Genomic DNA, 72,089 nt, shown 5'->3' on the forward strand with positions numbered 1-72,089 from the left:
GTCAATTCCCTCAATCTGCCCACCGATGCGTCAGCCTTCTCCAACCCAAATATCCCTCTGATGTGTGCCTGCAAAATAAAACGTTTATTATCAAAGCGTCGCTTCAGAATGTCTAATGCTATGATATAATTAGCTTCATTTATTTCCAACGAGCTGATGGTATTCAGGGCTGCGCCACTCAAGCAGGAACGTAGATGCTGCAGCTTTTTCGATAGGGCTCAGCTCAGACTCCTTGTCAATAATCGCTGTGAACATTGAGAAGAAATTGGCCCACTCCGTATAAATTCCACTGAATTTGGGCAGCTCCAGATGAGGTAACCGAGATCGATTAGACATTATGACGATTGACTGCGATTCACTAGAGTTGGCGTTTAATGTGGAACAATGCTTATTGCTCGAGCGACTTCCAAGCTCGCGCTGAAGAATGGTCCTCAACGACAATATCGACGAGTCGAATTTGGCAGGAATTTCACTGGACATTGACTCGAAATCCAAATCCTCCAAACTGGTGTGTGCCACAACAAAATTTGACTTAAGCTCCGTCAATGATTCCAACAGCCCTCGCAAGTCGTATTCATCCATTTGACGCAACTTTTCACTATCCATCTCTGTGCGTATGGACTCTAGCCGATCGAAAATAGCTCTAGCCTTCAGTCTCATGAAGGAAATACGAGATACCGGAACAGGGACTTGGGTGCTGGCTGCATTCGCACTAAAACTTTCGCCCGATGGCGCAGCGCCAAATGTCACAGAATCACTTTCATTGTCCATAGCAAACGATCCACTCTTTCTGCTATTCTTTTTCTTGCCCATGGTTTTGGTTATAGAAAACGGTTGACGCGGAGGGTGCTAGTCGATCACAATTAAATATTATTACGCAACGCGCGAGTTCAAACGAGTTCAAAACGAGTTCAAACACCTTTGCGTTCACTTTTTTGGCACTTATATATGCGATAGGTATGCACCGGTAAAAGCAACGAAGCGACGACGGAAAACCAACAATTATGCAAAGAGAGATGTACTCTGCTTTCGAGTTCGAATTTCAGAGAGTTATTACTGCAGCCTCTCACAAGAGCTGGCTGAAGCAAACGACCAAAGAGGAGGCGAAGAAAACTAACGGACCACGCTTAGAACTCTATGCAGCCAGTCTCGACAGTGCGTTGCGCAGGCTGAAGCAGACGGTGAAAGAGAATACGAAAACGAATAGCGGGCCGCTAGAACTGCTAAGGTCGGTCACAACGACTTTTGGTTCGCTACTTTTTCACAAATGTCACGTTAAACCTTCAAATTTGGATTGATTGAATGGTTTAAACACTTTCAACGCACTGTAAGTCCACGGCGATCACGTCGGGGTCACCAAAATGTTGGAAGCTGCCGAGCTTTTTCGGCAACTCTGACTCCACATTTACAATAATTTACTCCGTTGGTTAAGTTTACAAATGGGTTTTATTTTCACGACGGGTTACAAATGGTTTGAGGCCGTGGCCGTGAACTACGACTCGATGCGATGCGTTCGACGAATCTTTGGACTGAACCGAGAACAGGGCGAAGCAATGCACTATAAGCAGTACTAGCATATGTGCGTGTGTACGGGAGCGTACTGAGAGAGCGACAAGTATAAGCAGTATAAGAGATGATGTATGACTATATGATATTAAGAAGAACTATTATCGGCTGCTGCTCCGAACAATAATATTGTTTATTGGTTTTTTAATGGTTATTCCTCGGCCTCGGCGCGGGCCACCTGCACAGCCCAACGCTCATGGGACACCACTGGCTCATCATCGTCAGGAGGGGCATATATTATATGCGGCTCCAGGGGCGACCAGGCTGGCTGTCGACTCGAGACTCAGGTCACTAAAGCTTCCTCTACTGCTTCTACTTTGCTTCTACTGCTGCTGCAATCTGTTCTGACGCTTTTTGAGGCCGCTGCTGCTGCTGCTGCTTCGCCTCGCACGAGTCAAATGTTGCTGCGGATGTGCGATGGTGGGGACACACAACGCGAGCGGGCGCCACGAATCTGTCTCCCCGATTCAAAACGGTAATTCGCGCGCTCTTTTGCCAGTACAATAATATATATATATGGTATATTCGTTGGGGTCGGTCGGGTCGGGTCTCGGCATGTTGCTGGAAGCCCAACCAAATGTTGCTAGTACCATATCTTCAGCCCCTTGTTAAATAAAAGCTCACTGCTTCATGATCTTCGACTAGTTAAGCCGGTGTTTTCGCCAGGTCCCGACGGAGTGCCCGGCTATGTACTTAGGTACTGTTCCGACGCTCTGTGTGGACACTTGCTTAAACTATTCACCCTATCCATTAACTCTTCATGCTTCCCCCCCATCTGGAAGGAATCTTTTATTATTTCGCTCCATAAGAAAGGTAGCAAGTCTGATGCAAATAATTATAGAGATATATCTAAGTTATCCGCTATTCCTAAAATGTTTGAAAAAATTTTAACTCCGCATTTGCAACATCTCTGCAAATCACTTATATCTCCGTCCCAGCACGGATTTATAGGCGACGATCAACAACCACAAATTTATTAGAGTTGTGACGACTCACAATTTTGGTAGGTTTAAGTACTGAGCAGGGACACCATGAGGATTTATTATGAAGTTTTTATTATATATGGTTTAGTTTTCACTAGGGAATTATCTTGTTTTGTATTTTTATTAAGCATTTAGGAGAGTAATTATGAAGTCTTGTGTTATATTATTAAGTTTATAATTTTCTATTATTATTTTCTAAGTTATATTGTAAGGTGAAATTCTCAAGTCATAATTTAAGTTCGCGGCCCACGGTAGCCAGCAGCAGAGCAGAGCAGAGAGATCCAGAAAACAGAGCCAGCAGCAGAACAGAGAGAGCGACGACGCGAGTAGAGAGCCAGCAGCAGAACAGAGAGGGCGACGACGAGGCCGAGAACCACAAGCAGAACAAAGAGAACGACGACGCGACCCGGAGAGCGAGAGAGAGCAAGGGCGCCGGCAGCAGCCCGAGAGCGGCCAACAGCAAGAAAGCCACGGGCGTGGGCAGCGACGGCAGCAGCGGCAGCGCAGCCCGGACAAGGGTCCGCAGCTCATGATGCAATTATATAAGGTGGTCTCGTCCATGATGCAATTATATAAGGTGGTCTCGTCGGCTGCCGAATCGTTCGAGTTTCAGGACCTTAACGTTCAGTGCGCGCTCGCTTGTTGTAGTAAAAGGTTGGGTACGGACAAATTTTTTGCGGAAACCTTAACCCTTGTGCACAACAAAAATGGCGTATTGTAGTATTTGCCGCAAGCACGTGCAAAGAACAGTTTAGCATAACAAAAAAATGTTAAACAAAAATTGTTAATGGCTTCCGAAACAGTTAAAAATAATTTAGATATAAGAACGTTTTATGTCAAGATAAGAATTTATTTAAGAATTAAGAGCCTTAACAAAAGAATATCTATTCAAAAAAAAAAACGAGAAGGAACGTGCGAGTTGCTTCTGGGGACGCGACTCTACTTATACCCGTACTCAGTCAGTATATACATTTTTGAGCTTATGATTTTTTAGAATTTTAGAATTAAAAAAAAACGAGAAGGAACGTGTGAGTCGCTTCTGGGGACGCGACTCTACTTATACCCGTACTCAGTACAGTATATACTTTTTAGCTTATGATTTTTAAGAATTTTAGAAAAAAAAAAAATTTTACATTTTACATTTTTTTGCTACATATGATATCTACATCTACATCTACAATGTCTATTCTACATCTAACATGTAGTTTGTACAAGTACCATTTAGATTCTACATCTCCTCCGCTAGGGGTTGCTCGCGCACTGAACGCGGCAGAGTGTGCGAGCGAGAAGGAAAATGAGATGCGTTGTCGCGGGCGGGAGGGGGAGGGGAAGCAACTGAAAATTAATTTCTTCATTCTGGCTATAATTATGATCCGATCTGATTCAGATTCGGCAATCTGGTAGATATGGGCATTTTCTACGATACTGCGTTTTTAGTTTTATCGTATCTTTAAAACTGTGCCTGCCACAGATTTTCGTCCTTTGTGTGGGCGGAAGGGGGCGGGGCGAAATTTTGAAATACACTTGTAGCAGTGTGATATCACATGAGTCTGGAAACCAAATTTGGTTTCGCTAGCTCTTATAGTCTCTGAGATCCAGGCGCTCATCAAGACGGACAGACGGACAGACGGACGGACAGACGGACATGGCTATATAGACTCGGCTATTGATGCTGATCAAGAATATATATACTTATGGGGTCGGACGTTCCCCTGCGCCCTCCACTCCACACCCCCCGCGGGAAAAAATACATTTTACATTTTTTGCTACATCTGCATTACATCTACATATAAAATGTCATTCTACATCTAACATGTAGTTGTACATGTACCATTTAGATTTACTTCCCTGGTTGCTGCACTGAACGCGGCAGAGTGTGCGAGCGAGAGGAAATGAGTTGCGTTGTCGTGGGTGGGAGGGGAAGGGAAGCAACTGAAAATTAATTTCTTCATTTTGGCTATAATTATGATCCGATCTGATTCAGATTCGGAAGTCTGGTAGATATGGGCATTTTATACGATAATGCGTTTTTAGTTTTATCGTATCAATGCCTCCACAATTTTCGTTCTTTGTGTGGGCGGAAGGGGGCTGGGCAAAAATACATTAGCAGTGGGATATCACATGAGTCTGGAAACCAAATTTGGTTGCCCTAGCCTATAGCTCTAGTCGCGTCAACAAGACGGACAGACAGACAGACAGACAGACAGACGGACAGACAGACATGGCTATATCGACTCGGCTATTGATGCTGATCAAGAATATATATACTTTATGGGGTCGGAAACGTTTCCTTCTCTGCGTTACACACATCCACTTTTACCACAAATCTAATATACCCCTTAACACTGGCAACACTACTTGCCAGCTGGAATTCGAGTTTAACCATAACGCAGATAACATTGCAGATACTAGAAAGAATGTTTTGGTAGAATGGAACCTGCTCGAACCTGCTTACTGATATAGTCACAGATAATGCAGCTAATGTCGTTTTGGCGTACAAACTTAAAAAAAAGACCTTTTCCATATTTTGCCCATTCGATTAATTTGGTTGTGCAAGATGCATTAAAACTAAATTCGATTCAAGGACCGTACTTAAAATGTAAAATAATTGTGCAGTTTTTTAAGAGCAGTCAAATTGCATTTGCAAAACTAAGAGCGGTGCAGAATACAGAAAAGATCTTAAATTTAATTCAAGAGTTCCCAACCAGATGGAACAGTGGCTTTTTTTATGATACGTCGAATCACTAACCATACAGTATATAGATGTGCCAGTTCATACACCGAACGTGTCGCAGCTGAGTTTTCTGTCCCAGCACCCCCAGGCCATTCGGATGTGGTGCTGAGACGTTCGGGTCGTGGGCCTGAGACATTCGGCATTTTTTCGACATGTTCGATTCATGACGAGATGCGAAAGCAAGCCGAGAAAATTCTTATTTTCCGAAACTGTTTTGAGTTTCCCAGTCGGACCTTGTATAACATAGTACTGGTTCTTCACTACTTCCCTGGCAGGCTTAGTGGAACCGATTCCACAAAGAAAGTTCTATCATGCATATTATTGCACAGAAAAATAAGGAATGAAACCCAAGCCGATTCCCGATCGTTCGTTTTTTCACGAAGCGGCCTATGCATTCTCTATGCATTCTAATAGAAGCGAGATATTCACGCATCGAAAACGTTCGCGGACAGACGATTTTTCTACCCGTACTCAAAAAAGAGTTAAGGGGTATATTAGATTTGTGGTAAAAGTGGATGTGTGTAACGCAGAGAAGGAAACGTTTCCGACCCCATAAAGTATATATATTCTTGATCAGCATCAATAGCCGAGTCGATAGAGCCATGTCTGTCTGTCCGTCCGTCCGTCTTGTTTGACGCCTGGATCTCAGAGACAATAAAAGCTAGAGGAACCAAATTTTGTTTCCAAACTCATGTGATATCACACTGCTACAAGTGTATTTCAAAATTTCGCCCCGCCTCCACAAAGGACGAAAATCTTTGTCAGCCACACTTTTAAAGATACGATAAAACTAAAAACGCAGTATCATAGAGAATGTCCATATCTACCATATCCTTCGAAATCGGATATTGTGTTATTCACAAATAAGTACAAAATTACTTAGAGTAGCTAATTGACAAGAAGCTCAATTGGAACCTGAACATCAAAGAAAGAGTTACACCTATACTACTCTATGCAGTTACAGTATGGTGGCCTGCCATATCAAAAAGAACAATCACCAACAACTGGGCAAAGTACAACGAACTGCCGCCATATGCATCAGTATGCGTTCCGCTATCCTTTGGGTTCACTGCCTTGACCTTGTTGGCAAGGGGCAGGCAGACATGGCAGCAATGGGCATGACAGCACATCAGTCTTTCATACAATTTAAATAGAAACGAGAAAAAACGTTGTGAGGCGCTTCTGTGGACGCGACTCTACTTTTATACCCGTACTCAGTCAGTATATAAATATGTGAGCTTATGATATATGTGGAATTTTAAAATATTTGATATGTAGATTTTACATCTACAATGTAGATGCTGGTGGTGCTGATAAAGAATATATATACTTTATGGGGTCGGAAACGTTTCCTTCTCTGCGTTGCACACATCCACTTTTACCACAAATCGAATATACCCCTTAACTCTTTTTTGAGTACATGAAGTTGCCAGATACTTCCAAAAAGATCAAATATTCGAAATGAACAGTTATTTGGATCTATTTGCAATCAAAGCAAAAAAGGAAAACATAAAGAACACAATGGAGACAATCAGGGAATATTTCCTAAAAAGCGAAAACTTTCGGCACCGTCCTGCTGATGTAGAATCCGCACTGGAATTCGTACAATCATAAATTAATAACGGCCACACACAGCGGTCTATAGTGGAAAGCGTAGAGGTGTTGCGGAGGTTCTCACCGTTCTTCGTCACTTACGACGAACTTCCGATTTAAAGTACTCCACATTGCGGTGGTAAGTCAAAGCAATATCATGTCTGGAAAAGTATATCAAAATATTTGTATTTAACAGGCAGTCACAGAAGACACGACCATGGGCAAGGACAAAATAAAGAAACATGTGCAACGTGCGCTGGACCGCATAGGAGGGATGAAGGAGAACGGGATAAGCTTTTCGAATAGAGTCTTGGGCGTTATAAGCGACGGCAATGTTGCAAATGGGAAAGCGGAATTTCATACTTACCACTACGCGCATTTGCCGGTGCTGCGGGACTACATCCATTTGAAAAATAATTTGGCAGAGCGGTACCTTAACAAAGACCGAGTATTGCGAAGGGTCTACACGTTAGGTAGTATTAGTTACGTAGTTAGGTAGTTTTAATGCAAATAAATAAACTCAAAAATTTATATACATAATATTGTTTATTGGTTTTTTAATGGTTATTCCTCGGCCTCGGCGCGGGCCACCTGCACAGCCTAACGCTCATGGGACACCACTGGCTCATCATCGTCAGGAGGGGCATATATTATATGCGGCTCCAGGGGCGACCAGGCTGGCTGTCGACTCGAGACTCAGGTCACTAAAGCTTCCTCTACTGCTTCTACTGCTCTTCCTCTACTGCTTTCTCTACTGCTTCTACTTTGCTTCTACTGCTGCTGCAATCTGTTCTGACGCTTTTTGAGGCCGCTGCTGCTGCTTCGCCTCGCACGAGTCAAATGTTGCTGCGGATGTGCGATGGTGGGGACACACAACGCGAGCGGGCGCCACGAATCTGTCTCCCCGATTCAAAACGGTAATTCGCGCGCTCTTTTGCCAGTACAATAATATATATATATGGTATATTCGTTGGGGTCGGTCGGGTCGGGTCTCGGCATGTTGCTGGAAGCCCAACCAAATGTTGCTAGTACCATATCTTCAGCCCCTTGTTAAATAAAAGCTCACTGCTTCATGATCTTCGACTAGTTAAGCCGGTGTTTTCGCCAGGTCCCGACGGAGTGCCCGGCTATGTACTTAGGTACTGTTCCGACGCTCTGTGTGGACACTTGCTTAAACTATTCACCCTATCCATTAACTCTTCATGCTTCCCCCCCATCTGGAAGGAATCTTTTATTATTTCGCTCCATAAGAAAGGTAGCAAGTCTGATGCAAATAATTATAGAGATATATCTAAGTTATCCGCTATTCCTAAAATGTTTGAAAAAATTTTAACTCCGCATTTGCAACATCTCTGCAAATCACTTATATCTCCGTCCCAGCACGGATTTATAAGGCGACGATCAACAACCACAAATTTATTAGAGTTGTGACGACTCACAATTTTGGTAGGTTTAAGTACTGAGCAGGGACACCATGAGGATTTATTATGAAGTTTTTATTATATATGGTTTAGTTTTCACTAGGGAATTATCTTGTTTTGTATTTTTATTAAGCATTTAGGAGAGTAATTATGAAGTCTTGTGTTATATTATTAAGTTTATAATTTTCCATTATTATTTTCTAAGTTATATTGTAAGGTGAAATTCTCAAGTCATAATTTAAGTTCGCGGCCCACGGTAGCCAGCAGCAGAGCAGAGCAGAGAGATCCAGAAAACAGAGCCAGCAGCAGAACAGAGAGAGCGACGACGCGAGTAGAGAGCCAGCAGCAGAACAGAGAGAGCGACGACGAGAGCCGAGAACCACAAGCAGAACAAAGAGAACGACGACGCGACCCAGAGAGCGAGAGAGAGCAAGGGCGCCGGCAGCAGCCCGAGAGCGGCCAACAGCAAGAAAGCCACGGGCGTGGGCAGCGACGGCAGCAGCGGCAGCGCAGCCCGGACAAGGGTCCGCAGCTCATGATGCAATTATATAAGGTGGTCTCGTCCATGATGCAATTATATAAGGTGGTCTCGTCGGCTGCCGAATCGTTCGAGCTTCAGGACCTTAACGTTCAGTGCGCGCTCGCTTGTTGTAGTAAAAGGTTGGGTACGGACAAATTTTTTGCGGAAACCTTAACCCTTGTGCACAACAAAAATGGCGTATTGTAGTATTGGCCGCAAGCACGTGCAAAGAACAGTTTAGCATAACAAAAAATGTTAAACAAAAATTGTTAATGGCTTCCGAAACAGTTAAAAATAATTTAGATATAAGAACGTTTTATGTCAAGATAAGAATTTATTTAAGAATTAAGAGCCTTAACAAAAAAATATCTATTCAAAAAAAAAAACGAGAAGGAACGTGCGAGTCGCTTCTGGGGACGCGACTCTACTTATACCCGTACTCAGTCAGTATATACATTTTTGAGCTTATGATTTTTTAGAATTTTAGAATTAAAAAAAAAAAATTACATTTTACAGAGTGTGCGAGCCAGAAGGAAAATGAGTTGCGTTGTCGTGGGTGGGAGGGGGAGGGGAAGCAACTGAAAATTAATTTCTTCATTCTGGCTATAATTATGATCCGATCTGATTCAGATTCGGCAGTCTGGTAGATATGGGCATTCTCTACGATAAATGCGAGACACCAAGAACAATAAGCTCGAGAGGATCGGGTAAGCGAGGCTGCGTGATGCATCCCCTTTTTATACCCGTACTCAAAAAAGAGTTAAGGGGTATATTAGATTTGTGGTAAAAGTGGATGTGTGTAACGCAGAGAAGGAAAATTTTCCGACCCCATAAAGTATATATTTTCTTGATCAGCATCAATAGCCGAGTCGATATAGCCTTGTCTGTCTGTCTGTCTGTCCGTCTGTCCGTCTTGTTGAGCGCCTAGATCTCAGAGACTATAGGAGCTAGGGCAACCAAATTTGGGTTCCAGACTCATGTGATATCACACTGCTACAAGTGTATTTCAAAATTTCGCCCCGCCCCCTTCCGACCCTACAAAAGACGAAAATCTGTAGCAGGCACATTTTTAAAGATACGATAAAACTAAAAACGCAGTATCGTAGAGAATGGCCATATCTACCAGACTGCCGAATCTGAATCAGATCGGATCATAATTATAGCCAAAATAAAGAAATTAATTTTCAGTCGCTTCCCCTGCCCCCTCCAGCCGACGACAACGCCACTCATTTTCCTTCTCGCTCGCACACTCTGCCGCGTTCAGTGCGCGAGCAACCCCTAGCGGAGGAGATATAGAATATGAATGGAACATGTACAATCTACATGTTAGATGTAGAATATACATAATAAATCATATGCTCAAAAATGTATATACTGACTGAGTACGGGTATAAGTAGAGTGGCGTCCCCAGAAGCGACTCGCACGTTCCTTCTCGTTCATGGCTTAGTTTGGTGCGGATAGGCAGGGACGTAGGAAATGTAATTTCGACGCTAAGATAGGAAAAAGACAAGAACTAAGAAAAGAATAAAAGAAACAAAACTAAACAATGTGCTCGTGTGTAACAGTGTAAATTTAACCCTTTCCCCCTCCCAAGGTGCAAGCCGGTAAGTGTGGTCGCCCACCGTTGGAGGCTCCGCTGGGCTGGTCGCAGGTCATTACCGCGCCAGACCGCGGGCTCCCAAACGGCGCGTGCCTGTCTCCGGAACGGGTGCTTTCTAGGTACAACCAGGGGCACTCGAGTCGGAGCAGACAGGGGCGGCTACACTGTCAGAAGGCGCCTCCGCTAACCACCAGATGACCGGTGTCGATCAGGTTCCCTTTTCGCCCCATACGCCCACCTTTCCACACACGGCGTCTCCATTTACAAATTTCTTTGTAAGGTGGCCCTGGAGAGGCTGAGCTTACCTCAGCCTTCGAAAAGACTACCTTACATGATCAAAAGTCGATAAAAGTTTGCGACATAACAAAGCTTCAACTAAGAAACACATTTCAACAAACATCGCGAGGACGCTACAGTTACTATATTTTATATCAATTTTCTAAATTGTGTAACGTCACGCCAGATTGTAAGTAATTTTTATTACTGTCTAGTTTATTATGGTTTTACAATAAATTATCAGTTATACAGATGAATTCTACTAATAACGGGAAAATTAACTCAAAACGATACAGGAAAAAAATGAAATCAGACCTAGCGAAAAATGAGATGGTCCGTGCAAAGGCAAAAGAGAGAGCGGTAAAATATATTAAAAAATTGTTATATCAGGCAAACAAAAAAAAAACTAGACAAAAGAAAAGAACAAACTCGTTTGAGGGTACAACAATTCCGATTGAGTGAGAAGAATAAACCTGCAAAAATAGTGAATTCCGCCACTGGGTCAGCCCTACAATTGCAAGCAAACTTTTGGGAAAGCTTTCAAGAAAATCAAAACTGCTTTGCCAGACGACCCGCAGAAAAGAGCACATATTGTTGACTTACTGTATAAACAATATGGTTCAATATCTTTTGGAAAGATCAGTTCAGGATCGAAAAAAGGAAAATAACTTGACTTGTTAAAGAATTTCATTTTCGCGACGATATTAGTATACAAGCTCCTGGTCGGAAGGACACTTTATCAATCCATCGACAATTAATGTCCAAGCGCTTTATGTTGCTGTCGATTAAGGAGTTATATGAACTTTACAAAAAGGAGATTGGGACTAACTACGTAACTAATACGGTGTTTAATGAATTGCGACCAAAACATGTACTACTCTCTTGCAAGATACCTCATAATATGTGCGTCTGTATGTATCATGCCAATGCACTATGGGTAAAAAACCCGATTTTGGTGCATAAACCTATTTATATTTTTAGTTAATTTTTAGGAATGACCCATATTAATCTAGTCTAGATATCTTCATTTGCAAAAAACCGCCTTCCAAAAATTTTTGGTGGCAACCCTGTAGGTTGCCCAGCAACAAAGTCAGCTGTTTGAGAGGTTTTTTAGTGTGGGTAAATTGGCGCGAAAATTTGCAAACTTTGCGCAATTGTTTTGTTGTGCACAAAATAAATTTCATAATTCTAAAAATGGAAATTCCTTGCAAAGGTATTTATTAATGTAAATTAATTTATATGTATTCATTAATGTGTCTTGTTGTCCAACTGTGAACTGTTTTATATGTGTATCTCCATAGATTTGAACTAACAATTGTGTTTGTGTTTTGTAGAGTATAACTTATCACTTAGCACTGACTAGCAAAAGAGTAAGAACGAAAAGTTAAAGACAAAAGTGTCTTTGTTATCATACATTTAACCATTTTTGTTCCTTTTTGCTCCTTTTCGCAAAAATTTCGTTTATCTAGCAACATAGCTCTTCTCGAAGTTTGGGAAAGCAACAACCGCTCGCGAGAAGCTCTTAAGAGTTACATTTTCGGAAAATTGAATGGCGATCGCTTTGATAAAACAATGAACCAGATAATATCAAATAAAATTGCCAATTTTATTTATTACATCAATAAAAATTTGCCAAGATGCAGCCGAAACATAAAGCGATTTAAACAAAAACACGCGATATGGCTAGCCGGTAATATGAAAATAGAGCTTTATGCTGGAAATGAATCCCCGCAAAAAGGGGGTCGTCCGAAATTGACATATGAAGCTGCTGGTAAACGACTAAAAATTAAGTTAGCAGCTGAACTTGCGGTAGAAAAACAAAATTCAACTCCCTTGTTACTACACGCTGCTAGCATTTCAGCAAGAAAATCAAATGAAAATGAAATTATAAAAAAAACTTCTACGACTGAATCGGTTGATCCAAGTCCAATAACTTTTGAGAAGGCATTCGCTTTTTTTATGAAAAATGGTTTGACTAAGCAGCAATACATAAATGTAAAACAACTAAGTAAGCAACATGGCTGCGATATTTACCCCCCTTATTCAAAAATAGCTGAGGAGAAACTAAAATGTAGACCTGCTGGAATAGCATGGACCGAAAATGAAGCCAAAGTTTCCTTGCAAAGCTTGTTGAACCACACCGCATCCCGAATATTATTAATGCAAGAATAAGTCTGTGAAATACTTTCAGACGTTACTCAGTGTATACTAATTTTTAGCTACGGTTTCGATGGGTCTACTGGTCACAGTTTATACAAACAAAAATTTAGCATAGCCGAGTCTCCATCTTTAGATGATTCTCTTTTTGTGACCTCAATGATTCCAATAAAAATGATAGATCCAAAACATAGAGTCATCTGGTTGAATAAATCACCTCAGTCCATACGATTTTGCCGTCCTCTAAAAATTGCGTATGTTAAATAATCAACGTCTCTTATATTAGAAGAAAAGGAAACCTTGGACAATCAGATTAAAAACCTGAATATATACATGCATACTGATAAGTCAAACAAAATCTTTAAAAAATTCGATGGGCACTTCACACTTATCGATGGCAAGGTGTTAAATATATTAACGGGAACGAAATCCTGCCAGTCGTGTCCAATGTGTGGGGCAAAGCCCACCCACCTTCTTAATATAACTGATTTTTATTCCAAAACGTTTGAGATGAAGCCATATACGATTCGATTTTTTGAATTCTTACTCAAATTATCTTACAGAATTGAGCTAAAAATGTGGCATGTCAAGGGAAATGACAAATTCGAATTGGCGGCACGTAAACAGAAAATTCAAACAGCGTTTTGGAAATATATGGGTCTTCATGTAGACAAGCCGAGACAAAACGGTTACGCTTACACGAAATTCTGATTGCCATAAATTGTCATTACCCTATAAATTCAGAGAAATTCAAAATATTCTGTCTTGAAACTTTTACTATGTATACGGCTAACTACTTTTGGTAGCCCATGTCTCCAACAGTACACAAAATTTTAGTACATGGATACATAATCATTGAAAAATCAACTGTTCCTGTTGGCTCCTTAGCAGAAAGTGCATCAGAAGCAAGACACAAACTTTTCAAGGCTGACAGAAAATATCATGCCAGAAAATGTAGCCGGGTTGACAATATGGCAGATGTTTTTCACAGAGCTAAGGATTCGGCTGATGCGGCAGGATGAGGCTACCAGCAGAGGTTGTCGATCTTTTGGATTCGCCAATCATATCCTTAAGTGTTGGCAACAAAGACGGAGGTACCTCACAAAATTTGTGTGAAGACGATACAGATGAAGAATATGGTGACGATGATGGAAGTGATACCTTTGAAATAGACTTGGAGGAAGAAATACCAGACGAAATTGAAAACTAAAATAAATGAAGAAACAAATATTATAAGCTTAAATGTTTTAGTTTTTATAAAAATGCAACCAAATTTTTTTTTCAGCGCTCTAAAGTTGTTCTGTTATCTACATCTACATATATTATGTATATTCTACATCTAACATGTAGATTATACATGTACCATTTAGATTCTACATCTCCTCCGCTAGGGGTTGCTCGCGCACTGAACGCGGCAGAGTGTGCGAGCGAGAAGGAAAATTAGTGGCGTTGTCGTTGGCAGGAGGGGGCAGGGGAAGCGACTGAAAATTAATTTCTTCATTCTGGCTATAATTATGATCCGATCTGATTCAGATTCGGCAATCTGGTCTTGAATTAATGACTGCCATGATGTGGCATAACAGCGTCCGCAGCTCGTCAAATCAAAGAACAGAATTGGCTATCGCTGCAACACTTGCCAATGTTGCGCCGCATCACTAACCATACAGTATACAAACAAATAACAACATTAAATTTTACAGTTTAAAACCAAAATCCACCTATTCAGGGCCGGATCAACCCTCAACCGGGCCCTGGGCAACCATCAATCTGGGGCCCCTTCATTTTTTCACTCCTTTTCTTTTTTCATTTGAAATAAAAACTTATAAATTTAATGTTTGTTTGATTAATTTGTATGTTTATCAATGGCTATTATATTTTTTATTCATTATTCAGAGTTTTGTTATTTCAACAAATTTTTCAGTTAGCCCTTGAATCGAGGGCCCTAGGGAACTACCTAAAGGCTGATCCGGCCCTGGACCTATTCCCATCGTCACAGACTCCCTATTTTGTTGCTGTATTCTGTCGCGGAAAGTAGTGGCAAAGGCTAGCCAAAAGGAGAATGGAAGAAATACCATGCGCGCGCGACGTTCCGATTCAATATATTTGTCGCAAATAGAGTGGCAACGATACAGGAACTGACTGAAAAATGGAATGGCATTATGTTCCCACAGCTTTGAACCCGGCCGACATTCTTTCACGAGGGGCTCTACTAGAGGTGGGCGCGGGCCGGGCCGGGCTTCGTGTCCCGCGGGCCTCGTCATGAAAACTGCGGGCTTCGTGCCTCAAATCGAGTTTGGCACGAAGTCGTGCGGGCTTCGTGCGTTAGCTAAAAGCCCGCAAGGCCCTAAGAGGTATATTTATGGTATATTTTGAAAAGGAGAGAAGGTATATTCCGAATATATCTGAGGGTCGGACGGTATATTTTGGTATATTTATAAGGATTGGACGGTATATTTTTGTATATTTCTGAGGATTGGACTGTATGTTTGATCGATAATTCCGCGGTCACACTACTTGTCTTCTTCGTTTCGTCCAGCAAACATATCTTCAACAATGTGGGGAAAAAATTCAAAACGCTGTGCACAGTAAAAATGAAACTGTGAAATTGTTGACCAAAGAAGACGGTAGAAGCGACGTTTGGAAAAAATTTAAGTTGATCAAGTTCGAAAACGATATTGTTGATTTTGTTTGTTGCGTGGACTGCAAAACTGTGTTGGCGTATCAAAGCAAACAAGGAACTGGGACATTAACCCGCCACAAATGTGTGCGCCAAGAATCATTTTTATTACAACAACCCACAATCATGGCGTTTACGATAAAAAATATACCAAAACATGTTATGGAAAACCTGACGCGTAAGCAGCTTGCTCTAGTGGCTAAGGATTTACAGCCATTCAGTGTGACTGATGGTAAGTTTAATATGTCTGTGTGTATTTGTCTCTTCATAACCTTTTTTTTCGGTATATTCGTAGGGAGAGGCTTCCGTGATTATGCCCAGGCTCTCATTAGCTTAGGTGCAGAATTTGGGAACCACAGCTACCAAGACCTGGTCGCATCGAGAAAGGTTCTTAGCACCAGAGTTATGATTGAAGATTATAGCAAAATAAAGGAGCGAATTATAACAGACGTGACAGATCAGGACTTGGCATTCACAACAGATATGTGGACTGATGAACACACTCAAAGGAGTTTCATTTCCCTGAGCGGACATTATTTAAATGAAACCTTTAAACTGAAAGTTGCGCTTTTAGGGGTAAGAGAGTTTTTAGAAGACAAAAAGACTGGCGTCAATATTTTGAGTCACGTTAGTCATATACTTGAAGAATTTAATGTAGCACACAAATTAACAACATCTGTGTTTGTCACAGACAACGGTGCAAACGTTGTAGCTACTTTTAAACAATATAAAAGATTGTCCTGTTCTTGCCATAACTTAAATTTAGTTATGGAAGACGTGATTGAAAAAAATCCACTCCCTGAAATTTCTGATTTAATAGACAGTTCAAAAAAACTTGTTAAATATTTTAAGCACTCGGAGCTTAATAACAAGCTATCAAAAACCTTAAAACAAGAAATTAAAACCCGCTGGAATTCGACGTTCATTATGCTGGATAGCATTAATGAAGTCCAAAATGAAATTAAATCGCTTTTGATAGAAAAAAAACGAGCTTCACCGCATAGCTAAGTTAAATTTCGGATTACTTAATCCCCTATTATGTTTTTTAAAACAATTTAAAGAATGCTCTGAAAAATTAAGCTCTGATAAGGAACCCACTATGCACCTTTTTCCATTGTGGTCCGAAAAGCTTCAGCAAATTTGCTTAACCGACGTTATTGACTCAGAGTTAATGAAAGAGTTAAAAGCTAAAACTATGCAGTCTTTGCTGAAGCGGTTCGTTCCCTCAATGGCTCACCTAGTGGGCCTATTTTTGAATTCTCCATTCAAACAAATGAATTTTTTATCGGATGAGAAAAGGGAGAACGTTTTATCCACTATAAAAACAATGCTCTCCGAGATCAATGGTGAGATTTTAGTTTCAAAATCTCCCAAACAGGCTACAACCAACCAAATTGATCATGAATTTTCGGAATTTTTAGATTCAAACTATGCTAAAAAGAGAAAACTGGAAAAGAGCACCATAGATGTCGAAATAGAGCAATCCTTGTCCACTCCTGTTTCTGCCGAAAACATTTTAGATTTTTGGAAAAAGGCCAAAAACTTTAATTTACTACAAATTTTAGCTAAAAAAATATTAGACATTCCTGCTAGCTCAGCAACGAGTGAGCGCGTTTTTTCCACATCAGGAAATATTTTAAATGATAGGAGGACCAGGCTAACCAGATATACTAATATTTCTTTATAAAAACATGTAACTTATTTAGATTTAAGAAATGAAAACTAATATGTCTATATGTGTATTTTTATACATGATAATTGTTGGAAGTATCGGGCCGGGCCCGGGTCGGGGCCGGGCCCCTTGTTAAATATGACCAGGCCGGGCCTATTCGGGCCTAAAAATTTCATTTCGTGCTCGGGTCCCCAGCTCTCAGCTTTGGGAAGACATAAAGTCACTCATCTAGCTCACTTTCATCATTGTGCCCTTTCATGGATCATTTTGGACTCCTCAGAGTTGACGGTCGGCTGAAGAATTCTTCGTTGGATTTTGATGGCCGTCATCCCATCATCTTGCCCAGCAGCCATCCGCTTACTCTTCAGATAATCGGTCTCACTTTCATTAGCGGAATCTACACGCCGGTCCTCAAGCTCTGCTGGGATTTATTGGATCCCAATATTGGCCTATTTGGGGGAGAAAGACAGTTAACAAGGCCGTAAACAAGTGCGTGAGATGCTTTCGAACGAAACCTAGAATATTGGAGCAAATCGTGGCGGATCTTCCAAAGCTGAGAAATTGTAACTAGTTATGGTTATCATAGGGCCTTAGAAATATTTTCATTATGGAAAATGTAACTTATTCTACGGTTAATATGGCCAAACGTTTTTTAAACAAGGGGCTGGAGGCACGCAAACAAAAGTGGTCCCAATTATAGGTGCTACGTCTGCGACCCTCGAGTTTGTTTCGCGACAGAAGGCTGTTCATATGGGGAGATAATATAATTGGAAATATCACTTACATTGCGTTTTCCTCTGACGTGGGGGTATAAAAGTGCATTTTAAATTAATTTAAACAAACCAAAAACTATGAACGGGTGCTGCATGACAGATGCTCACTACCGGGACACTGCCGATAGGAAGCTTTCAAGCTCCTCTTTTCGTTTGAAAACCAAAACAAAACAAAAATGAGAACCGACTGAACAATAATTATTTAAATCTTAACACATACACTTTGTCTAAACGATTAGCTAGGTGCTGGAGTCAAGCAGCATGATTTGGTCTCTAACTAAGCAGAAGGCCAGCTCTGAAAATTTTTCATCTACCACAGCACAGTTAGGTTAGGTTTACACGCGGTCGCTCTCGAGTCCAATTTCTTTAGCCCAGTGATCATAACCTGTCCGGGTTGGTCTAGCTTTCGCGTAGTTTGTCTTTGCTTGTTGTGTTTTTCTTTTCTTTCTTTAAATTCAAACCGCTAACACGCCACTTTGCCGCATTAAGCCCGATGAGAAAGCTGGCTTCGCTCCGCGCTGCCGACTTCACTGTCGTCACTGGTCACCAGGTGGTGTATGGTAGGGTTGGGAAAACATCGATAGTGGCCACCATCGATGTTTTCCACAATCGATGGTGGAAAAGCTCGATAGTATCGGAAAATTTTAAACCTCATTAAACAAAGCCAAAATTTGTGAAAACAAATAATAATACGTGTATTTCATACGGTCTTATGTATTAGGTAAAATAAAGAGATACATTTCAAAAGGTTAAATAACTTAAAAATATTTTATATATCAATATTTTTTTTTAAAAACAGCAGTTTGTCCACATTGGATGTTTTTAGTAATGTCCTTTTTGCGGAAACTATATCCGCCGCTTTGCTGAACATTGGTTCAGACTCTGTGGAAGTTGCGGGAATAAACAGACAGTGCCTCGCTATTTGTTGAAGGCCAACGGTTTCATCTGTAAAATTCTGCAATAATAAATTGTTTTAAAATTACTAATTTTAATCTTTTTAATTGTTGAATTTAATTGTATTTACCTTCCAAAATTCAAGAGGGTCCTGATTTAGATGGCTCTGCTCCATGTAGGTTTTAAGAGCTTTGATAGAATCTACCCTTTCCGAACCAGCTTTGTCAGCGTGTTTGGCTTTTAAAAAACTGAAAAGTAGATCGTTAATGGATGTTTCACATTCTTCTGGAGCATCTGGTGAAATTGGCAGTTTTTCGGGAGATTGACTTTTCAAAGAAGCAAGCTCATTTTCAATTAAAATGACTGCATTTTGTGCTATATTATTAGACCGGAATCCATCTTTTTTAAACATGGGTCTAAAATCGTTGCTATTTTGGTCACTGATCGGTTTTCATAGCGGGAATGTCTTGAATTTATTTTTTCCAATAGAAAACTGCATACTTATTTACCTTCTTTAGTTTTTAGTGCCTTTGTTGATTCGAGTAATTCTTTATTTAGCCTGCATATGATTGGAATTATCAGGTATATTGTTACCTCTTTTGCAGAACATTTTGTGGTGGCACTAACAAAATATCCCAGTAGCACTAGCAGATCTTCCAAAATAGAAAATTCATTCATTCGCCGTAAGCATTTCTGGAGCGATTTCACCAACTTCACTCAATGAAGCATTCTGCCGGTCGATACTATCGATGGTGAACCGAAACAATCGATGGTTGGCTAATTTTTCAACCATCGATAGTATCGATAGCGCTATCGATTTTTTTCCCAACCCTAATACACACGACGCGTCTACTCACTTTTGTTTTATTCTATTACCGTGACAAGTCGTGTGCAACGAAAAGAACTAAGAAAACGAAATATATTAAATTAAAATAAAACTAATAACAGCATTTGTGATTAAACATTGAAGACTGGTCTAACACATAAGAGGAGCTAATTTGGAGGATTGAAACAGCGATAAAGAAGAGATTTGGCTGTCATCTGTCCACAGGAGTCTCTGTCGGTGGCCACGGGAGTCTCAAGACATTGCAATTGTATTGGTGTGAGCTGTGCTGTGTGAGCGGCAGCGTGCAGCGTATTTGTGCATTTATTCAATACAGTTAATAGCCTTTTCACACTGGGGTCCGTAAGGTTTTGCCGTTCCGAAAATTTCCCACTTATTCCACCATCCATCTGGGATGTTCCTAATTCTCACGTTTCAGTGCGGTATTTTTTCGATAATTGTCAAATGCAACCATATTTCACAACAAAAAATCGGAGATCACTACAAAAATGTAAACAATGACAGACAGGAAAATATAAAAATAAAACAAAATAACCCCATCAGATCTCACAAAGCACGCAAAAAATAAAAAAATATCAAATAAAAATGGAAGGAGCAGTAAATGGCGGTGGTAAGTTTAATAGATATCATTTTTGAATACCCATATATCACAATATTGCAGCACATAAGAAAACAGCCAGTGGAAGGGTCAAGTGGACCACAGAAATGGAGAACCTACTCATTGACCTGTGGCAAGAAAATATGAATTTGCGGGGAGTCCGTAAGAACTCCCACGTCTATATGGAGATGGCCCAGACCATGAAGGAAGGGTGTGATCTCGATGTAGGATGGACAGAAGTACGAACGAAGGTTGAAAACTTGACCAAAAAATACAGGTAAATATTATTGTATTTGGTAAACAATAAATTGTTGATTCCATTTTATTTTCATACTTTGCAGGATGGAAAAAAATAAAGTGGGGCCAAGTGGACATGTATTCCTCTGAGAATTCGTTGATGAATGCTCTGCAAAACTCATGCAGGATATTGCAGACGCTGTTGGCTGACACTCCGAAAAGCCTACCGACTGTTCGGTACTCAGAAGAAGATCCCAAAGTATATAAAGATATGGCGATACGCTTCTCCAGAGGAATTGCAGCTCGGCAGTTTGTGTCCTTCTTCCGCAGCACTTTCAAGCGAGTAACCAACAGAGAAAAGCAGGATCTCTCCATCCTAAAACTTTCCTTAAAAAACGCCTCTTTGTTTTCGGGTACATCCTTCTCCCAAAATGTACCGAACCGCTTCTGAAAAACATAACATATATATTTGTACTTTAAACATTGGTTGCATTTATTAGAAGCACTCACAAATGACCACAGCCTTCCGGGCTTCAGTGTTTTCAAAACAGATATCCATTCTATTATCTCCTCCTCGTCAAAGTTATCCTCATCATCATCGTCCATGTCCAACAACATGATTAGCTTGTGCAAGAATATGTTTTGCTGCTGAATCACATTCACGACCATTGAAATGTTATTTATATTCATTTTAATTAAATTAAACAAATTTTCACCGCACGCAATTGTGAGCAACAGCTGTTTCTCATGGATGGTGGATGGTGTCAATGTGAATCGGTGTTTCACATCTTTCAAAAATTCCCACCGTTCCCCCAGGATGGACTCAGTGTGCAGAGAGTATTACGGCTCGCTTGGTGATTTAGAACAGAGACTCGGGCGACGCCATCTCTTCCAGGTAGTAGTTCGACCACCCTCGCTAGTGGCCACTTCATGGGAGGTAGATTTTGTAGTGGGCGCTTGTAGAAATTGTAGGAAAGGATTTTGGTAAGTGCCTTAAAGTAGGCAGTATCGTTTTCGGGCTAATAGCCAAGTACCGGCATTAATTAGTTGTGTGGTATCATACATTACATGCCAGGTAGAGGTAGCGCCATCTATGGGCCAAGCTACGAATGGGGTTGAAACGAAAAGAAATTCCCCCACACTGTAACCAACCGTGCAGGGTGAATGGCCACGGATCGGGTCAAAGGAAGATCCGGAGAACCCGAATTTTTTCACAGTCAGTAGCCGAGCCTAGTATTTCTTTCTCCACGTGACGGCCCAAGAGTGAAGTTATATTCCTGCACCGTTCCACTCACATATATACATAGGTGCCTGAGGGTACACTGGTGCTGCGGAGCTACTGGAGAAAGAGAGGAAACGTGATATCGACAAAGGAAATCCCTTCAAACCTGTTTTTTTTGCGGTGCCTATTCCCAGTGGTAAATATCGATATGGACGCACGTTTAAATTATCTTGTTGGTCTCTTCACTTATTCTTGTTTTCGATTTCTCTAAATTTAGAATCGGCACCCAGTTATTAGTTAAAAAGCCAATTCACCTACTAATAGGAGCACACCACAAAGCTGCGGGCGGAGCTTTAATTTCCCCCCCATACACTAGGGTTGGGAAAAAAATCGATAGCGCTATCGATACTATCGATGGTTGAAAAATTAGCCAACCATCGATTGTTTCGGTTCACCATCGATAGTATCGACCGGCAGAATGCTTCATTGAGTGAATTTGGTGAAATCGCTCCAGAAATGCTTACGGCGGATGAATTTTCTATTTTGGAAGATCTGCTAGTGCTACTGGGATATTTTGTTAGTGCCACCACAAAATGTTCTGCAAAAAAAGGTTAAAAATATACCTGATAATTCCAATCATATGCGGGCTAAATAAGAAAGAATCAACAAAGGCACTAAAAACTAAAGAAGGTAAATAAGTATGCAGTTTTCTATTGGAAAAAATAAATTCAAGACATTCCCACTATGAAAACCGATCAGTGACCAAAATAGCAACGATTTTAGACCCACGGTTTAAAAAATATGGATTCCGGTCTAATAATATAGCACAAAATGCAGTCATTTTAATTGAAAATGAGCTTGCTTCTTTGAAAATTCAATCTCCCGAAAAACTGCCAATTTCACCAGATGCTCCAGAAGAATGTGAAACATCCATTAACGATCTACTTTTCAGTTTTTTAAAAGCCAAACACGCTGACAAAGCTGGTTCGGAAAGGGTAGATTCTATCAAAGCTCTTAAAACCTACATGGAGCAGAGCCATCTAAATCAGGACCCTCTTGAATTTTGGAAGGTAAATACAATTAAATTCAACAATTAAAAAGATTAAAATTAGTAATTTTAAAACAATTTATTATTGCAGAATTTTACAGATGAAACCGTTGGCCTTCAACAAATAGCGAGGCACTGTCTGTTTATTCCCGCAACTTCCAGAGAGTCTGAACCAATGTTCAGCAAAGCGGCGGATATAGTTTCCGCAAAAAGGACATTACTAAAAACATCCAATGTGGACAAACTGCTGTTTTTAAACAAAAATATTGATATATAAAATATTTTTAAGTTATTTAACCTTTTGAAATGGATCTCTTTATTTTACCTAATACATAAGACCGTATGAAATACACGTATTATTATTTGTTTTCACAAATTTTGGCTTTGTTTAATGAGGTTTAAAATTTTCCGATACTATCGATACTATCGAGCTTTTCCACCATCGATTGTGGAAAACATCGATGGTGGCCACTATCGATGTTTTCCCAACCCTAGTGTGTATTCAGCACATCACATACATAGCTGAATGGTTGCATGTAGATGTGTCTGGTGCGTTTGTTTTTGTCTTACGCAGAAGACATCCATTTACACACATGTACTCATACATGCGTCACAAGGGAGTAGCCAGATCGATGGACTTCTTCTGCATTTTTCAACACACCTCCTCAAAAACATAACACACCAAACATAAACCACTTATCTTAAGATTAACATTTCAAATCAAATACATTAAAAACAAAAACTAATGTGACAAGTCAGGCTCTGGGAGATTTACAATAGTGGTCCAACATTCGTTGCTGGGATTGGGGAAAAACCCAGTAAAACCCCAACCAGACCAACTTCAAAATGAAAACTAATCTTTCATAATGAGATCTTCTTTAAACAAATAATGAAAATATATATTAAGCTGCTCCATCTGAATTATTCGGTCAATCCAATTTTATCTCGAAGATCTTTAAAGCGTGGAGCTGATAGTACCTTGGTCAGCATATCTGCGAGCTGTTTTTCTGTGGAGATATATTCAATTTTGATTAGTTTGTTTTCCACTTGTTCTCTGGAAAAATGATATTTAATATCTATGTGCTTAGTTCTTTTGTGGCAAGAAGGATTATTTGCAATACTAATACACCCCTGATTATCCTCATATATCTTAATAGGTGTATTTAATTTGATTTTAATACTTTCTAATAATGATTTAAGCCATAATGCTTCTCTAACACCTTCAAACAATGCCATATACTCAGCTTCTGTTGATGAAGCTGCTACAGAGCTCTGTTTCCGAGTACACCAGCAAATTAAGTTAGATTCATACATTTTAAACAAATATCCTGTAGTACTTTTCCTATCTATAATACTTCCGGCCCAGTCAGAATCAACATAACCACTAAAAATGTCATCGTAATTTGAAACTTTTGAAAATGTTAATTTTAAATCGATAGTTCCCTTTAAGTATCTTAAAACTCTCTTTAAGCATTGCCATAATTCACTGTTATTATATTGAGTATATCTACTTAATAAATTAATAGATATGCTGAGATCTGGTCTTGTAAATAACATTATGTACATTAAGCATCCTATCAAATTACGGCAGGGTGCTTTACAATTTTGATTAGAGTTTAAGCCATCAAAATCAAGTTTAGAGGGAAGTGGCGAATTCACCGGATTACACTCATGCATATTAAATTAAGATAGAACTGTTTTTGTATAGGCAGATTGACTTAAGTGTAATTGGCCATCTTCTCGGTCAATTTTTATTCCTATAAAATCTTTAATGTCCGATAAATCAGTCATTCTGAATTTTCCCATCAAATAAGATTTGAACTTATTCATTGTTATGATACTTTCTGTAGATATAACTAGATCATCTACATACAATAAGACATATATATTCTTTGAAATCTCTCCCTTATCAAGAATGTAGATACAACGATCTACTGGAGAGCATACAAATCCGATACCCCTTAATGATTTCTCAAATACGTCAAACCAGCATCTTGCCGCTTGTTTGAGACCATAAATAGCCTTATTTAATTTATAAACTTGATTACTGCCCACGAGAAAACCTTGAGGAGCTCTCATATATATTTCCTCCTTTAAAACTCCATTTAAAAAGGCAGTCTTTACATCCATATGATGTACCTTCAAGTTGTACTGGATTGCAAATGACATTATAAACCTAAAACTAGTTACTCTGGCAACAGGAGCAAATGTCAACTAAAACCCCGAGCCACGAGTCTAGCTTTATATTTAATCGGTTTTCCGAATTCATTATGTTTTATTGTAAAAATCCATTTACAATCTGATAATCTTGTTATCAGGTATTTTAACAAGAGACCAAGTATTATTAATTAAATGTGATTCTAGCTCATCTTTTATTGCTTCTTATCATTTCTTAAACTGATTTCCTCAAAAGAAATCGGTGTACTTTCCATGGAACTCTGAGCATTCATCAAACAATTCTGAATATCGCTATATGATAATTTTGGCTTATCTTTTAATCGATCACTTTTCCTTACAATTTTGCTTTCTTCGTTTGTATCATTTGATACACTATCACCAGTAACAACTGGATCGGCATTTTCTATTTCCGTTACCACACCACTGGGATCACCATCTGATATCTTATCAGATCCTTTTTCAATGCTTTCACTTGGACAAATGTCCTGAACATTATCCATTTCCAACTGATCACCATTTTTATTGGTATCAAGGAAATCTTCATTAAAATATTCCATACTCTCATTATGAAATTCAATGTTCTTCTTTTCAAACTCACCTCTGGAGTTTACCATGTTAGTTTCATCAAACACAACATCTCTAGCAATTGAAAACTTCCCAGTCTCCCCATCCCATACTTTATATCCATTCGGTTCATATCCGACTAGTATTCCTTTCCATGATTTCTCATCAAACTTTCGTTTTATTAACTTTTTATGGACATACACTGTCGAACCGAATACTCTCAAATATTTGAGACTTGGCTTTTTGCTATGCCACATTTCATATGGTGTTTTCTTGCATTCTTTCAATGCATTAATTGGAATTCTGTTAGTCAAATATGTTGCCGTCAAAACAGCTTCTCCCCAAAAGTGTTTTTGTACTTTTGCCCCTATAACCAAAGCACGAGCTTTTTCTGTTATAGTCCTTATCATCCTTTCGGACACACCATTCAACTGTGGGGTATGTGGGACTGTAAGGTGGTAACTAATGCCCTTTTCACTGCAAAATTCTTTCATATCATTCGATAGATATTCTCTGCCATTATCAATATATAGATTTACCATTTTTAAATTAAAGTGCGCTTCACTTTTAGCAATAAAATCCTTAAAGACATAAAATACTTCCGACTTATAAGTCAGTAAGTATGTGACGCAGTAATGTGTATATTGGTCAATAAACACAACATAATAATTTTTCCTTTCAATAGTTGCAGGAGTAATCGGACCACATACATCGGAATGAACAACAAACAAAGGCCTGTTAATATGATCTTTGTTTTTAAACTTTTCAAATTTAAGTTTCGCTTGCTTCCCATTTATGCAAGCCTCACATAAATCTTCATTTGGTTTAATATTATTTAACATATCGATATCCTCAAACATATTATTAGCTTTTATTTCTAAATATTTTCCTTTGCTATATGCCTATATGCCCATATGCCCTTTCATGCCACAAATTATAATTATTTATTTTATTATGAACATTAGATATAAATGCTCTTTTTGGCATAGAAAAGCAGACCACCGGAACATTATCGATATAATTATCTTCCATAATATTCTCACCATTTTTGCTAACAGCTACACCTCCTGGATGAAATACCACGGTAACTCCTGCATCCTGCATCTTTTTCACCGATAAGAGATTTTGAGGAACTTCAGAACAAAACAGTACATCGTTCAAAACGATTTTGGCCAGAGAATCACTGCACAACTCCATTGTGCCTTTCTTTGTTGCAAAAATAAATTGGCCACACTTGGCCACTGCAATTTTAATTGGTTTTTCCAAAACTTGAAGTTTATCAAACAGATTCTCATTATTGACCAAATGGTCTGATGCTCCAGAGTCCAGAACAAACGAAATTTCTTCTTTATTTCTTTCACGTTTGAGCATGAATGCGAAACCTTCTGGAATTTCTTCAGACTGAGCAGTTGCCACTTGTACATGTTTGTTTTCATTATTTTTCTCTCTCTTATAAATATAACAATCTTTTTTTATATGGCCGGCTTTGCCACAATGAAAACAATTTTTATTATTATTATTAAACTTATTCTTTGATTTGAACTTATTCTTAATTGGTTTGTAGACATAGCTTTTATTTGAAAATTTTTTTATTTTATTCTCATTCCCTACGGTATGTAATACTTTTAGTGTTGTATCTTTACTGACATTTTTCAATTTTATTTCATGGTCAAGCAGTCTATTTTTCACAAAAGCAAGGGTCAGATTATCTTCCGATAATGTTTCAATAGCCGTTATTAAACCGTCATACGATGAAGGCAGTGATAACAGCAAATGCGATACTTTGTCCAATTCATCCATTTGCGCACCGGCGGCAAACAGCTCAGCAATTAATTCGTCAAATTTAGTAAAATGCTGCAACAACAAAGTATCGCCCCTCAGCTTCAATGACAACAACTGCTTTCGGACAGACAACTGCGATGCCAGACTTTTCCTTTCATAAATAGCGTCTAAATTCTTAAAAACCGTTTTAGCACTACAATCTGTTGGTGCAAAACCAAGGAAGAAGTCACTTAGATACTCTATAATAACACTTTTAGCATTTCTTACTTTTTTCTTCCATTCTTCTGTTATTTCATCACACTCTTGATCAATAACCTTAATGGCGTCTATTTCAGTCAACAATGCTCTTATTCTAAACTTCCAAATGGAGTATTTTTCTCCATCAAATGGTTTAATGTTTCGCTTTCCTTTTTCCATTTTATATAAATCAAAAACTTTATACTTATCTGCAGTTAAGAGGCGTGGACTGGGCCCATAACCTATTGAATAAATGCACAAATACGCTGCACGCTGCCGCTCACACAGCACAGCTCACACCAATACAATTGCAATGTCTTGAGACTCCCGTGGCCACCGACAGAGACTCCTGTGGACAGATGACAGCCAAATCTCTTCTTTATCGCTGTTTCAATCCTCCAAATTAGCTCCTCTTATGTGTTAGACCAGTCTTCAATGTTTAATCACAAATGCTGTTATTATTTTTATTTTAATTTAATATATTTCGTTTTCTTAGTTCTTTTCGTTGCACACGACTTGTCACGGTAATAGAATAAAACAAAAGTGATAGCCTTTTTACACTGGGTGCGTCTGCTATCGATATCGGAATAGACGCAATGAAGCAGAAAAGGCGTTTACATTGCAGACGTGTGTCTTGAGAAAAGCTGATGACAGCAACACAAATTTTTTTAATCAAATCAATAATGAATAAAAACACGAGGAATCTTACAGAAACAGACCTCGTTATTTTGTCTGCGGTGGAGTAAAATGAAGAGGATGTTTTAAAATGCATGGAAGCGGCGGGCTTGTCTGCAGCCAAGTTAAAATTTATTGTGGAACTGCACCGTCCTCGCAGCGTTTGGACCCTTGTAAGTAGAAGGCAGTACATTTTCCAGGACTTCTACGGTATTACAAATTTAAATAGCCGCGATATGGATCATTTTGGGAGAAAGATGTTGTGCAAAACTCCGATTCGTTTTTCAAAGACAACTTTCGTATGGCAAGAAGTGCTTTCAATATTCTGGTTGGAATTCTGCCCAATCTCCGAAAGAAAGACTCCAATTTTCGACTGGCAATCCCTCTGGAGAAAAAGATAGCGATATCACTATATTGCCTTGGATCCTCTGCGGAGTATCGCACAATAGCGAATCTTTTCGGTGTGTCCAAAACCATCGAATGCCGTATTTTGATGGATTTTTTTTTGGGAGGTGACTGCTGTACGTGCTGATGAATATATGCCAGAAGAATTTCTTACCCAGGAGAAGATTACGGAAACAGTGAAGGGCTTTGAGGACATGGGATTTCCGCAGTGTTTCGGAGCAATGGGCAAGTGATACATTTTTAAATAATAAAATTGTGCATGATTGACTGAACAATATTTCACATAGATGGCTGTCACATCGAGGTCCAACCGAGATGTGAGGATGCAGTGGATTACCGGAATTACAAGGGTCCACCGTCCTATTCGCCTTGGTCGACTACCGGTAAGAAGTAGATTTTTGTCTAAATGCAATGGAATTTTATATGTTTTTTACTTTTACAGTTACAGATTCACATACATAAATGTAGGGTGTCCCGGCCGAGCTCATGACTTGAAAATTTTTGAAAAGTCCAGCCTAAAAATAAAACTGGATGAGTCGGATTTACTCGATGGGAATTCGAAAATTATAAATGATACAGAAATACCTGTGTTAATCTTAGGAGATTCTGCATTTCGATTTTCCAAAACGGTAATGAAACCCTATCCGTTTTCCGTTGAGTCTACTCCGGAACATAAAGCATTTAATTACAATTTGTCAAAGGTTAGACGTGTAGTGGAAAATGCTTTCGGCCACCTCAAGGCTCGGTATCGGAGGATAGGAAAGGGAATAGACAACGATTTTAAAAACACTACAAAGATAATTATCTGCTGCTACATTCTTCACAATTTCTGCTCCACCCATAATTGCAAAGTCTCTGACAGATGGCAGCAAGATGCAGAAGCCATTGAAGTCCAAGAACAACCTCAGCATGAAGTTTGGCTGGGAAACTCGAACATTCGGGCTGAAGCTATAAGGAGCGCTCTTTCACACCACTTCTTAGAAACAACCCTTTATAAATAAACAGTTTTAACCATTTAACTAAATATATTTTGTTTTATTAAAATATTATTGCCATTTTTCAAACAGCTCAATAATTTTTTTGTGAAAATTAGCCGAGTTTTCAGCAATTGTCTGCATCACCTCCAGCTTTTTCTCCTCTACCTCCAGCAGTTTTTCGACGATTGTGTCGACTCGACGACGTTTTGGTTGGGAACCAGAGGTATCTCCTGAATTTTCGGTCGCTGAGGTGCTGCTCTGGTCAGCATTGAAATCGGCTGTAACATCCTCGGTTACACATGAAAAGTCTGCAAAGAATGTAAAGAATTTTTAAAATCTCCACAGCCTAATTCTAGTGTTGACTAGTGTAATTAATTTAAATAATTTGTATTAAATATATTACCTGCGCTCTCAACTCCGCTCACAACGATTGATTTTTACGTTTGCAGGATTAAAGAGACCCTTTCGAAGTGCTCCCATGTTGATGGGCTTCCACCCGAAGGTCCCACCTTGGCCAGTTCACTTCTAAAATATTGGGTTACCAAAAAATAAACAAGAAACAATGTATGCAAATAATGGTAGGCATGTAACTTACCTGTATTTCCTCGTCAAATTTTCGAGTTTGTTCTTCACCTCAACATGAGAAGGTCCAAACTCATTTAATACATCCGCTATTTCCTTATAAATATGAGAGTTCTTGCGAACTCCCACCCCGTTCTCCTCCCATTGGTCGAGCAGAGTCAATAAGGCCGCAGGTGTCCACAAAAATCTCCTATCTAATGTCAGAATTGATTTAAACTATTTGTTTTAAATATTATATGCATATTTTTACCTTTTCCTTCCTCAGACATACTTTAGGGTGCACAATTAATTTCTTTGGTCAGCTGATTTTTGCTGTTATTAGTGGTGATAGTTGCGCTGATAGGCAAAAAAGCGCCAAAATGAGCAAAATTAATCGAATATACCGAATAGACGCACATGAATCAGAAACTGACGCAACTTTTTGCCACCACTAGGGCCCTATGCTTAACCTATGTAAAAAAAACTGCGTCTGCGGCAAGACGCAAAGAAGCATGACGCAGCCCCAATGTAAACGGCCTATGAGTCGACGCTTTATTGCGGGATATAGATGTGTATGTGTGTGTATTCAGCACATCACATACATAGCTGAATGGTTGCATGTGGATGTGTCTAGTGCGTTTGTTTTTGTCTTACGCAGAAGAACAAATTATTTCATCATCCATTTACACACATGTACTCATACATGCGTCACAAGGGAGAAGCCAGATCGATGGACTTCTTCTGCATTTTTCAACAAACTTTATTATCCGGCTCGAAAGATGCTGGATTGGCTATCCGTCACACTTCCTTTGATTGTCCATTCCGCTGCGCATTTGCGCGTTTATTTCAGATTTCTTTTACAATTTTCCAACTTAAATATATATTTCTTTTTCTTCCGCGTGTTCTTCTTCTTTTCTTAAGTGATCATACACACCCATCGCCATAAACTATCGGTTAAACAATATTCATTATATAAAGTAAAATATTGATTGTGAGACTAAACTAAAATAATAACTTTTTCAACATTCTCCTCCCAAGTATTGCTATCGGCAATACTTCAATTATTTGTATACATGAAGCTTAATTAGTTTTACAACAGATCTCTTATAAATGCCAGTTTTTGTCTTAATGTCTACAATTCTTATACGACCATCATTAGATATATTAGATATATCTTAGTCACTATGCCTTTTGGCCAACAATTTCTTGGCAAGTCAGAATCCATAAGTAATACAATGTCCCCTTCTTGTATAATGTCTTGATCTTTTGACCATTTTCGGTTGCTTAAAATCCTGTCTGTAATCCTTTTTCCATTTCTGCCAGAATACGTCTGCTAATCGTTGCGACGCTTTCCAGTTGTTTAAACATATTATATCAGAGTCAGAAGCATTAGCATAAATCAATCCCTGAAATTGGGACCTATCAAAATATTGTTTGGCGTCAAGGGTGATTCAATTGAATCTGCTGGTATATATAAAAGAGGTCTACTATTCATGATAAATTCTATTTCGCAAAATAATGTCCTCAAAACATACCCTTTGGGATAACGTTCTTTTAACATAAAAGAAAGATATTTTTTGGTAGATTGAATAAGTCTCTCCCAAGCTCCTCCCATGTGGGGACTTAATGGAGGGTTGAAAACCCATCTGCATCTTTTTGAGGAAAAAAACTGTATCAGTTCATCAGCTGGCCATTGCGATGTCAGTATGTTAATGTCTTTGCTCGCTTTGGTAAAATTTGTACCATTGTCTGAATATATTTCCTCGGGGATACCGCGTCGACCTGCAAATTGTTGGGAAGACATGCATGAAAGCATTACTTGATAAGTCCTCAGCTATCTCGAGATGAACTGCACGAGTAGCCATACAAGTAAATATAACTCCATATCGTTTAACATGGCTGCGATTGACAAGAACTTCAATGGGACCAAAATAATCAACTCCTATTTTTAAAAAAGGTCGTTCAATCGGCGTCACTCTACATGCAGGCAGTTGGCCCATTCTTGGCACCTGTGGAAGGGCTGTCTTATTTTTACAAAGTTGGCAATTACGAATTATTTTTATACCCGTACTCAAAAAAGAGTTAAGGGGTATATTAGATTTGCGGTAAAAGGGTGTGTGTAACGCAGAGAAGGAAAATTTTCCGACCCCATAAAGTATATATATTCTTGATCAGCATCAATAGCCGAGTCGATATAGCCATGTCTGTCTGTCCGTCCGTCCGTCCGTCCGTCCGTCTTGTTGAGCGCCTGGATCTCAGAGACTATAAGAGTTAGGGTAACCAAATTTGGTTTCCAGACTCATGTGATATCACACTGCTACAAGTGTATTTCAAAATTTCGCCCCGCCTCCTTCCGCCCCCACAAAAAACGAAAATCTGTGGCAGGCACAATTTTAAAGATACGATAAAACTAAAAACGCAGTATCGTAGAAAATGACCATATCTACCAGATTGCCAAATCTGAATCAGATCGGATCATAATTATAGCCAGAATGAAGAAATTAATTTTCTGTTGCTTCCCCTGCCCTCCTCCAGCCAACGACAACGCAACTCAATTTCCATCTCGCTCGCACAATCTGCCGCGTTCAGTGCGCGAGCAACCCCTAGCGGAGGATATGTAGAATATGAATGGTACATCTATAATCTACATGTTAGATGTAAAATATGCATTGTATATGTAGATAACAGATGTAGCAAAAAAATTTAAAATATATAATTTTTTTTTTTCTAAAATTCTTAAAAATCATAAGCTAAAAAATGTACATACTGACTGAGTACGGGTATAAGTAGAGTCGCGTCCCCAGAAGCGACTCACACGTTCCTTCTCGTTTTAACTGTATTTCGACATCTGGTTATCCACAATCTTTGTCGGAGATTAGCTATCACTGTTTCTGTACCGATGTGACAATTTTTCAAATGATAAAATTGAATAATTAGAATCGTAACTTGGTTGTCTTTGGATAAAACAATTGGATTTTTTGAATCATAATCAAATTCCCTTTCACTAACATTATCCAAACGTCCTTTGAGCCTGAGCAATCCATTCTCTGAGATAAATATTGGTAATGTTTTTAATTTGCTCGTGTTTGCTATTGGTTTATTGGCTAAGAGACAGTCAATCTCTTTGCCATAGCTCTGTCGTTGAACATTTTTAAAAATCAAATACTCTGCACTGTCAATATCTGTCCCAATCAGCTCGCTGTTAGTCCGCTTGTATTTTGAAGGCTTTAAATTATTTAAGTACCGTAAGACCCATGCAGTTGTTCTCAAATACCTCATCCAGTTGGAAAATCGTACAGGATCTGGCAAAATATTGGCATCATTTATACTTGTAGTGACGTGTACATATTCTACTGTCACCTGATCATCATCAACCTGAATCTCGTTAACCAACTTTCCTTTTGGCCATTCATTTGCTTGTTTACTCAAAAACGTGGGTCCTTTTAACCAAGAACTAGTTGATGAAAAGCCTATGTCTCGAATCTTTGTGACTTGATCTGCGGGGTTGAGCTTTGTCGGTACATATCTCCAGTCGCCAATGTTTGTCAATTCTTGAATCTCACCTAATCTTTGTGAAACAAAGATTTTGAATCGTTTGGTACTCGATTTAAGCCAATACAACACTATCGCTGCATCCGTCCACAAATAAGTCTTGTCAATGTGGATATGCGTGCGACAAGAAGTGCACCCTGTAACTCAAGTCTTGGTATGGACATTGGCTTAAGTGGTGCGACTCTCGACTTAGCAAAGACAAGTGAACAGTCTATATGTTTTCCATCGTCAAATCTCAAATATGCACCCGAAGCATATGCCAATTTCGAGGCATCGCATAACATGTATAGCTGCACATTACATTCGTCAATATTTAAATAAGTCATTTTCCTTGAGATATTTAGTTCACTTAACCTGACTATATTTTTGCATAATTTTTCCCACAAAGAGCAATGTTCTGTCGTTATCTTGTCATCCCACTCTATGCCACTTTTCCAGATAGCTTGTAAAAGTATTTTATTTGCTATCAAAATATTAGAAAGAAATCCTAAAGGGTCATAGATCGACATGGTGAGTTTTAGAATTTCGCGCTTTGTCGGTCGTCTAGTTAAAGTCAAGATATCGCTATAAATTGATTGAAATTTTAGATTGAACTTAAAAAAATCCTTCTCATAATCCCATATCAATCCTAATACGCGTTCCTCAGTCAGACTTTTAGTTTTTTGTTCCGTTTTCCGTTTGTCTATGTCCGTGAGTTGCTCCAAAACTTCATATGAATTACAACTCCAATTACACATTTCAAAACCTGCTTGTTTGTGGATATGCGAGACGTCTTTTATCAACTGAACAGCGCCTAAAATATCTTCAGTTCCTCTTAAATAATCGTCTATATAGTGTTCTGAAACTATTTCCTGACATGCTTGTGGAAACTGATCTTGAATGTCAAGGGCATTTCGGTTTTTAGTTTGTTGGGCAATACACGGACTACAATTTGCACCAAAGAAAAGTACTTGTATCTCATATGTGTCAGGGGTTTTTAGACGATCATATCTTTGCCACAAAATTCTTTGGGCGTGTTTATCTTCCTGTATTACTTTTATCTGCAAAAACATTTCCTTAATATCGTCAACAAATGCTATCTTAGACCGTCTTAAATTCATTAAAACTGTTGTCAACTCGTTGTAAAGGTCGGGTCCTGTCAGAAGATAATCATTTAAGCAAGTACCATGACTTTTTGCAGCCGCATCAAAGACAATCCGGACTTTGTTTGGCTTATTGATATTTGCAACACCAAAGTGTGGTAAATAGTACGTCAAGGGAGTTTGAATTGAAGATTCATCTGCACTTAATTTCTTTAAGTATCCTTTGTCTATATACGATTCTATCACTTCCTGATATTTTCAACCATATGGTTTGTTTTTGTCTATTTTGCGTTCTAACAGAATTAGTCGATTGTATGCGTTATTGTAGCTTTCTGGCAATACAGTATTCTCGTTATTCCAAAATAACCCACACTCAAATCTATTTCCTTTTCTTACCAATGATATCAATGTCTTATCAATGATATCCAAGCATTTTTTGTCGTCCAAAGATATTGGATTATCTTTTGGAAAAGTCATTTCATTCTCCATTGGGATCTCAAGAATGTGCAAAATACTTAAATCGTCTATTTCGTCTTTCTCATGAGAACAGTCAGTTACGTGTAACATATAATTTGAATTATTGTCCGAACCATTTAAATTTACATTGCCGTGAACAACCCATCCCAAGAGTGTTTTTCTAATCGCTGGGCCACTAAAGGACTCATGTTTAATCTTACGCGTGACTATGAGTGACCAATTGTCTTGTCCAATAAGTATCTTAGGCATTGCATTCTGATATACACAGTCCTTAAAGTCATTTAGGAACTTCCAATTTTCTCTTATGTCGCTTATCACTTCGGTTTGCATTGGCAAGTTAAGGTCAGATACAGTTTGTAGCATACAACGTATAGATATGATGAGCAGATGGTAACCTAGACGGGAGGAGACGTACGCGCTGGCTTCGGCTTTTGTCTCTGGTCGGCGGGGTGTGGGTTTAAGGACAAAGTACCTCCAATTTAGGGCTCATGAGATATAAGAATTTAGTTACTTCGCGTACGAGTTGGGAAAAGGGAACAAGAGAAGGTAGTCGGGTGATCAAAGGGAGAAGGTCAGCAGAGGTAGAAGGGGTCCACCTATAGTCGGGGCCTTGTTGGCTGCTTGCCGCAACAGTGCGAGCACGCCCACCCTACCATGATCCTTACGGGCCACATATTTAAGGATCCCTCCAACAAGACCGACGGGGAATCACCTATCTATCAACAAACGCGACATGGTCCCTTCCGAAAATACTCTACTCTTTCTTCATACTAAAACAATATTTATTCATAAAATTCATTAAGTTGACGGACACTAAATACTAAAGAATAACCTAACTCCCGAAACTTAAAAAAAAATCATGATATCCAATTAGGTAATAATATAATACAAAAATAGAAATAAGGTATGTGGGTAAATGGTATGTAGATTAGGTTATGTATGTAGGTATATGTGCTTATGTATATAAGGTTAGGTAATGGTAATTCAAGTAAATGGAGCGATATATAGTTGTGTAGATGAATAGATATTCAAAAGTTAAATTTAACATTTAACATTACAAAATCATAATTGGAAAAGTATTCAACTTTAACGGCAAGGAAAAAAATATCAAAGTGCGTTTGCAATCAAAATCAAACGTTACGTTACCGGTCAGTTTACCACGTTAGTCATTATATCTCCCTGAATCATTATATTTGTACAAACTTACAGTACGTTTTCCTCCCACGCAGAAAGATCTTTCGTTGTGTAGATGGCTGGATGATTGGATTAGCAGATGATTAGGTGAATGAATGGATGATCAAATGATAAGATGAGGGCTGGGTAACGACACGCATGACTGTAAAGTTTAGTTGTATTAATAACCATTTAATTGATAAATATTCAACTTAAGCCCGGTATAGGAAATCCTTTTTGACTAGGTCCACATGTTAGATTTCATGGGCGTACATGTTAGCCGCAGCACAATTAAATTGAACCACCAATCGGACCAATCAAAAAGCACTTCATTATCCGGTATATAATAAGAAAGAGAAGAAAAAACACATAAAAATAAATCCGTTGGGTAGGCGGCTTCAGATTAGGTTTGCCAGAGCGAACCTACAATCGACGGCGGCTTAGGCACGGGGTCAATGATCTTGAGGCATCGACGAAAAATGCTCCCACGCAGCGAAAGCCAGGTGCAGCTTGCTTGTAGTGACGCAACTGTCGAAGCTGGTTGCGACGGTAATGGTATACCGGCTCACAGCGTGAGGAAGTCCATCCTTGGGATCACGTTGCTCACACCCGTAGGTCGGACGGGGAGGTTATATAACCTCAACTGACCCGAGCACGCTGCCGGTCGAAAAATTTTCCGGAGCGAGTCCACGTATCCCAGCGAGTTATACCAGGTTGTACCAAGGGTTATATCAGGTTGTACCAAGAGTTATATCAGGTTATACCAAGAGTTATATCATACATAACTAGGTATCACTACGTCTGTACTAGTGGTGCGATTCCTATATATAGAAGATTACATTTTAGAACTATATATTGGAACTTCGCGGACAAGATATTTACCCCAATGGGAACTGCACCACTTCAATTGATACAATTTCGAACTGTGGATTTTCTTTCTCCCGGTGGGCTGTCGAAAAGCAGGGACGGTAGGTGCTGCCGTGGTCTTGGGGTTATGTACACCTCGGTCTGTGGCACAAAAATTCCGAGAAAAGGCAATAAAGTAAGATCACTGCACGTCGTCGTTTTCTTAATTCACCATACTCACGGATATGGGCAGATTGTGGAGGTTGATGGAAACCAACTTATAATTGCGAACACAAAATCACTGCGCGTGGTAGCTGACTGTATATATGGTTAAAAATCAGATAGAATACAGAGCTCCAGAATACTGCACTCTGCGACGGTCACGAGGAGAAGGAGACCGACTCCTAGAACCACCGGATGCAGCAGCCCACGTTTTCCCATCAATACCGTATTTTTTCCTTGCTTTTTACTTTAAAGAAAAGTAATTAGCAATAAATATAATTGCAATACGGAATCAAAACAACGGGATGGCGTTGCCACTTTTTACCAAAACATATGTTTCGTCAAAAAGCTCTCTGCAAGCTCTACGATCGATGCCCCATATTTTCAACGGTCTATCTTAGGGCGGTTATGAGAAATAAACCGTTGACTTTTTAAAAGTGCTGAATGAGACACCGCAAGACAAGCGTCACATATTACAAGTTTTTACTTTACGTAAAGTAAATGTTTTTGAGCTATTGCCCTTTCCTTTTATACGCATACTAACAATTCGCGAATCTTCCTGCTCGTAAGTCTCATTATTGGTCCATACGTTAGTCTGATTCAAGTTTATATTACAATTTCTTTGGGTATCAATTTGGGGATCTTGAATCTCTGGTAAAATTAGATTTTGACCTGCCAAGTTTGGTGGCTTATCTTTATGTAATAATGTATTATGGCTGTATGTACACTTATTAATACTACAAATCTTTTTGCACTTACAATTTTTCATTGCATGATTCTTACATAAACATGCAATACACAAATGATTTTTTGAGACGTGCTCCCAGCGTTTGTCAACGTCTAGGCTTTTAAATTTGTCACATGATGACACATTCAGCTTACAAAAATTACAATATTTATTTGTTTATGTGGCCATTTATCATCCGATATAGTAAGTGTCGTTTCTTTTGGCTTGTTCAGTCCATACCCTAATAATTGAGCAGCTTTACTTTTTTTGCCAATCCATCCACTAGAAGTTGCGGTTCGTCTTTATCCGTTTCTTGATAATGCTGCATAAATGACATGCGTTGTGATACTGGAAGTTTTTCCAATATGTCATTAAACAAAATAGGATTTCGAATATGGTCAATTTGCTCAAGGGACAACAAAGTATGAATTAAATTTGTAAGTTGGTCATTTAAATTTATAAATCTTTCACACTTGTCATCTTTTAAAACAGGAATATTTCTTAATTTATTTATTTATTTTATTTTATTTATTTGCATCGCCAAATCGTTCTTTCAAAACCTCAATGACATCATCAACATTTTGTGGCAATAATAGAAGCGACTGCAACATTGAATCGGGACGGCTCGTCCCGAATCCAAGAGAGCGCAACAGCCGAATCACACCAACGAAGACACTCATTCCTGCTACCTCAGATATGAGGTCCTCCCGTCCTAGCTGGCAATTCCGCTCCACAAAGCTCCAGCTTTGGTATGATTAGTGTTTTCAATGGAGCAGCACGAGATTTTGCACAAAGTAAGTGACTGCTGGATCGCTGACCCTTCGACACAACATAAATGCAGGCACCATAAGCCTCTATGCTGGCGTCGCAAAATCCGTGAATTTCTAGCTCAGAGTTCGGAATGAGCACAAGCCGAGGAGATTCATAACGAATTGGCCAAACTACTGCATATTTCATGCCACGAGGTGTTGAGTGCGGATGGCAAGCTTTCATCCCAGCACAACTTCTCTTTACACAACTGCTGGAGAAAGATTTTTGATTTTGTAATGATCCACCATCCATCCAGCTTGTCCGAGGGGATCGTAGAACCGAGCTATTGTTGACAAAAATGGAACGCCTGCAGGGACGCGAAGTAGGGGCAGTAGGGGCAAAAACGAGAATAAAAGCTTATCAGAAACCGGATCCCAGGCAAGTCCTAAAGTTTTGGTGAAATTGCTGCCATCGTCGAACTTCAAAAAGGTTTCCTTGTCCTTTTCCGGAACTCCATCGAGCACAGCAGGCACGTTCGAACACCATTTCCTCAATCGGAACTGACCTCTCGACAAAATTCCAGTAGTTTACTCACGAGTGTGGATAGCCTCATCCTGAGAGCTGGCTCCAGGTATCAAGTCATCGACGTAAAAGTCCCGGCAAAGAATATCAGCCCCAACAGGAAACGCTATCTGCTCATCCATTGCCAGCTGGTGCATCGCCCGCACTGACAAATATGAGGCAGGCTTCGTCCCATAAGTAACGGTGTCCAGCTTAAACACACGCAAATCCTCTTGCATGGAATTCCTCAACAGAATACACTGCAAGTTACTATCCTGGGTGAGACCCTTACACACCGGTACATCTTGCAAATATCTCCCGTTATCGCAACTGCATATGACCGAAATCGATTGAGAATATGGAAAAGCTTGGGTTGGATTACAGGACCGGCCATTAAAACGTCGTTCAGGGAATAACCGGATGAAGTTGCTCGGATCCATCGAAAACGACCCTCAGCTTGGTCGTCGAGCTATCTTCTTTTGTGACGTAATGATAGGCAAAAGTAGCGGCAGCAGCTGATTGACTCGGCAGGAACCAAAGACATATGACCTAGATCAAGGTACTCGTTTATGAAAGCAGCATACTGAGATTTCACATCAGGGCGACGATCTAACCTCCGCTCAAAAGATAATAATCTACGTTGAGATTATTGATAAGATTCTCCCAAGAGATCCAAGTTATATTTAGCTGGCAGCCGAACACAATAATCGCCAGTTTGTAATCGATGGAAATGTTGAACAAAATGAGCCTCACAATCTAGCTCTTCTTTCGTAGACTTTACAATGGGTTCCATGCAATTCTCTACCTCCCAAAACTGTCGAAGCAGTACCTAGAAGGCCTTGCTCTTGAGGGAAAAAGCTGCAAATTCGGCTGATTTGCAAACGATATATATATCAGTGTTGTATTATTATATATATATCAGTGTTGGTTGCCAGTATTTTTTATTGCTCTTTTTTATTGCGCGCAATTCAAATAAGTTAACTGCAATTAGAGCTAGACAAACTAAAAGAGCTAATCATGCAAAGATAGCCAAGAACTAGTACTAATTAGAGGAAAGGTATGTTAGTATTAGTAATTTAAGAAGAGGAAGGGAATTAGTAGTGGATATTATATGGTAGAGTAGAGCGAATTATAATCCGAGTTTAAGACCTTAAAGTAGAAGGAACAAAGTAAAGTTTATTTTATTTAATTTTTATTTTTTTTTAATATTCAATGATTCATTCATTTTGACCCTCTTCAGATGCTCTTTTGTCAAACTGTGATAAGCGAAACTTAATCCATTCTTATTGCACAATTTGCAAAAATATTCCCGGCGGTCTTCAGCAGATGAATGAATCTTTGTCATGTGAACCTTCAGGCGTTCCAAAGAGTTGAAGTGCATGTTGCATACTTCGCATGTTTTTACCTGCCCATGCCCATGAATAGCGATTTCATGCCTCTTTAGTGACTCTGCTGTTTTCACCTTCTAGGTTACTATTGTCAGCAGCTGTGGCCGGAGCGCGCGACACAATCAAAGAAGACCCCTTTACCGTGGAAAAACCTCCAGACCAGTGGCGTAGCTACGTACGTGCAAGACGGTGCGCCGCACCGGGGCCCTTGAGCTTAAGGGGCCCCCAAGCTCAGGGGCCCAAACTCTGACAAGAAAATCACCAAAAAATCTCTCACTCCATATATGCATATGTATGTAATTTTTCTCATTTGCGAAGAAGGATTCATAAGCATACATGCAAAAACCGAACTAAATGCCGAACATTTCATCTATGGTTTAATTTTCGTCGTTTCCTTTGTCATCTTGCTTCCCGCTTGACGTTCGGCTCGTTTCTTCCCTTTCAGACTCAAAGAATTGTTTTTTTAATTTTCGTCGTTTGCCTTTACGTTGATTTTCCCGCTTGATGTTAAGCAAAGCAAACAAGAAAACTTTTGTATACCCCTTCACAGGCTATATTTGAATTGGGCAGAGATTTGACCGCAAAGAATGAAATTTATTTTATAAATATTGTGTATTTTCGACAAAGTTGACCACTATATGATATAGATCCTAAACTGAAGAACTATAGCTAGCAGACTATTTATACCCGTACTCAAAAAAGAGTTAAGGGGTATATTAGATTTGTGGTAAAAGTGGATGTGTGTAACGCAGAGAAGGAAACGTTTCCGACCCCATAAAGTATATATATTCTTGATCAGCATCAATAGCCGAGTCGATAGAGCCATGTCTGTCTGTCCGTCTGTCCGTCTTGTTTGACGCCTGGATCTCAGAGACTATAAGAGCTAGGGCAACCAAATTTGGTTTCCAGACTCATGTGATATCACACTGCTACAAGTGAATTTCAAAATTTCGCCCCGCCCCCACAAAGGACGAAAATCTGTGACAGGCACAATTTTAAAGATACGATAAAACTAAAAACGCAGTATAGTAGAGAATGCCCATATCTACCAGATTGCCGAATCTGAATCAGATCGGATCATAATTATAGCCAGAATGAAGAAATTAATTTTCAGTTGCTTCCCCTGCCCCCTGCTTCCACTCATTTTCCTTCTCGCTCGCACACTCTGCCGCGTTCAGTGCGCGAGCAACCCCTAGCGGAGGAGATGTAGAATCTAATTGGAACATGTACAATCTACATGTTAGATGTAGAATATACATTGTAGATGTAGATATCAGATGTAGCAAAAAAATGTTAAATGTAAAATTTTTTTTTTAATTCTAAAATTCTAAAAAATCATATGCTTAAAAATGTTTATGCTGACTGAGTACGGGTATAAGTAGAGTCGCGTCCCCAGAAGCGACTCGCACGTTCCTTCTCGTTTTAAGTGTATGCTCGAAGACAAGACATCAACAAAAGCAAAGACATGAAGCATGGTAGAGGTTTTGTGATGGTTTGGGGCTATATGTTCAGTGCTGGAGTAGGAAGCCTGCATTTTATAGATGGCATTATGAAAAAATTTGGTTATTTGGATATTTTGAAGCAGAATGTGAAGCAAAGTGCAGACAAATTGGGTATCGCGACAAACTTTGCGTTCTACCAAGACAACGACCCGAAGCACACATCAGGCGTTGCAAAGCTTTGGTTAATACATAACTGCCCAAAACTTGTGCAAACGCCTGCACAGAGCCCAGATCTAAATGTTATTGAACATCTTTGGGAAGAACTAGCCAGGCGGGTGTATCAAAAAAAATGTAACACGCTAAATCCGCTTAAAGAGGCTTTAGTAGAAGCATGGAACTCTATAGAGCCCCAAGTATGCCTGAATTTGGTGCAATCCATTCCAAATCGCTTGCAGGCTGTTCTGGAAACGAAAAGATACGCAACATAATATTAATTACACTATTAGTTAATTTTTTCCAAAACTTTTTGGAGGCGTCCGATTATTTGTTGAGTCTCCAAAAATTACTTTTTTTCGTTATTAATTAAAAGTTAGCTGTTCTCACTAGAATGTATGAGTTTTTGCTTATGATTTAGATAGTCAATATTACAAAGTTATAATATTTCTTTATACTTTTTGAGCACATTCGTACTGGGTAAACAAGTGTCCGATTATGCGATGGAGCCACTGTAGCTTGGTGAAGCCAAAATAGCTGCACAGCGTATATGTATGTTGCAAGTCGATAGTAATTAAACTCAAATTAATTAAATATAAAAAATTGGCATATAAAGCTGGGTGTGTTTGGTGAAAAGTGTTAAATACACATTAGTGCTTAATATAGTGTACGGCTAACGCGAGATAATTGAGGTTGGAGTATATGCAAGTGTGTGAGTGTACTTAGTTCAATTGGAACTTAAGAAAATAGAAAAGACAAAAGACAATCTCACATATGCATGTACATATGTATGTATGTACGTATATCGTCAAGTGCATACCCTGCAGTACCAGAAGTGAGCGATGACAAATGTCAACTACGCGTCATTCAGGATATTTTCTCTGCCGCTGCAACAGACGAGTAGAATATGACGTCGACGTCGCGATCGACGCGTCGGTCAGACCAAACTCTTTTTTTTTCTTTGTTTTTCATACCCGTACTCAAAAAAGAGTTAATGGGTATATTAGATTTGAGGTAAAAGTGGATGTGTGTAACGCAGAGAAGGAAACGTTTCCGACCCCATAAAGTATATATATTCTTGATCAGCATCAATAGCCGAGTCGATAGAGCCATGTCTGTTTGTCCGTCTGTCTGTCTGTCCGCCCGATGAGCGCCTAGATCTCAGAGACTATAAAAGCTAGGGCAACCAAATTTGGTTTCCAGACTCATGTGATATCACACTGCTACAAGTGTATTTCAAAATTTCGCCCCGCCCCCTTCCGACCCTACAGAAGACGAAAATCTGTAGCAGGCACATTTTTAAAGATACGATAAAACTAAAACTAAAATACAGTATCGTAGAGAATGGCCATATCTACCAGACTGCCGAATCTGAATCAGATCGGATCATAATTATAGCCAGAATGAAGAAATTAATTTTCAGTTGCTTCCCCTGCCCCCTCCTTCCAACGACAACGCCACTCATTTTCCTTCTCGCTCGCACACTCTGCCGCGTTCAGTGCGCGAGAAACCCCTAGCGGAGGAGATGTAGAATATGAATTGAACATGTACAATCTACATGTTAGATGTAGAATAGACATTGTATATGTAGATGTAGATAGCAGATGTAGCAAAAAAATGTAATATGTAAAATTTTTTTTTTAATTCTAAAATTCTAAAAAATCATTACGACTCGTGCCGTAACAGAATTCGGTTTTGCCGTCGGCGTCGACAACGTTGTTAGAATTGTGCGGTGAAAAGTGAGACGCAGGTTTTGTTTATTTTGGGCAAAATTATTATCAGGCAAGTGCAGTGTTTCATTTAATTAAAAATAGTCTATTGTGCGTTGTAAAAAATGAAGAAAATGTGATATTGCGAAAATAAATGCGTTTTGGACGAAATTTTTCATTTCCAACAACGAAAAAAGAAAAAAACGAGTCTTGAGTCGAACAGGTACATATCTAAGCGGGTGTTTTGTTTTTGGCGCAAATGAACTGCTGATCTACTGAGAGCATTGTTAACATATTGAAATATATTTTAATTAACCCATCTTATTTTAAAGGCGATTCAGTTGAAGTGCCTGGAATGACCACGACGGCCTTACGAACATGAGCAAATCAAAAAAACTAAAAAGGTTCTGTGGAAAAAAGAACACACAGCACAAAAATGTGAATATGCATACAATTTTATAAGAAAACATTAAATAAAATAAATTTAATATTTTAAAACAGAATTTACCCATGCATTTTTCATCAAAATATCAAAATTTTTTACTTAAAGTAAGTAAGGCCTTAAAAAGTAAGGCCCTAATAAGTGATATTAGGGCCTTACTTGTTAAGGGAAATTCATCGCTTATTAAGGCCTTACTTTTCAAGGGGAAATTCATCGCTTATTAAGGCCTTACTTTTCAAGGGAAATTCATCGCTTATTAAGGCCTTACTTTTTAAAGGCAATTCATCGCTTATTAAGGCCTGACTTTGGCTAATTCTCGCTTACTATGTCATCGATTATGCTCCTAGGACATCCCTGTGTTAAAGTAAACAGCCCATCGTATGGCAGGTCATCGCTTATGTCATCGAGCTGCATGACGTTGCCATCGATGTGTGGTTGCTCACACATCGCTTACGCGTACTGCAGGGATATGTATCATTTAAATTCATTTAAATTCGGCAGAGTGTGCGAGCGAGAAAAAGAATGAGTAGCGGGTCTGTGGCTGAAGTAGGCGGTAGAAACAATTAATTTCTTCATTCTGGCTATAATTATGATCCGATCTGATTCAGATTCGGCAATCTGTCTTGAATTAATGACTGCCATGATGTGGCATAACAGCGTCCGCAGCTCGTCAAATCCAAGAACAGAATTGGCTATCGCTGCAACACTTGCCAATGTTGCGCCGCATCACTAACCATACAGTATACAAACAAATAACAACATTAAATTTTACAGTTTAAAACCAAAATCCACCTATTCAGGGCCGGATCAACCCTCAACCGGGCCCTGGGCAACCATCAATCTGGGGCCCCTTCATTTTTTCACTCCTTCTTTTCTTTTTTCATTTGAAATGAAAACTTATAAATTTAATGTTTGTTTGATTAATTTGTATGTTTATCAATGGCTATTATATTTTTTATTCATTATTCAGAGTTTTGTTATTTCAACAAATTTTTCAGTTAGCCCTTGAATCGAGGGCCCTAGGGAACTACCTAAAGGCTGATCCGGCCCTGGACCTATTCCCATCGTCACAGACTCCATATTTTGTTGCTGTATTCTGTCGCGGAAAGTAGTGGCAAAGGCTAGCCAAAAGGAGAATGGAAGAAATACCATGCGCGCGCGACGTTCCGATTCAATATATTTGTCGCAAATAGAGTGGCAACGATACAGGAACTGACTGAAAAATGGAATGGCATTATGTTCCCACAGCTTTGAACCCGGCCGACATTCTTTCACGAGGGGCTCACTAGAGGTGGGCGCGGGCCGGGCCGGGCTTCGTGTCCCGCGGGCCTCGTCATGAAAACTGCGGGCTTCGTGCCTCAAATCGAGCTTGGCACGAAGTCGTGCGGGCCTCGTGCGTTAGCTAAAAGCCCGCAAGGCCCTAAGAGGTATTTATGGTATATTTTGAAAAGGAGAGAAGGTATATTCCGAATATATCTGAGGGTCGGACGGTATATTTCGGTATATTTATAAAGATTGGACGGTATATTTTTGTATATTCTGGGATCGACTTTATGTTTGATCGATAATTCCGCAGTCACACTACTTGTCTTCTTCGTTTCGTCCAGCAAACATATCTTCAACAATGTCGAGGGAAAAAATTCAAAACGCTGTGCACAGTAAAAATGAAACTGGGAAATTGTTGACCAAAGAAGACGGTAGAAGCGACGTTTGGAAAAAATTTAAGTTGATCAAGTTCGAAAACGATATTGTTGATTTTGTTTGTTGCGTGGACTGCAAAACTGTGTTGGCGTATCAAAGCAAACAAGGAACTGGGACATTAACCCGCCACAAATGTGTGCGCCAAGCATCATTTTTATTACAACAACCCACAATCATGGCGTTTACGATAAAAAATATACCAAAACATGTTATGGAAAACCTGACGCGTAAGCAGCTTGCTTTAGTGGCTAAGGATTTACAGCCATTCAGTGTGACTGATGGTAAGTTTAATATGTCTGTGTGTATTTGTCTCTTCATAACCTTTTTTCTCGGTATATTCGTAGGAAACTTGTTAAATATTTTAAGCACTCGGAGCTTAATAACAAGCTATCAAAAACCTTAAAGCAAGAAATTAAAACCCGTTGGAATTCGACGTTCATTATGCTGGATAGCATTAATGAAGTCCAAAATGAAATTAAATCGCTTTTGATAGAAAAAAAACGAGCTTCACCCGCATAGCTAAGTTAAATTTCGGATTACACTAGTCAACACGATTTTTCCTCAAGGAACAAAACGAACTTTTTCTTAAAGATTTAGGGCTTAGAAATGGTTTGATGATATTTTTTTTTTTTTCTATGGCAGAACTTTTTTTTGAAGAATTTTAGAAAACTGGTATTTTTATTTTTTTTTGCTTTTTTCAGAGGTAGCGCTTGTTTTTTTTTATATAACTGTAGTATCTTACGTCTGGTTGTAAAGAACTTTGCTACTTTGAAAAGATAATTAAAAGAGCTAGAAGTTAAGCCCAAACACTTTGTGATTACAGCTTACCGTCTGGGAAATATAAAGCATTGAAATGCAAAAATGATGATTTTTGTGCGGTATTTTTTACGAAATTTTGACTTTAAAAACTCAGGAAAAGTCGAAAAAAAATTATATCTGTGTCCTCTATTTTTTTGTGTATAGGTGCATTAATTTGGCGTCGTTCAAGGTATCGCTCATTAAAATCTATGGAGAGACTTTGGAGCTAAAATTCGTTAAATAAACTTAAAATATGGAAAAAATTAACAAAAAATACCTTTTGGAAGGTTGCGGGCTCAACTGCCCATTGGGAATTGGGATCGCGATCAGGTACCAAATGTGCAACCCTTTTTCGTTTGCTCTGTTCCCAACTGGTAGTTGGGCCCGCAACCTTCCAAAAGGTATTTTTTGTTAATTTTTTCCATATTTTAGGTCTATATGTGTATTTTTATGCAGTTGATAATTGTTGGAAGTATCCGGCCGGGCCCGGGTCGGGCCGGGCCCCTTGTTAAATATGACCAGGCCGGGCCTATTCGGGCCTAAAAATTTCATTTCATTTCGTGCTCGGGCCGGGCCGGGCCTCAAAAAGAGGCCCGTGCCCACCTCTACAGCGTACTCAGCTTTGGGAAGACATAAAGTCACTCATCTAGCTCACTTTCATCATTGTGCCCTTTCATGGATCATTTTGGACTCCTCAGTGTTGACGGTCGGCTGAAGAATTCTTCGTTGGATTTTGATGGCCGTCATCCCATCATCTTGCCCAGCAGCCATCCGCTTACTCTTGCAATTATCTCTCACTTTCATGAGCGGAATCTACACGCCGGTCCTCGAGCTCTGCTGGGATTTACTCGATCCCAATATTGGCCTATTGGGGGGAGAAAGACAGTTAACAAGGCCGTAAACAAGTGCGTGAGATGCTTTCGAACGAAACCTAGAATATTGGAGCACATCATGGCGGATCTTCCAAAGGAGCGCCTAGATGGTTCTCACGCCTTTGAGATTACAGGCGTGGACTTTTGTGGCCCGTTTTTCTACAAGCCGGAGGCACGCAACAAGGCTCCAATCAAGTGCTACGTCTGCGCCCTCATTTGTTTCGCGACAAAGGCTGTTCATCTGGAGCTGATCATGGATCTATCGACAGTCTCTTTTCTCCACGGCCTAAAGCGCTTTATATACACCAGACGAAAGCCACGGCAAATTTGGTCAGACAACGCAACCAATTTTGTCGGTGCAAGGAACGAGCTCGTGGAGCTAAGACGCCTGTTTCTCAGCGATGATCATCAGAAGGCGGTTCTGGATTTCTGTTTGGCTGAGTCTATTGATTGGCACTTCATCCCGCCGCGCTCGCCGCATTTTGGGGGCCTATGGGAAGCTGCAGTGAAGACGGCCAAGTACCACTTCTATCGAGCGATAGCCAATTCTGTTCTTGGATTTGACGAGCTGCGGACCCTGTTATGCCACATCACGGCAGTCATTAATTCAAGACCTTTAGTTCCCATTTCAGAGAGTCCTGCCGATCTTGACGTCTTAACTCCAGCACATTTCTGGAGGCAGGCGGCCCTCCTGCTTCGTTCGCTGAGGCTGACGTCTCGAAGCTAAACTTCGATCGCCTTGACGCCTGGCAGCGCGTTTCTTACCCTCAACAGCTCTTTTGGTCCCGGTGGAAGGAGGAGCTTTAGCCCAGTGATCATAACCTGTCCGGGTTGGTCTAGCTTTCGCGTAGTTTGTCTTTGCTGGTTGTGTTTTTCTTTTTTTTCTTTAAATTCAAACCGCTAACACGCCCCTTTGCCGCATTAAGCCCGATCAGAAAGCTGGCTTCGCTCCGCGCTGCCGACTTCACTGTCGTCACTGGTCACCAGGTGGTGTATGGGGGGGAAATTAAAGCTCCGCCCGCACCTTTGTGGTGTGCTCCTATTAGTAGGTGAATTGGCTTTTTAAGTAATAACTGGGTGCCGATTCTAAATTTAGAGAAATCGAAAACAAGAATAAGTGAAGGGACCAACAAGATAATTTAAACGTGCGTTCATATCGATATTTACCACTGGGAATAGGCACCGCAAAAAAAACAGGTTTGAAGGGATTGCCTTTGTCGATATCACGTTTCCTCTCTTTCTCCAGTAGCTCCGCAGCACCAGTGTACCCTCAGGCACCTATGTATATATGTGGGTGGAACGGTGCAGGAATATAACTTCACTCTTGGGCCGTCACGTGGAGAAAGAAATACTAGGCTCGGCTACTGACTGTGAAAAAATTCGGGTTCTCCGGATCTTCCTTTGACCCGATCCGTGGCAATTCACCCTGCACGGTTGGTTACAGTGTGGGGGAATTTGTTTTCGTTTCAACCCCATTCGTAGCTTGGCCCATAGATGGCGCTACCTCTACCTGGCATGTAATGTATGATACCACACAACTAATTAATGCCGGTACTTGGCTATTAGCCCGAAAACGATACTGCCTACTTTAAGGCACTTACCAAAATCCTTTCCTACAATTTCTACAAGCGCCCACTACAAAATCTACCTCCCATGAAGTGGCCACTAGCGAGGGTGGTCGAACTACTACCTGGAAGAGATGGCGTCGCCCGAGTCTCTGTTCTAAAGACTGCAACTGGAATCACCAAGCGAGCCGTAATACTCTCTGCACACTGAGTCCATCCTGGGGGAACGGTGGGAATTTTTGAAAGATGTGAAACACCGATTCACATTGACACCATCCACCATCCATGAGAAACAGCTGTTGCTCACAATTGCGTGCGGTGAAAATTTGTTTAATTTAATTAAAATGAATATAAATAACATTTCAATGGTCGTGAATGTGATTCAGCAGCAAAACATATTCTTGCACAAGCTAATCATGTTGTTGGACATGGACGATGATGAGGATAACTTTGACGAGGAGGAGATAATAGAATGGATATCTGTTTTGAAAACACTGAAGCCCGGAAGGTTGTGGTCATTTGTGAGTGCTTCTAATAAATGCAACCAATGTTTAAAGTACAAATATAAATGTTATGTTTTTCAGAAGCGGTTTGGTACATTTTGGGAGAAGGATGTACCCGAAAACAACGAGGCGTTTTTTAAGGAAAGTTTTAGGATGGAGAGATCCTGCTTTTCTCTGTTGGTTACTCGCTTGGAAGTGCTACGGAAGAAGGACACAAACTGCCGAGCTGCAATTCTTCTGGAGAAGCGTATCGCCATATCTTTATATACTTTGGGATCTTCTTCTGATTACCGAACAGTCGGTAGTCTTTTCGGAGTGTCAGCCAACAGCGTCTGCAATATCCTGCATGAGTTTTGCAGAGCATTCATCAACGAATTCTCAGAGGAATACATGTCCACTTGGCCCCACTTTATTTTTTTCCATCCTGCAAAGTATGAAAATAAAATGGAATCAACAATTTATTGTTTACCAAATACAATAATATTTACCTGTATTTTTTGGTCAAGTTTTCAACCTTTGTTCGTACTTCTGTCCATCCTACATCGAGATCACACCCCTCCTTCATGGTCTGGGCCATCTCCATATAAACGTGGGAGTTCTTACGGACTCCCCGCAAATCGTCTATATTTTCTTGCCACAGGTCAATGAGTAGGTTCTCCATTTCTGTGGTCCACTTGACCCTTCCACTGGCTGTTTTCTTATGTGCTGCAATATTGTGATATATGGGTATTCAAAAATGATTTCTATTAAACTTACCGCCGCCATTTACTGCTCCTTCCATTTTTATTTGATATTTTTTTATTTTTTGCGTGCTTTGTGAGATCTGATGGGGTTATTTTGTTTTATTTTTATATTTTCCTGTCTGTCATTGTTTACATTTTCGTAGTGATCTCCGATTTTTTGTTGTGAAATATGGTTGCATTTGACAATTATCGAAAAAATACCGCACTGAAACGTGAGAATTAGGAACATCCCAGATGGATGGTGGAATAACTGGGAAATTTTCGGAACGGCAAAACCTTACGGACCATCCCAGAAATGGATGGTGGATGGTCCCCAGTGTGAAAAGGCTATTAACTTTATTATCCGGCTCAAAAGATGCTGGATTGGCTATCCGTCACACTTCCTTTGATTGTCCATTCCGCTGCGCATTTGCGCGTTTTTTTCAGATTTCTTTTACAATTTTCCAACTTAAAAATATATTTCTTTTTCTTCCGCGTGTTCTTCTTCTTCTTTTCTTAAGTGATCATACACACCCATCGCCATAAACTATCGGTTAAACAATATTCATTATATAAAGTAAAATATTGATTGTGAGACTAAACTAAAATAGTAACTTTTTCAACATTCTCCTCCCAAGTATTGCTATCGGCAATACTTCAATTATTTGTATACATGAAGCTTAATTAGTTTTACAACAGATCTCTTATAAATGCCAGTTTTTGTCTTAATGTCTACAATTCTTATACGACCATCATTAGATATATTAGATATATCTTAGTCACTATGCCTTTTGGCCAACAATTTCTTGGCAAGTCAGAATCCATAAGTAATACAATGTCCCCTTCTTGTATAATGTCTTGATCTTTTGACCATTTTCGGCTGCTTAAAATCCTGTCTGTTATCCTTTTTCCATTTCTGCCAGAATACGTCTGCTAATCGTTGCGACGCTTTCCAGTTGTTTAAACATATTATATCAGAGTCAGAAGCATTAGCATAAATCAATCCCTGAAATTGGGACCTACCAAAATATTGTTTGGCGTCAAGGGTGATTCAATTGAATCTGCTGGTATATATAAAAGAGGTCTACTATTCATGATAAATTCTATTTCGCAAAATAATGTCCTCAAAACATACTCTTTGGGATAACGTTCTTTTAACATAAAAGAAAGATATTTTTTGGTAGATTGAATAAGTCTCTCCCAAGCTCCTCCCATGTGGGGACTTAATGGAGGGTTGAAAACCCATCTGCATCTTTTTGAGGCAAAAAACTGTATCAGTTCATCAGCTGGCCATTGCGATGTCAGTATGTTAATGTCTTTGCTCGCTTTGGTAAAATTTGTACCATTGTCTGAATATATTTCCTCGGGGATACCGCGTCGACCTGCAAATTGTCGGAAGACATGCATGAAAGCATTACTTGATAAGTCCTCAGCTATCTCGAGATGAACTGCACGAGTAGCCATACAAGTTAATATAACTCCATATCGTTTAACATGGCTGCGATTGACAAGAACTTCAATGGGACCAAAATAATCAACTCCTATTTTTAAAAAAGGTCGTTCAATCGGCGTCACTCTACATGCAGGCAGTTGGCCCATTCTTGGCACCTGTGGAAGGGCTGTCTTATTTTTACAAAGTTGGCAATTACGAATTATTTTTATACCCGTACTCAAAAAAGAGTTAAGGGGTATATTAGATTTGTGGTAAAAGTGGATGTGTGTAACGCAGAGAAGGAAAATTTTCCGACCCCATAAAGTATATATATTCTTGATCAGCATCAATAGCCGAGTCGATATAGCCATGTCTGTCTGTCCGTCTGTCCGTCCGTCCGTCTCGTCCGTCTTCTTGAGCGCCTGGATCTCAGAGACTATAAGAGTTAGGGTAACCAAATTTGGTTTCCAGACTCATGTGATATCACACTGCTACAAGTGTATTTCAAAATTTCGCCCCGCCTCCTTCCGCCCCCACAAAGGACGAAAATCTGTGGCAGGCACAATTTTAAAGATACGATAAAACTAAAAACGCAGTATCGTAGAAAATGCCCATATCTACCAGATTGCCAAATCTGAATAAGATCGGATCATAATTATAGCCAGAATGAAGAAATTAATTTTCTGTTGCTTCCCCTGCCCTCCTCCAGCCAACGACAACGCAACTCATTTTCCATCTCGCTCGCACAATCTGCCGCGTTCAGGGCGCGAGCAACCCCTAGCGGAGGATATGTAGAATATGAATGGTACATCTATAATCTACATGTAAGATGTAAAATATACATTGTATATGTAGATAACAGATGTAGCAAAAAAATGTAAAATATAAAATTTTTTTTTTTCTAAAATTCTTAAAAATCATAAGCTAAAAAATGTATATACTGACTGAGTACGGGTATAAGTAGAGTCGCGTCCCCAGAAGCGACTCACACGTTCCTTCTCGTTTTAACTGTATTTCGACATCTGGTTATCCACAATCTTTGTCGGAGATTAGCTATCACTGTTTCTGTACCGATGTGACAATTTTTCAAATGATAAAATTGAATAATTAGAATCGTAACTTGGTTGTCTTTGGATAAAACAATTGGATTTTTTGAATCATAATCAAATTCCCTTTCACTAACATTATCCAAACGTCCTTTGAGCCTGAGCAATCCATTCTCTGAGATAAATATTGGTAATGTTTTTAATTTGCTCGTGTTCGCTATTGGTTTATTGGCTAAGAGACAGTCAATCTCTTTGCCATAGCTCTGTCGTTGAACATTTTTAAAAATCAAATACTCTGCACTGTCAATATCTGTCCCAATCAGCTCGCTGTTAGTCCGCTTGTATTTTGAAGGCTTTAAATTATTTATGTACCGTAAGACCCATGCAGTTGTTCTCAAATACCTCATCCAGTTGGAAAATCGTACAGGATCTGGCAAAATATTGGCATCATTTATACTTGTAGTGACGTGTACATATTCTACTGTCACCTGATCATCATCAACCTGAATCTCGTTAACCAACTTTCCTTTTGGCCATTCATTTGCTTGTTTACTCAAAACGTGGGTCCTTTTAACCAAGAACTAGTTGATGAAAAGCCTATGTCTCGAATCTTTGTGACTTGATCTGCGGGGTTGAGCTTTGTCGGTACATATCTCCAGTCGCCAATGTTTGTCAATTCTTGAATCTCACCTAATCTTTGTGAAACAAAGATTTTGAATCGTTTGGTACTCGATTTAAGCCAATACAACACTATCGCTGCATCCGTCCACAAATAAGTCTTGTCAATGTGGATATGCGTGCGGCAAGAAGTGCACCCTGTAACTCAAGTCTTGGTATGGACATTGGCTTAAGTGGTGCGACTCTCGACTTAGCAAAGACAAGTGAACAGTCTATATGTTTTCCATCGTCAAATCTCAAATATGCACCCGAAGCATATGCCAATTTCGAGGCATCGCATAACATGTATAGCTGCACATTACATTCGTCAATATTTAAATAAGTCATTTTCCTTGAGATATTTAGTTCACTTAACCTGACTATATTTTTGCATAATTTTTCCCACAAAGAACAATGTTCTGTCGTTATCTTGTCATCCCACTCTATGCCACTTTTCCAGATAGCTTGTAAAAGTATTTTATTTGCTATCAAAATATTAGAAAGAAATCCAAAAGGGTCATAGATCGACATGGTGAGTTTTAGAATTTCGCGCTTTGTCGGTCGTCTAGTTAAAGTCAAGATATCGCTATAAATTGATTGAAATTTTAGATTGAACTTAAAAAAATCCTTCTCATAATCCCATATCAATCCTAATACGCGTTCCTCAGTCAGACTTTTAGTGTTTTGTTCCGTTTTCCGTTTGTCTATGTCCGTGAGTTGCTCCAAAACTTCATATGAATTACAACTCCAATTACACATTTCAAAACCTGCTTGTTTGTGGATATGCGAGACGTCTTTTATCAACTGAACAGCGCCTAAAATATCTTCAGTTCCTCTTAAATAATCGTCTATATAGTGTTCTGAAACTATTTCCTGACATGCTTGTGGAAACTGATCTTGAATGTCAAGGGCATTTCGGTTTTTAGTTTGTTGGGCAATACACGGACTACAATTTGCACCAAAGAAAAGTACTTGTATCTCATATGTGTCAGGGGTTTTTAGACGATCATATCCTTGCCACAAAATTCTTTGGGCGTGTTTATCTTCCTGTATTACTTTTATCTGCAAAAACATTTCCTTAATATCGTCAACAAATGCTATCTTAGACCGTCTTAAATTCATTAAAACTGTTGTCAACTCGTTGTAAAGGTCGGGTCCTGTCAGAAGATAATCATTTAAGCAAGTACCATGACTTTTTGCAGCCGCATCAAAGACAATCCGGACGCCGGGCCCCCCCCCCCCCCCCCCCCCGGCCTTGTCTCCAAGATATTGGATTACTTTGGAAAAGCTCATCCTCCATGGCTTAATAAGGTTGGTTAGGTAAATCGCATGCCGAGAACAGTCAGTTACGTGTAACATATAATTTGAATTATTGTCCGAACAATTTAAATTTACATTGCCGTGAACAACCCATCCCAAGAGTGTTTTTCTAATCGCTGGGCCACTAAAGGACTCATGTTTAATCTTACGCGTGACTATGAGTGACCAATTTTCTTGTCCAATAAGTATCTTAGGCACTGCATTCTGATATACACAGTCCTTAAAGTCATTTAGGAACTTCCAATTTTCTCTTATGTCGCTTATCACTTCGGTTTGCATTGGCAAGTTAAGGTCAGATACAGTTTGTAGCATACAACGTATAGATATGATGAGCAGATGGTAACCTAGACGGGAGGAGACGTACGCGCTGGCTTCGGCTTTTGTCTCTGGTCGGCGGGGTGTGGGTTTAAGGACAAAGTACCTCCAATTTAGGGCTCATGAGATATAAGAATTTAGTTACTTCGCGTACGAGTTGGGAAAAGGGAACAAGAGAAGCTAGTCGGGTGATCAAAGGGAGAAGGTCAGCAGAGGTAGAAGGGGTCCACCTATAGTCGGGGCCTTATTGGCTGCTTGCCGCAACAGTGCGAGCACGCCCACCCTACCATGATACTTACGGGCCACATATTTAAGGATCCCTCCAACAAGACCGACGGGGAATCACCTATCTATCAACAAACGCGACATGGTCCCTTCCGAAAATACTCTACTCTTTCTTCATACTAAAACAATATTTATTCATAAAATTCATTAAGTTGGCGGACACTAAATACTAAAGAATAACCTAACTCCCGAAACTTAAAAAAAATCATGATATCCAATTAGGTAATAATATAATACAAAAATAGACTCTGAAATACGGCAACCCTGTGAGATTACACTCTTTTTGCGAGTCGCTCCGTCTGTTTAACTTAAAAATCGGTTTAAACCAGCAAATTAAACATCTACTAGCGCGTTTAACACATAGTTACGAGGCACAAATCATTTCAACTACGAAAGAGGAACATACAATAACTAAAACTACGTCTGTTCACAATTTAATTTGCCCGGGAGGCAATTACACAAACACATACACAGCAATAGCCAAAACCAAAGCATACACAAACAAAAATAAACTCTCACTCACTTTAAAGCAACACTCAAAAATAAACGGTTAATCACTCAAAAATACAAAAAACACACAAAAACACTCAAAATGCCACCAGCACCAAAACGCCAGCGGGAACAAACGTCTACGGACCTGAAAGTCGCTCGTTCGTCGGAAGCCCCTTCCCCCTCTTTGGTCCAGCTCATCGAACAGAAGATGAGTGAGCAGCTCCAGCAAATCACAGACAGCATTAGGCAATCTGAGGATCGCATTCTGCTTGACCTTCAGGATAGGCTGAAGGTGATGACCGGAGAAATCAAAAATCTCACTCAGCGGGTACAACATCTGGAGTCGGAGGTTGGTGTGGTCCAACAATTGAAAGTTCGGGTTCTGGAGCTGGAGACCGAAGTTGGAGAAATGCACGCACTGCGGGGACAGGTGGGCGAGATGGAGGTAAAACTGGCCGAGCAAGCAAATCAAAGCATTGCTTGTGACCTGCGGGTACACGGTGTTCCTCTTAGCCAGGAGGAGAATCTGAAAACTCAATTTCACTCACTGTGTTTTGCTTTAAAGCTCACACCGCCACCGAGAATTAAAGAAATTTTCCGCATCACACGGCACAACAAAAACGCTGCCACTGATCCAACTATAATTGTTAAACTGGAGCACGTGCGAGATAAGGCCGCTCTGTTGCGAGCAGTTGGCAATTATCGGCGGGAGCTTAAACAACCGCTAACCCTGCAGCTTTTGGGTATAAACTCTCAAGCTGCCTTCTACATTAACGAGCAGCTCTCAAGAGAGACGTATGAAATCTTTAAAGAGGCAATGCGCTTAAAAAAGCTCAAGTGTCTCTCTTCGGTTTTCACACGTCGTGCAGTAGTGCATGTAACTCAATCTGCGGGAGCGGAGGTAATGATGATATTTAATTTGAAAGAGCTCCATGCATTACGCGTCCAACCTCCCTTAATTAATGCTAATACTAGGCACAGTGAAGAGAATAGAGAAGAGCAGGCAAATACTCATAAAAATGATGATATCTTTCGCTAAACCGATGCTCTCCTCTGCTCTCTTACCTGTCAAGTTCAGTGTTAGTTCTGTAAGTACTATATGTTTCGCATTAAATGTTTTGTTTATATATTTATACCTAATTTGTAAATTGCGTGTGCTACTGATAGGGAAAATATGCACACTAATATAAGAAGATCCACAGAGAATAGCAACACAATTATCAAGGTTCTTGCTAAGCAGAAAATCGGCTTACAAATATGCCATATAAATGCACAAAGTCTTTGCCAAAAAATTGAAGAGTTCAGGTATTTGTTTGTGAAGTCCAACGTAGATGTAATATGTGTCTCTGAAACGTGGTTTGTCTCTCAACTAGACGATGTCTTGATCACTTGTGACGGCTATGATTTATATCGATCTGATCGAGAAGGTCATGCAGGTGGGGTTGCAATATACACAAACAACAAACTAAAAACCAAAGTAGTAAGTAAACAACCCAGTGGAAGCGCAATAGAGTACTTGTTTCTTGAAGTCACTGGTAGAGGGAGTTCACCAAATATTCTTATTGGCTGTCTTTATAGACCTAATCGTTCTACTGACTATTCAGACGCAATTGACACAATTACGACTCTATCTTTAAGTTACGAAGACACAGTCATAACTGGAGACCTTAACAGCAATATGCTAACTGAACGACACCTTGCCGATGCAATGTCGTCTTTGGGTTTAAACCTTGTTAATTCGTCCATGCCAACACACTTTTCTAATACTATTAATACGCTACTAGATGTTTTTTTCGTTAGTGATATTAATAAAATTCTATTATATGACCAAATTGACGTACCAGTATTTTCTAAGCATGATTTAATTTACCTGACGTATGAATCTAACCCACATCTGACTGACCAAATCATTTATTTAAGGGACTTTAAGAACATTAATATTAGGCTACTTTGTACTGAAATTGACTTATATAATTGGAATGCAATATACTCACTAACGGACGTAAACTCTCAACTAAGACAATTGTCCGCGTACATTGACGCACTGTATGATAGGCATGTACCTTTAAAAAGGAAAACTCTTAAAGCTAGCCAAAAACCTTGGTTCAATCGAGGTATTGCTTGTAAAATAAGGGAACGTAATATTGCATATTCTAAGTGGAAGAGATACAAGACTCCTGAGCATTACCAGCAGTTTAAAATTTTAAGACGGACAGTAAATAAAATGATCGCAACTGAAAAAAGTCACCATTACGCTGAAAAATTCAACAACGCCATATCAACTAAGCAAAGATGGGGTGAGCTTAAAAAACTTGGCATAGGAAACCTGAAAGCTTCCCCTAAAATTACTGCTGATGCCAACGAACTGAACAGAAAATTTGTGCAATCGACCGTACCTGAAAACATGACTAACCCTTACATTGACGCCGTAACAAATACTGACTGTGATAATAGCTTTAGTTTTATGTGCGTAACTCCCTGTGATGTCCTGAGTTCCGCCCTTAAAATTAAGTCAAAGGCTGTTGGTATGGATAATCAGCATCCCAAATTTATTAAAATGATTTTGCCTAGGGTAATCAATCATGTAACTCATATATGCAACACAGCGCTTACAACATCAAGTTTCCCAGATCAGTGGAAATTAGCCAAAGTAATTCCAATACCAAAGGCAAAAAATGACTACAGGCCAATATCTATCCTGCCCTACCTATCAAAGGTACTCGAAAATCTCATGGCACAACAAATCAATAATTACCTAGTACAACATTCGTTATTGTGCAATAAACAATCCGGCTTCCGTAAATTCCGAAGCTGTACTACTGCCATTTTAGATGTCACAGAAAACATTAGAGAGGAACTTGACGATAGTAAGGTTACATTTCTGACACTCTTGGACTTTAGTAAAGCTTTTGACACGGTAGACCACAATATCCTATGTACTAAGTTAAACAAATTCTTTAATTTTACTAACACTGCAGTAAAACTAATATCGTCCTATCTGCATGGAAGAAGCCAAGCTGTGAAAACTGACAGTGAAATATCAACATTTCTACCTGTGAGACGCGGAGTACCCCAAGGTTCAATCCTTGGTCCACTCCTCTTCACCCTATATGTTAATGATCTCCCTGGTTCGTTATCCAAGTGTAAAGTTCATATGTATGCCGATGATGTCCAAATGTATGTTAGTTGTCCGTTAAGCAGAATAAATGAGTGTGTATTGTTGTGTAATGTTGAACTGTCGAACGTTAGTAAATGGGCCAACTGTAATGGATTGTCGCTAAACCCTGTCAAATCTAAATGTATTATTATATATAAAAGGTTGCTGAGCACGGAAAATCTGCCTAAATTATCAATAAATAACACGCTAATTGAATATGTGGATCAGGCTGTTAATCTTGGAATCACCATAAACAAGACATTGTCCTGGAGTGACCAAGTAACCAAGGCAGCCGGTAAAACGTATGGTATAATAAGACAACTTTCCTTGACTCAGCAATTTTTGCCAAAACAACTCAGACTCTTAATAGCCAAAACATATCTTATACCCACGCTGTGTTATGGTATTGAAATTTTTGGAAATTGTGATAGGGCATCTCAGCACAGACTAAAAGTGGCATACAATAATGTAGCTAGATATGTCTTCAATGTTAAGAGGGGTGAACACATATCCAGTTTGGCTGACAGCATCAATCAGATGAAGTTTGAAACTTGGAAAGACTACAGAACTTTAATAATGTTGCATAAAATCGTTTATACAGGAGAACCGAGCTATTTATATGAAAAGCTGCGTTTTGGTGTGTCTGCAAGAACCAACAATATTATTAATATTCGTTACAAGCTTGGCTGTTCCGAGCGGCAATTTTTTATACATGCTATTCGTCTGTGGAATCAGCTACCACAAAACCTAAAGAAAATTAGTAGTGCATCGCAATATAGGGAAAAATTAAATTTATACTTAAAAAACTATTAATAGTAATATAAGTAAAAATAATAAAAACAGTAATAGTAAAATAAATATAATAAAACTATAAATTAAATAAATAAAAAATCAAAAAATGAACATAAAAATATAAATAGGCTAAGTAGGTTAATCATATCGACTAACAACCAAACAAAGAATTAATTTCCTTTAACGTTTCATGTTTTGTGACTAGTGCATTAATTTATAAGAAACTTTCTTGTCGCACTAGGAAATAAGTAAATAAATAAATAAATAAATAAATAAAATAAGGTATGTGGGTAAATGGTATGTAGATTAGGTTATGTATGTAGGTATATGTGCTTATGTATATAAGGTTAGGTAATGGTAATTCAAGTTAATGGAGCGATATATAGTTGTGTAGATGAATAGATATTCAAAAGTTAAATTTAACATTTAACATTACAAAATCATAATTGGAAAAGTATTCAACTTTAACGGCAAGGAAAAAAATATCAAAGTGCGTTTGCACATGGACGAGCCATTAAACCGTAAGGCGGCCAATGTCGCAATCAAAATCAAACGTTACGTTACCGGTCAGTTTACCACGTTAGTCATTATATCTCCCTGAATCATTATATTTGTACAAACTTACAGTACGTTTTCCTCCCACGCAGAAAGATCTTTCGTTGTGTAGATGGCTGGATGATTGGATTAGCAGATGATTAGGTGAATGAATGGATGATCAAATGATAAGATGAGGGCTGGGTAACGACACGCATGACTGTAAAGTTTAGTTGTATTAATAACCATTTAATTGATAAATATTCAACTTAAGCCCGGTATAGGAAATCCTTTTTGACTAGGTCCACATGTTAGATTTCATGGGCGTACATGTTAGCCGCAGCACAATTAAATTGAACCACCAATCGGACCAATCAAAAAGCACTTCATTATCCGGTATATAATAAGAAAGAGAAGAAAAAACACATAAAAATAAATCCACTGGGTAGGCGGCTTCAGATTAGGTTTGCCAGAGCGAACCTACAATCGACGGCGGCTTAGGCACGGGGTCAATGATCTTGAGGCATCGACGAAAAATGCTTCCCACGCAGCGAAAGCCAGGTGCAGCTTGCTTGTAGTGACGCAACTGTCGAAGCTGGTTGCGACGGTAATGGTATACCGGCTCACAGCGTGAGGAAGTCCATCCTTGGGATCACGTTGCTCACACCCGTAGGTCGGACGGGGAGGTTATATAACCTCAACTGACCCGAGCACGCTGCCGGTCGAAAAATTTTCCGGAGCGAGTCCACGTATCCCAGCGAGTTATACCAGGTTGTACCAAGGGTTATATCAGGTTGTACCAAGAGTTATATCAGGTTATACCAAGAGTTATATCATACATAACTAGGTATCACTACGTCTGTACTAGTGGTGCGATTCCTATATATAGAAGATTACATTTTAGAACTATATATTGGAACTTCGCGGACAAGATATTTACCCCAATGGGAACTGCACCACTTCAATTGATACAATTTCGAACTGTGGATTTTCTTTCTCCCGGTGGGCTGTCGAAAAGCAGGGACGGTAGGTGCTGCCGTGGTCTTGGGGTTATGTACACCTCGGTCTGTGGCACAAAAATTCCGAGAAAAGGCAATAAAGTAAGATCACTGCACGTCGTCGTTTTCTTAATTCACCATACTCACGGATATGGGCAGATTGTGGAGGTTGATGGAAACCAACTTATAATTGCGAACACAAAATCACTGCGCGTGGTAGCTGACTGTATATATGGTTAAAAATCAGATAGAATACAGAGCTCCAGAATACTGCACTCTGCGACGGTCACGAGGAGAAGGAGACCGACTCCTAGAACCACCGGATGCAGCAGCCCACGTTTTCCCATCAATACCGTATTTTTTCCTTGCTTTTTACTTTAAAGAAAAGTAATTAGCAATAAATATAATTGCAATACGGAATCAAAACAACGGGATGGCGTTGCCACTTTTTACCAAAACATATGTTTCGTCAAAAAGCTCTCTGCAAGCTCTACGATCGATGCCCCATATTTTCAACGGTCTATCTTAGGGCGGTTATGAGAAATAAACCGTTGACTTTTTAAAAGTGCTGAATGAGACACCGCAAGACAAGCGTCACATATTACAAGTTTTTACTTTACGTAAAGTAAATGTTTTTGAGCTATTGCCCTTTCCTTTTATACGCATACTAACAATTCGCGAATCTTCCTGCTCGTAAGTCTCATTATTGGTCCATACGTTAGTCTGATTCAAGTTTATATTACAATTTCTTTGGGTATCAATTTGGGGATCTTGAATCTCTGGTAAAATTAGATTTTGACCTGCCAAGTTTGGTGGCTTATCTTTATGTAATAATGTATTATAATGGCTGTATGTACACTTATTAATACTACAAATCTTTTTGCACTTACAATTTTTCATTGCATGATTCTTACATAAACATGCAATACACAAATGATTTTTTGAGACGTGCTCCCAGCGTTTGTCAACGTCTAGGCTTTTAAATTTGTCACATGATGACACATTCAGCTTACAAAAATTACAATATTTATTTGTTTATGTGGCCATTTATCATCCGATATAGTAAGTGTCGTTTCTTTTGGCTTGTTCAGTCCATACCCTAATAATTGAGCAGCTTTACTTTTTTTGCCAATCCATCCACTAGAAGTTGCGGTTCGTCTTTATCCGTTTCTTGATAATGCTGCATAAATGACATGCGTTGTGATACTGGAAGTTTTTCCAATATGTCATTAAACAAAATAGGATTTCGAATATGGTCAATTTGCTCAAGGGACAACAAAGTATGAATTAAATTTGTAAGTTGGTCATTTAAATTTATAAATCTTTCACACTTGTCATCTTTTAAAACAGGAATATTTCTTACTTTATTTATTTATTTTATTTTATTTATTTGCATCGCCAAATCGTTCTTTCAAAACCTCAATGACATCATCAACATTTTGTGGCAATAATAGAAGCGACTGCAACATTGAATCGGGACGGCTCGTCCCGAATCCAAGAGAGCGCAACAGCCGAATCACACCAACGAAGACACTCATTCCTGCTACCTCAGATATGAGGTCCTCCCGTCCTAGCTGGCAATTCCGCTCCACAAAGCTCCAGCTTTGGTATGATTAGTGTTTTCAATGGAGCAGCACGAGATTTTGCACAAAGTAAGTGACTGCTGGATCGCTGACCCTTCGACACAACATAAATGCAGGCACCATAAGCCTCTATGCTGGCGTCGCAAAATCCGTGAATTTCTAGCTCAGAGTTCGGAATGAGCACAAGCCGAGGAGATTCATAACGCCGAATCTGGCCAAAACTACTGCATATTTCATGCCACGAGGTGTTGAGTGCGGATGGCAAGCTTTCATCCCAGCACAACTTCTCTTTACACAACTGCTGGAGAAAGATTTTTGATTTTGTAATGATATCCATCCATCCATCCAGCTTGTCCGAGGGGATCGTAGAACCGAGCTATTGTTGACAAAATGAAACGCCTGCAGGGACGCGAAGTAGGGGCAGTAGGGGCAAAAACGAGAATAAAAGCTGATCAGAAACCGGATCCCAGGCAAGTCCTAAAGTTTTGGTGAAATTGCTGCCATCGTCGAACTTCAAAAAGGTTTCCTTGTCCTTTTCCGGAACTCCATCGAGCACAGCAGGCACGTTCAAACACCATTTCCTCAATCGGAACTGACTTCTCGACAAAATTCCAGTAGTTTGCTCACGAGTGTGGATAGCCTCATCCTGAGAGCTGGCTCCAGGTATCAAGTCATCGACGTAAAAGTCCCGGCAAAGAATATCAGCCCCAACAGGAAACGCTATCTGCTCATCCATTGCCAGCTGGTGCATCGCCCGCACTGACAAATATGAGGCAGGCTTCGTCCCATAAGTAACGGTGTCCAGCTTAAACACACGCAAATCCTCTTGCATGGAATTCCTCCACAGAATACACTGCAAGTTACTATCCTCGGGTGAGACCCTTACACACCGGTACATCTTGCAAATATCTCCCGTTATCGCAACTGCATATGACCGAAATCGATTGAGAATATGGAAAAGCTTGGGTTGGATTACAGGACCGGCCATTAAAACGTCGTTCAGGGAATAACCGGATGAAGTTGCTGCGGATCCATCGAAAACGACCCTCAGCTTGGTCGTCGAGCTATCTTCTTTTGTGACGTAATGATAGGCAAAAAGTAGCGGCAGCAGCTGATTGACTCGGCAGGAACCAAAGACATATGACCTAGATCAAGGTACTCGTTTATGAAAGCAGCATACTGAGATTTCACATCAGGGCGACGATCTAACCTCCGCTCAAAAGATAATAATCTACGTTGAGATTATTGATAAGATTCTCCCAAGAGATCCAAGTTATATTTAGCTGGCAGCCGAACACAATAATCGCCAGTTTGTAATCGATGGAAATGTTGAACAAAATGAGCCTCACAATCTAGCTCTTCTTTCGTAGACTTTACAATGGGTTCCATGCAATTCTCTACCTCCCAAAACCGTCGAAGCAGTACCTAGAAGGCCTTGCTCTTGAGGGGAAAAGCTGCAAATCTCGGCTGATTTGCAAAACTATATCAGTGTTGTATTATTATATATATATCAGTGTTGTATTATTATATATATATCAGTGTTGGTTGCCAGTATTTTTTATTGCTCTTTTTTATTGCGCGCGATTCAAATAAGTTAACTGCAATTAGAGCTAGACAAACTAAAAGAGCTAATCATGCAAAGATAGCCAAGAACTAGTACTAATTAGAGGAAAGGTATGTTAGTATTAGTAATTTAAGAAGAGGAAGGGAATTAGTAGTGGATATTATATGGTAGAGTAGAGCGAATTATAATCCGAGTTTAAGACCTTAAAGTAGAAGGAACAAAGTAAAGTTTATTTTATTTAATTTTTATTTTTTTTTTAATATTCAATGATTCATTCATTTTGACCCTCTTCAGATGCTCTTTTGTCAAACTGTGATAAGCGAAACTTAAATCCAATTTGCAAATATCGGCAGCAGATGAATGAATCTTTGTCATGTGAAACTACAGGCGTTCCAAAGAGTTGAAGTGCATGTTGCATACTTCGCATGTTTTTACCTGCCCATGCCCATGAATAGCGATTTCATGCCTCTTTAGTGACTCTGCTGTTTTCACCTTCTAGGTTACTATTGTCAGCAGCTGTGGCCGGAGCGCGCGACACAATCAAAGAAGACCCCTTTACCGTGGAAAAACCTCCAGACCAGTGGCGTAGCTACGTACGTGCAAGACGGTGCGCCGCACCGGGGCCCTTGAGCTAAGGGGCCCCCAAGCTAGGGGCCCAAACTCTGACAAGAAAATCACCAAAAAATCTCTCACTCCATATATGCATATGTATGTAATTTTTCTCATTTGCGAAGAAGGATTCATAAGCATACATGCAAAAACCGAACTAAATGCCGAACATTTCATCTATGGTTTAATTTTCGTCGTTTCCTTTGTCATCTTGCTTCCCGCTTGACGTTCGGCTCGTTTCTTCCCTTTCAGACTCAAAGAATTGTTTTTTTAATTTTCGTCGTTTGCCTTTACGTTGATTTTCCCGCTTGATGTTAAGCAAAGCAAACAAGAAAACTTTTGTATACCCCTTCACAGGCTATATTTGAATTGGGCAGAGATTTGACCGCAAAGAATGAAATTAATTTTATAAATATTGTGTATTTTCGACAAAGTTGACCACTATATGATATAGATCCCCCCCTAAGGGGCCCCCCCCCGTCCTCCCCCTAGTCCCCCCCCCCCCCCCCCCCGGCCCCCACCCCCCCATTCTAAAATATATACTGATAGTACGGGTATATAGTCTAGAAGACTATTTTTAATATATTTTAGTTGTCTTACTTCAAGGGAAAAGGGTATATAAAATTCGTCAAGCTAGAATTTAAGAACAATCGAGAAAACGCAAAACGGCGACTGTCTGTATGCGATGTGAAGTAACGTTGCTTCCTTTTATTTGACAAAGCCAAATTTATATTTCTTCGTCTGTGTAATTTCGTAAATAATTATTAAAATATGGATCAAAAAAAGAAACCAAGTGGTGCGCTTAAGCGCAAACAACGCCAGGAAAGAGAAAACAATATGCCAAAACTATCCAAAATTTAAAAATTTTTTAGTCAGCCTTCTAGTAATTCAAGTACGAATTAATTTTGAATGAAAAATTGATGTGAGTGAATTAAATTCTGTCACCACTGCAGTGCTGTTTGAGGAGCCCGTTGCAGAACATTTTCTGATGAATTCAGTTAAAGATACCACCGCCGATGTTGCCGAACATATCGACGAAGAATTTTTTAGCACAGCACGAGTAACAGCAAAGGAACCTTCGACCGCATCAATGTTCGAGAATGTTAACGACCCATCTTTCAATGACTTGGGAAACTTTATAAAAAAGGTGTTAACTAACAATGAAAAACGTCAAATTCTGGATTTGGGGCCTTTACAGCCTCCAGGGCCTTTTCCAAAAGACGGCCACGAGAAGAGCAGATGTTTCTCAAAATCCTACTACTTTTCTACTTCTAAATATGGACCAGTTCATCGTTTTTGGCTGTGTTATTCTAAAGTACTGGATGCTGCGTACTGTCAACCCTGCTGGTTGTTTGCTTCTCAAAGGAGTAATGGATGGTGTACTGGCATTCGGGATTGGAGACATTTATCAGAAAAAATTAAACAGCACAGTTTCTCTAGTGGCCATACGGAAGCATGTGCTGTGTATGAAATCTGGAAGAAAAGTGATACTGTCGACAAGGAACTTGAAAATGAAATTCTGAAAGAAGCGTCATTTTGGAAAATGGTTCTTAAAAGGTTATTCGATGTCATACTAACCCTAGCAAAGAACTCGTTGGCTTTAAGAGGACATCGAGAAAACTTAAGTGAGGAAGGGTACCATGGAAATTTTCTGTCCGTTGTGGAGCTTCTCGCCCGTTATTATCACATATTGCGGCAAGTTTTGGATATGCCCAAAGGTATTTCTTTTTAATTTATATTTATTCTCTTCCCATTCCAATTTGTTTTTTTAATTATCCTTTTAAGAATCTACAAGATATCTGAGAGCAACAATCCAAAATGAAAGGATTGTAAGCTTGGGGACCACACTTGAAAATCATATACTCGAGAAAATTAGAGCGTCACCGTTTTTGCCATAATAATAGATACGACACAGGACGTATCGAAGGTAGACCAGCTCAGCATTGTTGTGAGGTACGCAATAATAACTAGGTCAGAAAATGGACAGCCAGTTGACATAGAAGTTAAAGAATCGTTTGTAGGCTTTTATGCAGCATACAAACATGGCGCTGCAGATTTAGTCAACCAAATAACTAAATTATTTATCCACAAAAAAATTGATCTGAAAAAATGTGTTGGTCAAGGTTATGATGGCGCTATTGTTATGAGCGGTGTGTCTGGAGTCCAGACACGACCCATCCCAAACGAGTTTTCTGAATTGATGGCAATCCTGGCAGTAATTTAACCTGACCAACACATCAAAACAAAACGAACGAGAAGGAACGTGTGAGTCGCTTCTGGGGACGCGACTCTACTTATACCCGTACTCAGTATATTCATTTTTGAGCTCATGATTTTTTAGAATTTTAGATAACAGATGTAGCAAAAAAATGTAAAATGTAAAATTTTTTTTTTAAATTCTAAAATTCTAAAAAATCATGCTCAAAAATGTAAATACTGACTGAGTACGGGTATAAGTAGAGTCGCGTCTTTAGAACCGACTCACACGTTCCTTCTTGTTTTTTTACGAAACAAGGTAGGAAAATCTTCAAAAGATGCCTCTCTCGCCGTCGTGTGGGGCATGCCCGATTCACGCTTAGCGCGAGGGCTTTGCGTGCCTACGGACTAAAAACCTCCTTTTTAAATTTTAGTAGACTTTTACAGTTCAATGTACGTAACGTAGCATTGGCATTACTATTAGCTCACTTTAATATGGAATAACGATAACGAATTTGTCTTAATGAAAATATTTCTTCAGTTGAGGAAGGTTCTGTGTCCGATAAATAAATTCCTAGGCTGGATGAAGGAATGGGCTCAGCATAATAGCTCCTCAAATTTGTCAGTCGTGGTCCTATAATGGATCTGTCAAAATCATCAGAATTTGATACAGGTATACTGCCTTCTATATAGCAGAAGTTGTTGGGTGTCTTTTCTTCTAAAACGCATCCCATAAATAGTATTACTTTTTTGTCAATTGTAGGTTCCAACGCAAGTGAGGAAATCGTGAAACTTTCTTCGTCTATTTTTCTATATATTTGTTCCAATATATTTGATGGCTTTCTGACGTATCTCTTTAAGAGCTGTAAATAATTTTCAAAAGCGTATGAGGAGCCCTCTACTGGATCTCCCACTTGTTGGACAGTGTCTTTCACATGCAATAAACTGTGAATATTGTAAGAGACACTACTCTCACCAAAAATAAGAGGAAAATTTTCTACAAAATCAATTAAAATGCGCTGGGAGGTGTTTTATATTTGATTCTTGTAGCTTTGGGAAGCACAACAGCCTATAGGCACAATGCACAGTGGGCGGATATGCCGTTTTTTTGGCATTAGCCTCCACGGTAAAGCTAGAATGTTGAAACTTGGCATATTGGCTGTTCATATTATTGGTCGATTTCGAATTAATTTTCTGACCGATGCGACCACGCCTTCTCCTCCTCCAACATTTAAAAAATGCATTAAAATTAAGTTTTTTAAATTTTTTATGTAAAAATAGTTATAATTACTTAGGGTAATAATAATAATAAACAACAAAAACACTTTTAAATACAAAAAGATCGTCAATAAATTAACATTTAATTTTATGCATCTTACAACTCTAGTTCAAAATCAAAATGTTCTTTTACTTTATGATCGGTGTAGTCATCTTCTGATCTCTCTGCTACGTCCATTGCTGGTAACTCTAAAAGAGCAATGGCTTCTGATGGAAGTTTTCGTGAATTGTAATATATTGCTGAGGAGATGCCAGAGAGATAGGGGTCAGAAGAATCCAAGGATCGGTGAAATACGTCTGTCAAATTATTCACTCGGCTATTTTTCCTGGCATGAAATATTCAATCACGCTTTTAATATTTATTTCGAGCCTTCAGCAATAGTTTCTGATATACTCATAATCTGAGGTCTGCACTGTTTTTTCTTTCTTCACCTTCTCATAGCTTGGAAATATGTTGGAATTCTTTTCAATACAAATTGCTCGTATGTTTTTGTATTGTTGCTTGGAAAACGAATTTTCAATAATAATGGCTAAGGCCTCATCAGCTGATAACATAATGGGAATTTTATGTGAAAGTTGTTCCCTTAGCTTTGATTTGTTAGCAGTCTTTAAAGTTTCATTAAGAATATGTGACGTGTCTTTATCCCGAGATTTCTTAGCAGACATGGCAGCTGCGTGAATAAGGAGAGCTGTTGACTTTTCTTTAGAAAGCTCCGAAGCCAATTTTCGTTTCAAACGCGATCCTCCTTCTTCATAAGCTAGAAACGGCCGTCCACCTTTATCCTTGTCCCTTTTAATGGAAAATGATATTTCTGATGCGAGCCAGCTCTCATTTGTTTGTTTAAATCGCACAACATGTCTGTTTGCTTTATTCAACATCTTATTAGTTTGGGCAATGAAGTTTTTTATTTCTATTTTGATGTCATTTAGAGCAGTCTCTGGAAGAGAATCATCATTTATTTGTTGGCACATCCAGTCAAAGGTAGCGCTTATGCTGCGCCGATTGCTCAACCAAATTTTCAGCAAATCGCCGCGACGAATATTGACCTTGTCTGGATACATGAAAATAATTCGAAATTGCGCAAATATGCGCTTAAGTTGTTAACTCTATTTAAATATACATACAATAACACACACTACACAATAAACAATATGACCAAGCCCGCGCAATCTTACTACTTCTACTCCAACAAAGATTACTATTTTGAGGTTAGGTTAGAAATAAAACATCTGCCAACAAAAGCATTAAAATCAGAACGAAAGAAAACAACATCTAACTAAAGCATTATAAACTACATTCTTAATACCTTGATGTAAATTATCCATATTAAATAATGTTGTTTGGTTGCTTTAAATGGAGATGGTGGACCTTCAAACGTAGACAATATTTACAGCCAGAAAGAATGAAAATTTTGACAGGCTCAAACAGCCGACTTTAAAGGGCTACCAAAAAGGGATGGTCAAAAAAATATTTTTTTTATATTTTTATGCAGAATGGACATTTATTTAAAGGGAGTAATAATAAAATTATGATAATATTACATCTTAATTTTGGGGCTAATGCCAAAAAAAAGGCATTTCCGCCCACTGTGCAATGTAACAGAAGGAAAACATAGTATTGATCTTCAGTGAGTTCATTTTTTAAAACAAAAATTCCTGTGTATATTTGGGTATATTTTTACGTAAGGTAATAAGTTTTCCTGATATATTTAATAAGTTGGGTTTTGCAATTTTATTACCAATTTTATTGGTCACTAACCTTACAAGAAATTTGCGCATGACTACCAAATCAATTAAATGCATACAGTCCAAGGGAATTTGGGTAACCATTCTGATGTTTAATTTTTCAAATGCGGACTGCTTTGTCAAGTATTTTTGGGAATGATGTGTAGGGTACTTTCTGATTTTGAAATCGTCCTCTGTTATTAAATATCCGCATTCAATTTGATATGTTAATGTGTCATTTATCTTTCTTCCTACTTGGGTACACTTTGAACATCCATGTGAAGATGTATGTCCAGGAGTACCACTGACAAAAGCCCTGGCATCACACACAATAGACCTTACACTTATTTTAATGTGTTTTTTTGCCTATCTCGAGTCCGTTCTGCATTAATTTCCCTAACTCAGAAATAAATTTGCTTAAAAATTCGTCACAGCAGGTGGGTTTGGATTTTCCAAGAAAAATTCCAATGGGCAGAATGGGTGCATTTTTCACATTAACTAACCGAATGAGGATAGGCCAAAGTTGTGCATTGGAGCTTTTATAAAGGGGAAGACCATCTATGTTAATGTCAAAAAACAAATTTTCTTGTAAATTTAATGAGTCCAGTTTAGTCAGTTGATTTTTTAAGCCAATATGTAAATAAAGGCCACCGTCAATTTGAACTATATCAGGTTTTTTTTTTCCCCGTGTTATTATAAAATGGCGCAACTTCCAACTTATTTCTTTTTATACCCGTACTCAAAAGTGATACTGTCGACAAGGAACTTGAAAATGAAATTCTGAAAGAAGCGTCATTTTGGAAAATGGTTCTTAAAAGGTTATTCGATGTCATACTAACCCTAGCAAAGAACTCGTTGGCTTTAAGAGGACATCGAGAAAACTTAAGTGAGGAAGGGTACCATGGAAATTTTCCGTCCGTTGTGGAGCTTCTCGCCCGTTATTATCACATATTGCGGCAAGTTTTGGAATTCCATATTTATTCTCTTCCCATTCCAATTTGTTTTTTTAATTATCCTTTTAAGAATCTGATATCTAGGCCAAAAGGTTGTTGGGGGCCCCTGTTTTTGCCATAATAATAGATACGACACAGGACGTATCGAAGGTAGACCAGCTCAGCATTGTTGTGAGGTACGCAATAATAACTAGGTCAGAAAATGGACAGCCA

The 72,089-nt window shown here is 39.2% G+C and overlaps 3 protein-coding genes and 2 long non-coding RNA genes across 5 annotated transcripts in view; 1 reads left to right on the forward strand and 4 right to left on the reverse strand.

The window, feature by feature from the left end:
* The window catches only part of LOC121404531, a 5,356-nt gene extending 4,543 nt beyond the window's left edge, over nucleotides 1-813 (reverse strand). The window contains exons 1-2 of the mRNA XM_041594185.1: nucleotides 151-813; nucleotides 1-68 (exon numbers count right to left, since the gene is read on the reverse strand). The exon at nucleotides 1-68 is cut by the window's left edge and continues 266 nt beyond it. Coding sequence (XP_041450119.1) covers nucleotides 1-68; nucleotides 151-813 — 731 coding nt within the window. The remainder of the gene's footprint in view (nucleotides 69-150) is intronic.
* A 28,942-nt stretch (nucleotides 814-29,755) lies between these two features.
* LOC111080676 (trihelix transcription factor ASIL1-like) lies at nucleotides 29,756-31,067 on the reverse strand. Its single transcript, XM_022376422.2, has 4 exons — nucleotides 30,467-31,067; nucleotides 30,230-30,410; nucleotides 30,038-30,159; nucleotides 29,756-29,942 (listed from the first exon to the last, which is right to left on the reverse strand). The coding sequence occupies exons 1-3, from the start codon at nucleotides 30,483-30,485 to the stop codon at nucleotides 30,072-30,074; spliced, it is 288 nt and encodes a 95-aa protein (XP_022232114.2). The 5' UTR covers nucleotides 30,486-31,067; the 3' UTR covers nucleotides 29,756-29,942; nucleotides 30,038-30,071.
* A 5,385-nt stretch (nucleotides 31,068-36,452) lies between these two features.
* LOC111080675 lies at nucleotides 36,453-37,787 on the reverse strand. Its single transcript, XR_002608524.2, has 3 exons — nucleotides 37,567-37,787; nucleotides 37,362-37,487; nucleotides 36,453-37,300 (listed from the first exon to the last, which is right to left on the reverse strand). It is a non-coding gene; the product is annotated as an uncharacterized LOC111080675 (long non-coding RNA).
* A 10,442-nt stretch (nucleotides 37,788-48,229) lies between these two features.
* LOC121404533 lies at nucleotides 48,230-48,877 on the forward strand. Its single transcript, XM_041594186.1, has one exon. The coding sequence runs from the start codon at nucleotides 48,230-48,232 to the stop codon at nucleotides 48,875-48,877; it is 648 nt and encodes a 215-aa protein (XP_041450120.1).
* A 12,645-nt stretch (nucleotides 48,878-61,522) lies between these two features.
* LOC121404534 lies at nucleotides 61,523-62,336 on the reverse strand. Its single transcript, XR_005968070.1, has 3 exons — nucleotides 62,116-62,336; nucleotides 61,911-62,036; nucleotides 61,523-61,849 (listed from the first exon to the last, which is right to left on the reverse strand). It is a non-coding gene; the product is annotated as an uncharacterized LOC121404534 (long non-coding RNA).
* Between the last annotated feature and the right edge of the window lie 9,753 nt (nucleotides 62,337-72,089).

The sequence above is a fragment of the Drosophila obscura genome, unplaced genomic scaffold, assembly GCF_018151105.1.
Source record: "Drosophila obscura isolate BZ-5 IFL unplaced genomic scaffold, ASM1815110v1 contig_21, whole genome shotgun sequence".
Taxonomy (NCBI): domain Eukaryota; kingdom Metazoa; phylum Arthropoda; class Insecta; order Diptera; family Drosophilidae; genus Drosophila; species Drosophila obscura.

Bases quoted from the DNA above. Each gene is read 5' to 3' on its own strand.
- LOC111080676 (XM_022376422.2), bottom strand. The intron at 30,160-30,229 runs GTAAGTTACATG...CCAATATTTTAG, and splicing joins AATTTGACGAGGAAATACAG to AAGTGAACTGGCCAAGGTGG.
- LOC121404533 (XM_041594186.1), top strand. From the start codon at position 48,230: ATGGCGGATCTTCCAAAGGAGCGCCTAGATGGTTCTCACGCCTTTGAG.